The sequence below is a fragment of the Lithobates pipiens genome, unplaced genomic scaffold, assembly GCF_037356315.1.
Source record: "Lithobates pipiens isolate NorthernLeopardFrog02 unplaced genomic scaffold, aLitPip1_a1.2 Scaffold_8, whole genome shotgun sequence".
Taxonomy (NCBI): domain Eukaryota; kingdom Metazoa; phylum Chordata; class Amphibia; order Anura; family Ranidae; genus Lithobates; species Lithobates pipiens.
In genome coordinates, this window is record NW_027507903.1 from 660,937,466 (window position 1) to 661,009,554 (window position 72,089).

The window sequence follows — 72,089 nt, forward strand, 5'->3', positions numbered from 1 at the left end:
AATACAGCGTATTTTTTAAGTTAAATCCTGACAAGGAAGTCTCTAGAAAACCTTTTAGAGTAGATAAAGATCTTTGCTATGAATGCAAAAAAAAACATCTCTGAGCTGGACAAACCCATCATAAACATTTTCGGGATGTAGTTTCAATGGGTTGTGTGATGAGCACTCTTGTAGTCCACGGACATGTCCTCCAGCTTTTCAGAGTCTGGACAGAGGTACGAGAGGAAAGCCGGAGGACAGGTCTGCAGGAGCTCCACATTTTATCCATGATGTACATAATGGGCATCTCAGTCATATTTCAGGTTGTCATTTAAAAATGTGCTGTGATGATAAATGTCCCCAAGATTTGTCATTAAAAAAACTTGCAGAGGGTTGACAACTCTGCTTGCATCATTGCAAAAGGGGCGGGGTCATGGTACAGCCTAAAGAGAGCGCAGTATGTAGAGAATGTAGTTTCTTTTTGGTTATTATCAGAAACATTCTTTCATAGTTCCTCCAGGAGAAGGTTCATTTCCCACGAGTGCTCCGGGGAGAACAGCGACTGCTGCAGTACCAGAGATCTGTGACATCGATCGACCCGGACCGTGACACCCACCAACCCGGACTCCATTACCCCAGACATTACCATCCAGGTAAGTCTTCTGATAGGTGATTATGATATCAGAGTGTGTATGAAATATGGAATATGGAATGTGTATGGAATTATCTGAGGAGGTTTCCCGCTCCGGACTATGACTTGTGGTTGTAGTAGTGATGTGTTGGTGATGTGGATCAGATTGACTTCCTATTACTCCGCTCTGTTGTGTGTGTGATTGTAAAATCAGCTCTGTTTGGGGTGTCCAGTGGATTCCAGTGAAGGATGACTAAACCTTAAAGTGGTTGTAAACCCTCTGGGGCCACTTTGACCTACAGGTAAGCCTAGATTAAGGCTTACCTGTAGGTCCAAGAAATATCTCCTAAACCTACACGGTTAAAGGGGAAGTAAACCCTGATGAGTTTACTTCCTCTTTCATTCCCTGCAAAGGCAAAGCATAATGGGCTACTATGCATCGCATAGTAGCCCATTATGTGTCACTTACCTGACACAGGAGCCAGCGAAGACACCGCTGTCCCCTGTAGTCCGGCGCCTCCATCTTCTTGGTGGGGTCTTGAAGCTCCGCCGCTGTCATTCGGCGATGTCGCGATTACGTCACTCCCGCACATGCGCACGGGAGCCGACACGCAAGGCAGCTCCGTCGTTGAGAATGCCGCGCTCAGTGGGCCTGCGCACCGCTGTCTACAGCGCATGCGCCGTAGACAGTGGTGCCTGTCTTCGGGCAAATATCTCTTAAACCGTGTAGGTTTAGGAGATATTTCTTGGACCTACAGGTAAGCCTTAATCTAGGCTTACTTGTAGGTCAAAGTGGTTTGTAAGGGTTTACAACCACTTTAAGGAGATATTTTACAAAGAAAGGGCACACGCATGTGCGCCGTAGACAAACATACCGTCACCTATGGCTCCCGCGCGCATGCACCGGAGTGACGTCACGCGCTGTGACTGGCTGGAGCTGCGATACACGGAAAGAAGATGGACGCTCCGTGGAAGAGGGGACAGCGGTGACATCGCTGCCTCCTGTGTCAGGTAAGTGACCCATAATGGGCTACTATGCGATGCATAGTAGCCCATTATACTTTACCTTTGCAGGGAAACAAAGAGGAAGTAAACCCATCAGGGTTTACTTCCTCTTAAAAGTGGTAGTAAACTGCCGGATTTTTTTTTTGTACCCTACATCACATAGTCAGAGATGTCAGAGCTGCAGGCGCTTCCATCGTCACCCATTTGCAGACCCCTACTGTGTGACTGGCCGAAGCTGCGATGACGTCACAGTTCACAGGCACAGGGCTCTGAAGGAGTGGCCTGGGTGGCCATTCCTTCAGAGCCCATGCGCCGGTAATGTCCCCGGCTGCATGTACAGTAAAACATCTTCTGAACGGCGCACGTTTAGGAGATATTTACACTTCCTATAATAGGAAGTAACCAAACATTTGGTTGTTATTTATGAGCATTGCTCTTGTTCGCTTTAACAATATTTTTATTCAAAATATGTGAGGTGTTCTAATTAACCGCTTGCCGACCGGCTCACACCGATATACGTCGGCAGAAGGGCACGTACATGCAGATTAACGTACCTGTACGTTGCCCTTTAAGAAAAGTGCCCACCACAACCTCTGCGAGTGTGATCACGGGTCCCGCGGACTCGATGTCCGTGGGGATACCCGCTATCGTCTCACGGAAAGGAAGAACTGATGTAAACAAGCATCTCCCCGTTCTGCCTAGTGACAAGGACACTGATCTCTGCTGCCTGTAAACGGGAGCAGTGATCAGTGACATGTCACACACAGCCACGCCCCCCACAGTTAGAATCACTTCCTAGGACACACTTAACCCCTTCACTGCCCCCTAGTGGTTAACCCCTTCCCTGCCAGTCATATTTACACAGTAATCAATGCAATTTTAATCGCACTGATGCAAATGGTCACAAAATCACGCCAAATTTGTCCGATATGTCCGCCATAATGTCGCAGTCCCAATAAAAATCGCTGATTGCCATTACTAGTAAAAAAAAAGAAAGATGAATAAAAATGCCATAAAACTATCCCCTATTTTGTAGACGCTATAATTTATGCGCAAACCAATCACTAAACGCTTAAAATATGTAGAAGAATACGTATCGGCCTAAACTGAGGGAAAAAAAATAATTTTATATATTTTTTGGCGGTATTTATTATAGCAAATAGTAAAAAATAATGAGTTTTTTTTTCTTCAAAATTGTCGCTATTTTTTTGTTTATCGCGCAAAAATTTAATACCGCAAAGGAGATCAATTACCACCAAAAGAAAACTCTATTTGTGGGGAAAAAAGGGAGTCAATTTTGTTTGGAAGCCACGTTGCATGACCGCGCAGTTGTCAGTTAAAGCGACGCAGTGCCGAATCGCAAAAAGTGCTCCGGTCTTTGGCCAGCCAAATGGTCCGGGGCTGAAGTGGTTAATAAAAGTAACGGGGCGGACTGACAACATCATAAGGTCCCCGGGCAATAGGAGATTATGGGCCCCCCCCCAGGCAATCAGAGATTACGGGGCCACACAGTAGACACAAACACACACACACACAGTATACAATCACACAGTATACACAGACATGTTTCTATTGGCTGAGAAGGTACTGGAGAGGTGGGGCAGCTATAATCTCAGGATTTTTAGACCAAAAGGATGTCGGTAAGGGACAATTCAGAGCCCAGACAAAAAAAACCTGCGTCGTGTACAACACCCCCTCCCCCCCCCCCCCCCCCCGTTTCCGGCCTTGGACTCTGGGCTGAAGCCCCTGGTCCTTCAGCCACCTAGCAACGCCCCTGCCCTCAGCAGAAGGAACAGATTGTCTCCAGCAAACTTGGAACTTTCATCTCAGCTACATTTTTCCCCCGACCCCCCTCATAGCGAGAATCCTCCTGAAACTCAAGAGGTCAACAGCACTGGTAGTGGCTGTGATTCCTTTTTGGCCCAGGAGGCCATGGTTCACCACTCTACTACAGCTGAACACGGCAGACCCACTTCCTCTACCATTGTTGGCCGACGTGCTCTCCCAGGGTCAGCTACTCCATCCGAATCTGGAGAAACTACATTTGATGGCCTGGAGACTGAGAGGTCTAGGTATTTAGATCAAGGCTGCTCCCAGAAGGTAGTAGATACATTGCTCCAAGTCAGAAAACCTCTTCATCATTCCACACGGCTTTAGGAAAGGTCAAGCAGCGTCAGCCCGCACCATTGCATCATGGCTAGTGAAAACCATTAAAAAAGCCTATTTGTCAAGTGCTTTGCAAATCCCTGAGGACCTGCCATTCAACCAGGGCAGTGGCCACCTCTTGGGCAGCCTATTGTAGGGTCTCGGCGGAAATAATCTGCAGGGCAGCCACGTGGTCCTCTAGGAACACCTTCATATCTCACTACAAGGTGGACTCAGCACTCAGCACTTTTACCCTTTAAAAATCCGAAAAGGCGACATTTAAAAAATTCTACAGGTTGCATGTTTTGAGTTACGCCCCATACACACGGTTGGAAATTCTGACGGAAAAAGTCAGATCGAATTATGTTGCCCCACTGAAAATCCAATCGTGTGTGGGCTCTGTCGGACTTTTGGTGTCCATCTGCGTTTCCGAAGGAAAAAGTTTGAGAGCGGGATCTAAAATTTTCCGACAGTAAAATCCGATCTGACTTTTTTCGATCGTGTATAGAGAGTTTCCCGACACATAAAAGTGCCGCGCATGCTCAGAAAAAAATTTGGAGACGAAAGCTTTTGGCCTCTACGTAGTCCCGTCGTAGGTTTTGTATGCCACCTCGCTCCAAGCGATCGGATTTTCCAACAACTTTGTGCGACCGTGCGTATGCGAGACAAGCTTCGGCAAAAATCCGCCGGGGAAAAAAAAAATCAGACTGATTTTTTTTGGTGGCGGAATGTCCGACCGTGTGTGTGGGGCATAACAGAGGAGTTCTAGTGCTAGAATTATCGCTCTCGCTCTACCGATCGCAGCGATACCTCGCATGTGTGGTTTGAACACCGTTTTCATATGCGGAGCGCTGCTCGCGTACGCGTTTGTTAGGGAAAAGTCCTGCAAGCAGCATCTTTGGGGCGGATTTGAGAGCGCTGCTGTATACAGAGCTCCCGAAACACCCCGCCCATTGAAAAAAATGGGCGGGGCCTGAAAAGCGATTCGGGAGTGCCGCAACACAGGTGTTTTTAACCCCTTCTTCGGGCTGCTAGCGGGGGGATTCCAAGCGGCCCCCGCCAGTGGCCGAAAACTGCTGCTTAAACAGCGCTAAAGTGCCGCTAAAACTAGGAGAACAATTGTTTTTTTTCTCCTAATAAATGAAATTATCAGCTAAAAAACTGCGTTTTGTATTTAATCAGCTTATCTTTGCGTAATATTAACATTTGTTTGATGATCATTTAAGTGTGAGAAATATGCAAAAAAAATAAAAATGAAATCAGGAAGGGGCAAATCTAATTGAATTTCATAAAGGTGCAGCATTATGGTAATATTTAACCGCTTCCTGCCCGGTCAATATTAGATTGACATCCGGGCGCTGGTTCCGTTATCCTGACTGGGCGTCATATGACGTCCTTCAGGATAGCATGCCACCGCACGCCCGCGGGGGGGGGGCGTGCATTGCAGCGATCGGTGGAGCGGTGTGTCGGTCTGACACACCACTCCACCGATCTCGGTGGAGGCTCTTAGGCTCTTTACCACGTAATCAGCTGTGTCCAATCGCGGCTGATCACGATGTAAACAGAAAAAGCCGTTGATTAGTTGATTAGCTTTTCCTCACTCGCGTCTGTTTATCAGCGCAGCCCCCCTCGGATGCCCACACTAGACCATCAGGGAAGCCCCCAGGACCACCAGGGAAGTGGGCAACATGTGGATGGCCAGGTATGCACCCCATGGCCATCCACATGTGCCCAATCTGTGCCAATTAGTGCCCACAAATGGACACTGACTGGCACCATCATGAAACAAATTAAATCAGCAATGCCACCCATCAGTGTTATCAGTGCCACCCATCAGTGCCACCCATCAGTGCCGCCTATCAGTGCCCATCAGTGCCACCTATATGTGTGTGTGTGTGTGTGTATATATATATATAATATGTATGTGTGTGATAAAACATATATAAATAAATGATGGTGGTGCTTCACAACTATGAACCTCAAAACAGTGACACCAATCATCTTAAATACTCTTAAGCCGCGTACACACAGTGGGGATTTACCGCTGGAAAATGTTGGATGGGAGCTTGTTGATGGGAATTCCAACCGTGTGTAGGCGCCAGCGGACATTTTCCATCAGAATTTCCGACACACAAAATTTCAGATCTGAATCTCAACTTTTCTGACAACAAAATTCTTTATCGGAAATTCCGATCGTGTGCGACGCGTGCTCGGAGCAGAAGAGCCTCACTGGGCTATTGAACTTCATTTTTCTCAGCTCGTCGTACGTCTTGTACGTCGCCGCGTTCTTGATGTTCGGGATTACTGACAAGATTTGTGTGACCGTGTGTATGCAAGACAAGTTTGAGCCAACGTCCATCGAAAAAAAAAAAAACATGGATTTTGTTGTCGTAATGTCCGATCGTGTGTACGTGGCACTAGTGTTCGTATTATGCGAAATAAAATGTTGTCTTAACCACTTGCTGACCGCCGCATGTACATTTACATCGGCAGAATGGCACAGCTGGGCAAATGAGCGTACAGGTACGTCCCTTTGAATTTGCTGCTGTGTGGTCACACGCACGCCACCGGCAGCACGTGCGTGACCCTGCCGCGAGCTCCGTGAGTAGGATCGCGGGTCCTGCGGACTCGATGTCCGCGGGGATACCCAAGATCGTCTCACGGGGAGGAAGAATGGGGGGAAAAAAAAGCATCTCCCCGTTCTGCCTAGTGACAGCGTCACTGATCACCGGTTCCTGAGATCGGGAGCGGAGATCAGTGACGTGCCACACACAGCCCCTCCCCCTAACAGAATCACTCCCTAGGACACACTTAACCCCTTCCTAACCAGCTAATGGTTAACCCTTTCACTGCCAGTGTAATTTTTACAGGAATCAGTGCAATTTTATAGCACTGATCGCTGTATAAATGACAATGGTCCCAAAAATGTGTCAAAATTGTCCGCCATAATGTCGCGGTCATAATAAAAATCGCTGATGGCCGCCATTACTAGTAAAAAAAAAAAACGATTAATGAAAATGCCATAAAACTATCCCATATTTTGTAAACGCTATAACTTTTGCGCAAACCAATCAATAAACGCTTATTGCGATTTTTTGTTTTTTTTTTTTACAAAAATATGTAGAATATGTATCGGCCTAAACTGAGGAAAAAAAAAATTATATATATATTTTTGGGGGATATTTATTACAGCAAAAAGTAAAAAATATTGTGTTTTTTTTTCAAAATTGTTGCTCTATTTTTCTTTTATAGCGGAGGTGATCAAATGCCACCACAAGAAATCTCTATTTGTGCGGAAAAAAAAAGAACGTCAATTTTGTTTGGGAGCCACGTCGCACGACCGCGCAATAGTCAGTTAAAGCGACGCAGTGCCGAATCGCAAACAATTTGCTCTGGTCTTTGACCAGCCAAATGGTCCGGGGCTTAGCAAGTATAAAAGTCTATAAAGCAGCGATTTCATCTTTATAAAACGCTCTCAACAGTGTCCTTTTTTGAGGTAAACGAAATGCTGTTGTGCACCACCAAACAGCACAGGTAGGTGGTCTCCAGTGCCTTCCCTTTTAAGAGTTTTTTTATGCCGCGTACACACACAACCGGACTTTTCGACAGCAAAGGTCCAACGGAATGAAGCAGTCAGACAATTCGATCATGCGTGGGCTCCATCGGACCTTTGCTGTCCAAAAATCTGATGGAGTTTAGAAATAGAACAAGTTTCAAATTTTTCATCCGGAACTCCGCCAGACCCGGTTCCTGTGGAGAAATCTGTTCGTCTGTGTGCTGGTCCGACGGACAAAAAACCGACGCTAGGGCAACTATTGGCTATTGGCTATGAACTTCCTTATTCTAGGATGCCTGTGGCCAATTATAGCTCAGGGGGTTTAGTACACGCCCCACACTATATAAGGCCACCAGTGCGGCGGCCTTGTGTAGTGTGTTCCGGCGTGCAGGGAAAGAGCTAGATAGGCAGGGACAGTGTGTTATTTTCTCAGGCATCTGCAGGAGTTAGTGGGTGTTGTGTTCCTCCAGCACAGCACAGTATACACCTGTATCTACCATTTATTGCTAATGTTCTCTAATACAGGCATCTGCAGCCTTTACAGTGGGTGATGTGTGCCTCCAGCACAATATACACTACCCAATTGCTGGTGTTCTTATCTCCCTGCAGGCCATTACTATGTCTGGAAGGCCAACAAGGAGAGGCAGACAGTCACAAGGCAATAAAAGAGGGCAAGCAGGCTCTTTGTCTAGCGAAAACAGTTCTGGTCGTGGATGCAGTGCATCGTCATCAGCACGTGGCCCCTGGGACACGCTTGTCCTTATTTTCAGCAGCTGGACGCGTTGAGCCGCATCATGCAGAAGACTTGGTAGAGTGGATGACCAAGCCCTCTTCATCCTCCTCCTCCTCTCTCACCCAGGCTCAGGGTACTAGCAAAGTAGCTGCCAATGCATTCTCTTCCCTCGTCTCAATGTCATCATCAGTCACTCCTTCCCTAGCCCCACCATGTCCTCCTGAGGAGTCCCCCGAACTGTTTGAGCACAGTGTTGGGTACATGCTCCAGGAGGATGCCCAGCATTTTGAAGGCTCTGATGATGATACTCAGCTAGAGGAAGGCAGTAGCGTGAGCGCAGAGAGATGGGATGCTCACGAAGGACAGCAATCTGGCAGTCATGTTCCAGTGCAGCTAATAAGTATTGGTATTTTTGTTTTGGTCTGGGTATCTCACATAATTTAGTTGCAGCAGTTAGTATTGTTTGTTCACTTTTATCAGGTCAGCGCAGTATTACACTATTTTATTTTTACAGCTGCAGCATACTGCCAGGTTTGCCCCAGTGAAAAAGAGGGAGGGGATGATGAGGTCACTGACTCCACGTGGGTGCCTGATAGGAGAGAGGAGGAGGAGGCACATCTCCATCGAGGCAGGATGCCCTCCGGGGGTCAGCTTAGGGGCAGCACACCGACTGAATCACACCGTAGAGCTCCGTCTGTGCAGGGCGCTGCCTCTGTGCGTTATTCCAAAAGTTCTTTGTTGTGGGCCTTTTTTGAGACGAGTGCATCAGATCGCACCGCTGCATCAGATCGCACAAGGATAGTAAGGGGATACGGTAGAGGTCAGGGCAACTAGCAGACAGGAACAACAGAGTACACACCAAAGGTTCAGGGTCACAGGCAGACAGAGATGGCCAGGGACATGCAAAAGGACAAGGTCACAAGCAGACAGGAATCATTGAGAACACGCCAAGGTCGGTAACAGAGTCAAACATAGAGCACACGGCAAGCAGGAACCAGGAAGCCAAACACACAATGAATACACAATGGTTGATCAGCACTGTTGGCTTGCAGTGCACAGGTTAATATAGGGTTCCCTGATAGGGCCTGGGGTGGAGCCATGCATAGAGGAGAGGTTATAAAAACCACCAGGTGGAAGTGGCTGGCCTCTTAGTCAGAACACATGAGGGGAGGTAAGCAACTAGAGGAAGATCACTGCATAACCATGACAGTACCCTCCCTCTTATGAGGCCTCCCCCTCCCCCGCCTGGGTCCAGGCTTAAAGGGAAACTCCAGATGGAACCTCCTCAACAGAAGAGGAGCAAAGACCTCAGATGCAGCGATCCAAGACCTCTCCTCAGGGCCAAACCCTTTCCAATGTACGAGGTACTGAAGAATGCCTTTACAGAGCCGGGAATCCAAAACTTGACTAACCTCATATTTTAGATTATCCTCAGAGACCGGAACCGAGGTAGGGAGAGGACGAGAGGACTTGAGGACTAAAGGCTTTTTATTAATGGGTAAGGGCATGAGAAGATCAGGAGTCTGAGCAGGGTCCCCCAGACCCTTAAAGATGAGCTGGACATCCAGCACAGGACCACCAGACTGGGCAGGGGTCAGTGGATCCCTGAGGTCAGGTTGGTTAGAAGGTGACATGTCACAAGAGTCAAGCTGGATAGCTGAAACACAAACAGAATGCAGAGAGCCCTGAGAAAAAGATTGAAAACCCCACCTGGCCGAATGAGGCAGTCTATCCAAAGGATGGATTGAGCCTCTTAAACGGGTTTGAACGGACATAGTAGCAGTAGGGTGAGGCCAGGTTACAGAAGGTCCTGAACAAGAAGCAGGAAGCTCATTGGGCATGGGCTGGACTGGCATAACTGGTGCAGAGGCCGACTGAATAGTATTGTCAGGTGTAGCGACCATCTCAATCGTATCACAGGGCATAGTGACTCTGGAACTTGCAGACAAGTTAGCCTGGCTGTGCGTCCAAGGAAGATTAGGGACAGGCAAAGGTAAATGGCCATGCAAACTGGAGTGAAAGATCGACTCAGGTTCACAGGTGGGCCCCTCATCCAGAGTACCACATAACCCAGAGAGTGCACCAGTCCGACTATTGCAGGACACATCCCAGAGATCGCTATATACAGCGGGAAGAGCAGAAGATACTGGGATGGTGGAAACAGGAAGTTTCTCTTTTGGGGTACCCTTGAGTAGGCTGGAAGAGGAACAGGAGGAACCCCAAGCCAGGATCTGTCCAGCAGACCAGTCAAAGTGTGGAGAATGGAGCCGTAACCAAGGAAGACCTAATATGATTGGAGATGAAGCCTTAGGTAAGAAAGGGAAGGATATCCACTCCTGGTGGAGTGTCCCTACTGACATCTTAACAGGAAGGGTCTGGAAGCGGATAGGGGCCCCTGGGAGAACAGTGCCATCAATCGCCAAGACCACCAATGGCGTTGTAAGGGGCAAAAGGGTAAGTCTCATGGAGGATGCAGTTTCCCAATCCATGAAATTGGCAGCGGTTCCGGAATCCAGATGTGCAGAGACCGAACGAGAGGAAGCACCAACATGAAGCAGCACAGTGGTGTAGTGGTTAGCACTCTCACCTAGCAGTAAGAAGGGTCGCTGGTTCGAATCCCAACCACGACACTACCTGCCTGGAGTTTGCATGTTCTCCCTGTGCCTGCGTGGGTTTCCTCCGGGTACTCCGGTTTCCTCCCACAATCCAAAGACATGCAGGTAGGTTAATTGGCTTCTGTCCAAAATTGGCCCTAGTATATGAATGGGGACCTTGGATTGTGGGCTCATTGAGTGTAGGGAGCGATGTGAGTGAGCAATGCACAGGGATAGGGACAATTGTAGACACTCACTCAGGTTGAACTGGATGGACTGGTGTCTTTATTCAACCTTACTAACTATGTAACTATGTAACACAGAAAGGAGAAGACGAGAAGGTGAAGGTGATATTTCAGAGTCTAATACTCCACCTTCCAGATGTATTAGCCCTGAGCGTTTTTCCGGACGAAGAGAACAAGTGTCACAGAAATGACCTTTGGCCCCACAATAGAGGCATAGGCCCAGAGTTCTGCACCTAGCACGTTCTTCGGGAGATAACTTTGTCCAGCCCAACTGCATATGTTCTTCAGCAGGCAGGGGGTGCTCCTCGGATCGCAGAGAAGGGACTGGGGGCTCAGGCTGCCTAAAGAACGGGGAGTGCTGGTGTCTTTTTTCCAGGGCCCTCTCCTGAAAGTGAATATCGATCTGGTTACACAAGGAGATGACACTGTCCAGATCAGCAGGAAGGGATCTTCCTGCTAATTCATCCTTCACTCTATCAGAGAGGCCATGTAAAAAGGTTGCAACTAGGGCCTCATTATTCCAGCTCAATTCAGCTGTGAGGATACGGAACTGAAGAGCATACTGTCCCACAGACGTGGACTCTTGACGGAGACGTAAAAGAGCGCTAGCCGCTGAGGAGACACGACCCGGTTCCTCGAAGATATTCCGAAAAAGTTTCAAGAAATCAGACAGGCTAGAAACCACTGGATCATTCAGTTTCCACAGAGGGGCAGCCCAAGCTAGCGCCTTGCCGGACAGGAGGGATATAATATATGCTACTTTCGCCCGATTGGACAGGAAGTTTTGGGGCTGAAGTTCAAAATGAATTGTGAACTGGAAACCCCTGCAAGCCTTGGAGTCGCCAGAGAAATGGACCGGAGCTGGTAGTTGTAATGAATGTGTGGCTGCGACTGATGCGATAGGTGCAGCGGCAGTAGCGGTTGATGTTGTTGAACCAGGGATCCTAATGAGGCCTGAACCTGTTCAACACGGGATGCCAAATCACCGAAGTCCGATTTTACCAGGCAAATTTCCCTGCCCCAGCTGCTGGACCATCAAAAGAAGTTCACTCCAAGCCATCCATATACCCAGTGGTTGAATGCTAGCTTGGCTAAATTTCTATCACTTCAACTGCTGCCTTTTCAGTTGGTAGACTTGGCCCCCTTCCATGAGTTTGTGCAATGTGCGGTTCCTCAGTGGCAGGTTCCCAAATGCCACTTTTTCTCACGGAAGGCGAATTCAGGCTCTCTACCGGCATATGGAAGGCAATGTCCTTGCCTCGCTGGACAGGGCGGTCAGCGGTAAGGTGAATATTACCGCTGACTCATGGTCCAGCAGGCATGGACAGGGACGTTGCCTATCTTTTACGGCCCATTGGGTCACTCTTCTGGCAGCTGGGAAGGATGCAGGACAAGGTGCAGTAGTGTTGGAGGTTGTTCCGCCACCACGCCTCCAAAATGCTACTACTGGTTGTGACACACCTCTCTCCTCCACCCCTCCTCTTCTTCTTCCTCCATGGCCTCTTCCAGTGCTTTATCCTTGGAACCAGCACTGCTCTGTAGGTGTTCAAGGTGCTACGCAAGTACGCAGGCAGAATAATGCTATGCCATGCTTGCGCTGGTTTGTTTGGGGGACAGGAGTCACACTGGGGCAGATATTTTGTCAGCTGTGCAGGGGCAGGCTGAGAGGTGGTTGACGCCATGCCAGCTTAAGCCAGGAATGGTGGTTTGCGACAATGGCACCAACCTCCTCTCCGCCCTCCGACAGGGACAACTGACCCATGTGCCCTGTGTGGCTCACATCCTTAACCTGGTGGTGCAGCGGTTCTTGGGCAGGTACCCGGGCTTACAGGATGTCCTGTAGGCAGGCCAGGAAAGTCTGTGTGCATTTCCGCCAATCATATAATGCCATTGCTCGGCTGGCTGAGCTCCAAAAGGAGTTGAACCTGCCCAAGGACCGCCTTATATGTGAAATGCCTACCAGGTGGAACTCAACATTGGCCATGCTGCAGTGGCTGCACACGCAGCAGAGGGCCATCAATGAGTACCTGTGCAACTACGGCACCAGGACAGGGTCAGGGGACTTGTTTTTTTTTCACCACACCAGTGGAGCATGATCAGGGATGCATGCACTATCCTGTCACCATTTGAGGAGGCCATGAGGATGGTGAGCTGTCAGTCATCTGACTGCATCAGTGACACTGTACCTCTTGTCCACCTGTTGGAGCATACACTGCATGGAATAATGGACAGGGCACTTGAGGCAGAACAGAGGCAGAAAGAGGAGGACTTCCTTGCCTCTCAAGGCCCCCTTTATCCAGACAGTATTCCTGCTGGCCCGCTGATCACACAGGAAGAGGACAAGGAGGAAGAAGAGGAGGAGGAGGAAGATTGTGTTAGTATGGAGGTGGAGCCTGGCACTCTGCATCAGCAGCAGTCTTTTAGGGATCATTTACAGTCCCAAGAAACCCGTGGACTTGTACATGGCTGGGAGGAGGTGGCTGCGGATCATGTTGTCCTTAGTGACGCTGAGGACTCCGGACCAAATGCCTCAGCTATCCTACGCTGCATGGCCTCCCTGATCCTGCAAAGCCTGCGGAAGGATCCTCATATTCATCAGATCAAGGAGAGGGATCATTTACTGTCTGGCAACTCTCCTTGATCCACATTACAAGGGTAAGGTTGTGGACCTTATCTTGCCATCGCAGAGGGAGCAGAGGATGAGACATCTCCAGGAGGCCTTGCAGAAAGGTCTGTGCAATGCGTTCCCAGAGACTGGGAGGTTTCCATCTCCTGGTCCTGGACAACGTGTTGCTGAGGCTTCGGTCAGTCACGGAAGGAGCGGTGGAGAAGGTGGCCGTCTGACTGATGCGTTCAGACAATTTTTTAGTCCACAGCCCCAAGGTATGATCAGTTTCAGCAACCATCACCAGCGTCTGCTTTACATGGTGCAGGAATATCTAGGGGCAAGGTCAGACTTGGACACCTTTCCCACCGTAAATCCTCTGGATTACTGGGTCTTGAGGATGGATCACTGGCCAGAGCTTGCACAGTATGAAATTGAGCTACTGACCTGTCCTGCATCCAGCGTTCTTTTCGGAATGCACCTTCAGTGCTGCTGGAGGCTTTGTAACCGATCACAGGGTGCGTCTGTCCACCGAATCAGTCTTGGATCACCACCAGCTACCAAGCACCTGAAGCTGACGTAATAATTTTTTTTGAAATGTCACATCCCTTCAAGACTGCCTATGCTGATGCTGAGTGACTGTCCTGTTATGTTGACTGACTATCCTCTTCCTCCTTAATGATCCTGCTGATAGCTTGGAAGAACATTTTTGGTTCTGGATGACGCCCCCAGTGGCTAAGGCCCAATTTTTCAGCCCCTGTTTAACAGGGCATGTAATTACAATTTTTTTTTTTTGTAAATAGTTTTTATTGAAAGATTTTCACAAAAATTTTTACAGTACAATGAAGAAACAAGCATTAGTGTCTTCCCCACCACGTCCCAACATTACATAGTGTATCACAAAGCGGACCGTAGGGAGAAGCATATAGCAGTTCGATGAACATACTGCATACCAAAAATAAACATTACAAAACAAACAAAACAACAAAGAGAAAAAAAAAATTGGTAATGACTGGTCTGTCATAAGTCCGAGAGGGGAAGCCTATAAGAATAGGAATGTGGGTTGGAGCAGGTATGTGTTACATTATAGCAGGAGTGGCTAGACTCTAGGGTGAGGGATTACAACAAGTGAGTACCCTTATACCATGTGCCCCAAATTTGCCAATTATTATCAAACTGAATTTTTTTTCCCCATCCTGAGGGCTAGGATTGATTCATAGGAGAAATGTAAATGGGTGATCGACCAAACCTCTGAGGCATTGGGAGCTTGATTATTCTTACAAAATCTAGCTATCAATGACCTAGCCACCAGGAGGATGTGGGAAACAACAATTCTAAAGTTAGGCGGGTATTTTTCAATACCTAAGTTGAAAATTGCCAGACCTGGTTCAGGGGCGGAAAAGAAACCTGTAATACCAGAAATAGCACGAAATATGGCATTCCAGAAACTTCTAAGATGTTTGCATGACCAGAACATATGAAGTAGGTTACCAACCTCCCCGCAGTTCCTCCAGCACAGGGGGGAGGACTCAGCAAGGCCAAATTTAGAAATCCTAAATGGAGTAAGGTACCAGCGTAGGGCAATCTTCTGGGCTAGTTCCCAGTGCCCGACACACCTCGAGGCCCTGTAGTTAGTTTTGAATGCCTGGCACCATTGTACCTCAGAGAAGGTGCAACCTAACTCCTCCTCCCAGCGCAGGAAGGGACGAGATTTACTAAATGCAAGCTTTTGCTGGGGGAAGTTGTAGAATAAAGAAATTCCTTTAGGTAGGGGGGAATTAGCATTGATAAAGTGCCAAAGAGGTTCAGCTACTGAAACACTGGTAACTTTACTACCCCTTAGCAAATGGGCTATTTGATAATGTTTATATGCGTCAGTGGGTTTTAACTGGAAGCGTGTCCTTAGAGAATGGTATGGGATCATGGAGGGTCCCTGAAAGAGATCCTGCAACCACCACACCCCCCCTCGACCCACGCCTTGGTGGAAAGATCAGGAATTAAGAATTCTAAGGACTGCAGTGGGATGGGAAGAGGGACCAATTTAGAGGTCGGAGGTGTGGACCTAAGTAGATCTCGCCAGGCCTGCAGAGAAGCCCTAACGGAGACAGCAAGTGGCTGGAGAGGCCAGGGTTTGATTGAGTCAGTGAGAAGGAGAAGTTTTAGGTTTTGGGTGGGGGTGAGGGCTCGTTCGATGCAGCACCATTTTGGTTCTGGGGCCGAGTTAAACCAGTGGATAATTTGTACCAGCCGGGATGCGAGGTAATAGTCTCTTAGATCCACCATGCCCATACCACCAGCCAACCTATGCTTCAGTAAAAGTGTTTTAGAACATCTAGGCCTTTTGGAACTCCAGATGAATTTATTCATCAAGAGAGTAAGACCGGAGAAATGCTTCCCGGAGGGGGTGACAGGTAATGCTCTAAATATGTACAAAATTTGGGGGAGCAACAACATCTTAAAGGATGCGAGACGCCCTGACCATGAGAGTTCACACTTGGCTAACCTGTTTGCTTCTACCGTGAGTTTGTCAATAAGAGGGGGAAAGTTTGCCTCTGCTAAATGGCGAGCTGACTTGGTTAACTGGGTGCCCAGGTATGGGATGGTGGAGTTACTCCATTTATTTGGAAATGTGGACATCAAACGCGCGCGGAGAGGAGGTTTAAGGCCTGTGTCTAGAATTACCGACTTGGAGAAATTCACCTTATAATAGGAGATCAGGCTAAACTCTTGAAGTACCCGATGGGCCTGCGGCAGGGAGGAGGCTGGGGAAGTCAAGAAAAGGATGATATCATCTGCGAACAGGTTAATTTTATGAGGGCCATCCTGCATGGGGATTCCTGCAATCAAGGGGTGGGAGCGAATTCTTTCTGCCAGTGGTTCAATTAGGAGGTTGAAAATTGTAGGGGATAGTGGGCACCCTTGCCTGGTGCCATTAGAAATGGAGAAGGGAGATGACAGCATATTAGAGGTGAAGACCTGGGCTGAGGGGGCTGAGCCGAACTTCCGAAGGACCCTATCCATATATCCCCAGTTAATCCGGTCGAACGCCTTCTCCGCATCCAAAGAGAGGAGCAGAGAAGGCGTTCGACGGGCCTCTGCAAACTAGAGGACTCCAATAACACGTCTGGTGGCGTCCGAGGCCTGCCGACCAGGTGTGAACCCCGACTGATGTGGGTGGATCAACTGGGGGACTAGGGGGAGGATTCTTTGAGCAAGAATCTTAGCGTATACTTTAACGTCTGTGTTTAAAAGGGATATTGGCCTAAAATTCGAGGGAGTGTTAGGTTCCTTACCCGGTTTAGGAATCGTAACCACATAGGCTCTAAGCATTTCCGGGGGAAAGGACGCAGAGGAGAATGCTTCAGCATAAATCTCCGAGAGCACAGGGGACAGAAGGTCTGCAAACGTACGATAATAATCGTTAGTCAGGCCATCTGGCCCTGGAGATTTGCCCAGGGGGAGAGATCTAATGCACTTCCCAATTTCTGCAGGCGAGATTGGTAAATTTAGAGAAGCCAATTGTTCTTCTGTTAGAGAGGGTAGATTAATACTGGATAGAAAAGATTGTATACATTCATTTGTGGGATGGGGAGTTTCAGCATCAAGTTTCAAATTGTATAGGGAAGAGTAATAAGCAGCAAAGGCGTCCGCAATTTCTTGCGGATTGATCCTAGCTGCCCGCACTCTGTTGGCCTGGTATTTTCCAGCACGATTGCTGGAGGAGTAGTGTGACAACTTTAGTGAATACACATATTTGTCATACCTAGCCAACAATAGGTGGCGAAGTTCAACACGGAGCTGAGTAAGTTTATGAGCCATGTTGAAATCCGGCGTCGACTTGTTGGAGGATTCCAAAGACTGAATATCCGCCAGAATATCGTTCAGTTTTTGGGTTCTGGCCTTTTTGTCCCTAGAGGAGATTTGGAGCATTATGCCCCTCATAAAGGCCTTATGGGAGCGGGCATTCAGTTCAAAAAATTCTGCCAGGTTCTTAGAGATAGTAGCAACATGCGAGGAATTTTGGAAGAGTTGGAAGTTCGCCCTCCAAACATAGGCAGTGAGTGTGTTCCTCCAACACCTCTATAGAAACAGGCGCATGGTCTGACCAAGAAATGTCATGGATGGTGGAGGAAGACACTGCCTGTAGCAGCAACCTGTCTACTAGAATCAAATCGATCCTAGAATAGGTGTTATGTCTCGCAGAATGAAATGTAAAATCCTTTTCACTCGCATGTTGACACCTCCAGGCATCAAATACATCCTCGGCAGCAAGTAGTGGTTGGAGCTTCGGCAAGGGGCGACTCGCCCTGGACGTAGTATCCAGTGCGTAGTCGACCGTTACATTAAAGTCTCCACAGACCACCAGAGAACCCCTACGACACTTATTGATTTTGCGGAAGAGCCTGTTCAGGAACCGCAGCTGATGTACATTGGGGGCATAAAGGTTAACAATGGTGTAAGGCCTATTGTTCAATACAGCAAGTAATATCAAATACCTCCCGTCAGGGTCCGTAAATACTTCAGTAAGGGAGAAAGCTACTGAGTCTCTTATGGCAATAGCTACCCCTCTTTTCTTTTCGGATGCAGAGGCCAGGAATATATGTGGGTAGTTCCTGTGTTGGAAATAGGGAGCAGCCGCATTGAGAAAGTGAGTCTCCTGGACACAGAGTACATCCGCCCCCAGTTTCAGTGCCTCCTTCCACAAGGAGTTCCGCTTAACAGGATGGTTGAGGTCGTGAACATTAAAGGAAACTAATTTAAGCGGCATTAAAGGCAGCAATCAGATGCAGATGTGGCAAAAGGCAATCACATGACTGGTGTAGATAAGATGCACCTCTTCGTTTTACCCACTGCGGCCCACCGTTACACCCCCCAACCTGTCTCCCGTTTCTTATCTATAAAAATGAGACCACACCTTTTATGGCGTATAACAGGCCACAGCAGCCTTTTATTTATAAATATATAAATATATATAAAATATATATATCAAAATATCAACATATAACAATTAACCATTTCAACCATTTTAACCTCGATAAACCTCCATATAACTCTGAAACCTCCTCAGTTTTCTGAACCCGGTGGCTTGTATGGCACTTTCCCAACACCATCTCACTTTGTTACACTGCGGGCAAGCTAACCGTACTAGGCCTCCGGCCGTGATAGCATCAGCCCGGAGACAACTCCCTACCCGCAGTGTCCACTATCCCATAATCAGCTAACCCGCGTTAGCTGTAACCTGGGGAGCCCATGTCCCTAATGGGCCCCCCCACACTTCCATTTCCTGGGTCAGTTACCACCATACAAGCCACCACCACCGCCTGCAAAACACAGCTGCCATGACGAAAAACTCCACCTGTAACTCAAAGTAATTAGTTCTCCCATCAACCCCTAAATCAAAAAGGGGAGGGTGGGCGGGAAACTCTCCTCTCCTCGTGCTCCTAAAGTTGTTACCCCTCCTCTTCCTGTTTGTCTCCTTTAAAGGCTACCCACCCCTTCTTCTAACCACCCCCCCTCCTCACCATTTACTGTCTTTAACCCTTTCCTGTGCCCTTCTCACCCTGTCATGCTGTCCCTACACTACCACTCGTTTCTCTCCTTCTCGTTCCCGGGACTTTCTTGACTGGTGTAGATAAGATGCACCTCTTCGTTTTACCCACTGCGGCCCACCGTTACACCCCCCAACCTGTCTCCCTTTTCTTATCTATAAAAATGAGACCACACCTTTTATGAGGTATAACCGGCCACAGCAGCCTATTTATAAATATATAAATATATATAAAATATATATATATCAAAATATCAACATATAGCAATTAACCATTTCAACCATTTTAACCTCGATAAACCTCCATATAACTCTGAAACCTCCTCAGTTTTCTGAACCCGGTGGCTTGTATGGCACTTTCCCAACACCATCTCACTTTGTTACACTGCGGGCAAGCTAACCGTACTAGGCCTCTGGCCGTGATAGCATCAGCCCGGAGACAACTCCCTACCCGCTGTGTCCACTATCCCATAATCAGCTAACCCGCGTTAGCTGTAACCCGGGGAGCCCATGTCCCTAATGGGCCCCCCCACACTTCCATTTCCTGGATCAGTTACCACCATACAAGCCACCACCACCGCCACCAGCTATCAAGGGAGACCCCCTCACCCTTGGGAGCCCCGCCACACTCTCAGAGCCCGCTGTATCCCCTCCTGCACGCCCAGGGCCCAAAGATCCATCCCAACATCCGAGAGATGTACACCATCTCGCAACAGATACAGCCCAACATCCCTTTCCAATTCCCGATGACGAACCACCAAACCCCCATTCCTGATATCAAACTGGCCCACTCTCTTGTTCACCTTAATTCTAGTCTTATTCAGGCTCGCTACGGACCGGGCCAGCCGCCAACATGTCCTGGCCACAATGTCGGACCATACGATTAGCATTCCTGGGAAAAGGGTGCTCAAACGCAAAAATCCAACTTGACATCACGAATGAGCTCCCTGGCCGGCCGGCCCCCCAGATCGTTGCCCACCACGTGGAGCACCAGCACATCAGGCGGCCTATCCAGGCGCGCCACGTGCAGCACCTCCGGTAACACCCTACCCCACAGCATGCCCGGCCTCCCAATCCACCGCACACAAGCCTCCTCCCGAGGGAACCCCCAACTGCCTGCCATTCTGCCGCATGTCTGCCCGCCTGGCCCCCACATAAGAGTGCCCCAATATCCACACGAGGCCTATCTGGAATCCATCTGAAACAACATAGAAAACCATAGATAACAGCAGGCTTGAAGAAAAACACACAGACACAAACACTACACACACCCCACAGAAACCCCCCCCACACAGCCGGCCACGGGCCCTATTCCACCGCCAGCTCCGGCCGAACGTAAGACCGAAAACGCAGTGAATCCCATCGCCGTATCCTCCGGACAGCTGCCTCGTCCAACCCGCAACGAGCGGCTTCCGTAGCCGCCCCGATACGGAAGGAGTGCGAGGCAAACTGCGAGCTATCCAAGCCGGCCGCCGTCAAGCATTTGCGAAAAACCGCCACAAATTGGAATCTTGACAGCAAAGACCCATCAGCGTGAACCAGCAGCGTCCCGTCCCCACCGGGCCGCACACCCAAAAACTCCCCTACCGCTTGTACTGGGCACAGCGGCGACCCCTCCAGCCAATACAAGCACACGCGCACCCCTCTACCTCCCTGATCCATTTTGGACCGCCGTAAAAAAATCTCCACCCTATTACCCAACAGGCGCACATCCTGCGCCAATATCCCTCCAGGGACCGTCCTCGAAGGACTCACCAGTTCGCTAACCCTGAACGCGCCAAAAAAAGCCAGCGCAAAAGCCGCCCGAAACAAAGACGCCTCAAACACAGAGGAGCAGATCGACCCCAACCTACCCACCAACTCCAGCAAGTTGCCGAATGTCACCGGCCTCCTGGTATCCCTCCGTTTTCGCGCACGACGATAGCCTTTCATCGCCTGCCGAATGCAAAAGCCTTTTGTATAGTCCGCGTACCCTTGCAACTTAAACCAGAAGGCCAGCCCCGCCAGCTTCCGGTCCATGGCGGAGACCGACACACCGCGTTCCAGACCCCGGGCCACAAAATAGAGAATCAACATCTGCATCTCATCAGCAGCCGGACCCCCCCGACCTGGCCAACAAACTCCCGCCACTCACACCATACCTTACCGTAGGCCAACCAAGTGGCGGCGCTTACCGACCGCTCGATCCACCCAGCGAGGACTCCCAGACCATCGACCACATCCAGCTGGGGCAGGGGACACCCTCCCTTTCGGCCGCCGGCGCCAACTCCCGAAACCTGACCCACTGGAAACGAGACAAGGCGTCAGCCAACGTATTCTCAACCCCTGGCAAATGCACTGCATATAAGAAAATGTTCAGCTCCAAGCAGCGCAGCACCAAGTGCAGCAGCAACCGGACGACATGAAGGGAAGACGCCGAGATGCGGTTAATGACCTGAACCACGCCCAAGTTGTCGCAATTCAGCCTAACCTTCATATCTCGGAACGCTCCCCCCCAAACCTCCACCGCCAAAACCACCGGAAACAATTCCAGCAGCACCAGATTCTTGCACAGCCCCTCCTCCACCCACTCCACCGGTCAGGGAGCCTCTCTCCACTGGCCGCCAAAGTACGCGCCGTACCCCGTAGATCCCGCTGCATCAGTGAACAATTCCAAATCCCAATTGCTCACCGGCCCACCCGGCCAGAGGGATTGGCCATTGTACTGAGCCAAAAAGGTGTGCCACACCCTCAGGTCTTCCTTGTGTTCACGCGTCAGCCTGATGAAATGAGTGGGCGACCGAACCCCCGCCGTGGCCGCCGACAAACGTCGACAAAAAACTCTACCCATAGGAATGATCCGGCTAACAAAGTTCAGCTTCCCCAGCAACGACTGAAGCTTCCGCAGCTGCACCTTGCACAACCCGGGCACCGCCTGAAGTTCGGCCCTCAAGTCCTCCAGCTTCCCCTCCGGGAGCCGGCATTCCATGGCCTCAGAATCGATCACGATCCCCGAAAAACTAAGGCGCACCGTCGGGCCTTCCGTCTTGTCCGCAGCCAACGGGATACCGAACCACTGGGCCGCCTGGTGTAACGTAGCCAGCAACACTGCGCAAGTGTTCGTTCCGGCAGAGCCAACGCACAGGAAATTGCCCAGGTAATGAATTATCGAATTCAAACCCAAAACGTCCCAGACGAACAAGGCGCACGAGATCGAGCACCCCATGGGAAGGCAACGATCCACATAAAATTCGCCTTGCCAACAGCAGCCCAACAAGTGAAAGCTTTCAGGGTGGACCGGCAGCAAGCGGAACGCGGACTCCACGTCCGCCTTCGCCAGCAAGGCCCCCCGCCCACACCGGCGCACCCACGACACCGCTGCGTCAAAAGACGTATAAGACACCACACAAGCCGCCGGGTCAATCGCGTCGTTGACGGAGCCCCCTTTCGGAAATGAGAGATGGTGGATCAGCCGAAACTTATTCGGCTCCTTCTTGGGCACCACCCCAAGAGGGGACACCACCAAATCCGCCAGCAGCGGCTTCCGAAAGGGGCCCGCCATACGACCCAGCGCCACCTCCTTCCCCAATTTCGCCACAACCACCCCCGGGTGCAATAACGCGGAACGTAAGTTCCGCGCCACCGCCGGAATCGCCTCCAAAGCACTAGGGATCCGAAAACCCTCCGCAAACCCCTCCCTCAAAAGCCGGGCAGCCGCCCGGTCCGGGTATCTACTTAGGAAAGGCGCCATCCTTTCCCCCTTCACCGGCGTCAACCCTTTTGTTAGCCAAATCTCCCATTCGCCCCTTCCCCTTTTTAAAACACCGGGAACCCGGGGGGGAGTCGCCGCAGCCGGAGCACTCGTGTTTGAAGCGGCAAAAGAACTTCCAAACTTGCAAGTGCCGTCGTTAAACTGCCAGCAGAGTCCCCGTTTGCTGGAGGCCGGCTGTCCCGAGGAAGAGGAACCTCCGGCCCCCCCCCGGAAAAAACTGGGAAGCGGCCCTCGCCGAGGACATCAACCTCATCCAGAGGCTTATGTCCTTATGGTCCCACCGCAAAGAAGGCCGCACGGCCCTCCTCTGACGGAACTGCTCGTCGTAGCGGAGCCATGCAGTGCCTCTGTACACCCGGTATGCCTCCCCCACGGCGTCCATATAGCAGAACAACGCCGAACAGTGTTCGGGGTTCTGCTCCCCAATGACGCTGGCCATAATGGCGAAAACCTGCAGCCAATTCGCGAACGTGCGCGGAATCAACCGATATCGCCGCTTCTCCTCATCCTCCTTTTTACTATCGTCAGGTTTCACCCTGTCCAAATTAAACTTCTCAAGGGGGAGCAGCGAGAAAATCTCCACGTACTCCCCCTTCACTATCTTCTCCCGCACCTCCGGCTTCAAGTGCGAGCCCAACGGACCCTCAAAGCAGACATATACTTCGCATTTCGCCGCGTCAGCTATGCGCACTATGTCCGCTCTACCACCGCCGTCCGGGGACGCCACCTTCTCCCCAGCCCCCGTCGCCACAGCCGAAGTGACCTCAGCAGCCGCCGGGGGCACCACCACTGCAGGAAGTTCGGCCGCGGCCGGCGCCGCAGCCCGCACTTCCCCGACTTTCTCGCCCCCCGCAGCAGACGGCCCCCACGCAGCCGCCGGCGTATCCCTCCCACCGGTGTCCTGCGCAAAGCGCTGCACCAAATCCCGCAGACCCCCCAACAGGGCCTGCAGCTGCGACTCGGACCCCACCGCGGCCGACCCGACAACGCCCGGTCCCACCAGCACCCCGGCGGACCCCCCAGACACCGACCCACACACCCCGGTCCCTGAACCACCCCCAACAACCCCAGACATTACAGGAACCGTAGAAGGGAATAACAGAGACATGGACTTACCGGGCCGACCAGGGAAGGACCCCGCCGCCGCTCCGCTCGCTTCCACCGCTGACGGACGCTCCTGTTGACCCTCATGGTCGGATCCACTCAGCTCCCCCTCGGACAGGACCACGGGCATGCGCAGGGGCTCCGCGCTCTCCACCCGAGCCAAGTGTGTAGCAGGACCACCAGGCCCCCTCCGACCGCGACGTCCGTCCGCATCACCGGTCTGTCTGGCACCTCCAGGGATAACGTCCGCTGCCGCCACTGTGCTCCGCAGCCGCCGCCGGCCGCCATCTTGACCACGCCGCCTCACATCTGAACCGCCGGCCGGGGATGGGGAAGGCCCGGCGGTCGTGTTACATACTGCCCCGCGCCGAGGCCTCCCCCTCCCCCCACGTGGAGGGGAGAGGGAGCCCGGATCCTCCGGAGATCTCCGCCGAGCAGGCGGGGGGAGGGGCTAGCCCGCTCCGAAGCCCCGCCCACCGAGCGCTGCTGAAGACGAGGATTCCGTCCAGGCCCTGGACCAGCGGAAGCAGGCGTGCGCTTCGCTGGCGGGCCTGACGGCTCCATGCCGGGGGGGCTCCTATCTGTGCGGGCAGCTCGAGGGGATACCTCTGGCGAAAAACGCTCCGGAGGCCGAAACCTCCGGGCGCGTGCCGTGGCCGATCCCCCAGCCTCAGCCTGGTCCCTGAGAAGCGGCGCCACCTGCCGCTCCAGCCACTCCGGTCCATGGCAGGCGGCAGCCGCACGCAGCTGGGCAAAGATGGCCTCAAACGCAGCCATCCCTCAAAGGCTAACTGACCTAACACTCGCAGACAACTCTCCTGAAACTCTCCTCTCCTCGTGCTCCTAAAGTTGTTCCCCTCCTCTTCCTGTTTGTCTCCTTTAAAGGCTACCCACCCCTTCTTCTAACCACCCCCCCTCCTCACCATTTACTGTCTTTAACCCTTTCCTGTGCCCTTCTCACCCTGTCATGCTGTCCCTACACTACCACTCGTTTCTCTCCTTCTCATTCCCGGGACTTTCTTTCAAAGTGGAACCCTGGGGTTCCTGGTAATGTAGGCTTCCTAGGGTAAACGGTGTAAGGTATCTGTAGGTCGGATCCAGGTGGTACCAGAACTTTCGGGCGTTGACAGACCAGGATAAAACTGCAACAGTGCAGTAAGAAAAAATAGAAAAACATGAAACAAAAGATCAAAACAGAAGTTAATAAAAAAGGAGATCTCTGATGAGATCCGAAGGCACTATAAATGCCCATTTACGTGGGGGGTACAAAAGGTGAGCGCTGGAGATCCTCTAGCGACCGGGAATTGGCAATCAAACAGCGAGTTGCAGCAGATTTCTCAAGGAATCCTTGGTTTGTTTTTTTTCCATCGTCTCCGCTGGACCATCTGCCAGTCTCCCTGAGTCTCCAGCCGGACAGGTGGGGATGAGGCCGAGGGAGCAGCAGGTTCCTCAGGGATGATGTCAAGGGTGCGTAGCAAGTCTAGCCCTTCTTGTAATGTGGAGACCACCGAGGATTTACCTTCATGGGTAATTAGGAGCTTCAGGGGGTATCCCCAGCGGTACGGAACTCCATGGTAACAGGGAGAAGAGCTTTGCGCCTCTGCAAGGTAAATTGGGAGAGGTCAGCGAACAACTGCAGGTGGGAGAATTTTTCTGGGAGCTGGGTCTCTTTCCTGAACGCTGAAAGAAGTTGCTCCTTAGTGTGAAAGAACATCCCGCGGAATATTGTCAGGCAGGTGTGAAGGCTTAGGAAGTCTGTGAATACGGTCAATAATCACATCTTGATCCGACAGAGCGGGCAACAGGGTTTTCATGAGGTCCTGAATGTAATGGGCAAGCTGTGTGGGGAGGACGGTCTCAGGAATCCCTCTGACTTTGACATTATTGCGCCTGGACCTGTCTTCCAGGTCGGCCATCTTAGATTTAAGCCACTCAATGTCCTCAGACTGATCATTGTGTGCATTAACTAAGGTGTTGTGAGCAACCGCAAAGTCCCCCATTTTCTGTTCCACATGATCCATCCTGCCGCTCAGTACTCCAACTTCAGCTTTAAAGTTACTAACACATTGCATAAAATCTGTGTGAAGTGAGGCACGCAGGGAGACAAGCATGTCTTTCAGGGTGGATTCAGAGACAGGCTGGTTAGTGGCAGGGAACTCAGATATGCAGTCATGAAGTTCTCTAGTGTCAGTAGATGAATTCTGTTTAGCGCTCACCTGCAGTGTTTCTCCTGACAGTCTTGGCCTGGATTTCGCTGGGCTGCTGCTGATCGGCGTGGACGTCCCTGGCGACCTCCTCCCCTGTCTGTCGGAGGGTGCTGGGCTCCCCGAGGAGGCTGAGGAGGGACCAGGGGAGGAGTGCATGCTGCCGCCGGCGCCATCTTGGCTGGATTCGCGGGCCGCCGGTGGGAAGAAATCCGGCAGTTTTTTAGGCTGCCCAGAGCCTCTCCTCTTTGGCGACATCTCCGGAGTGCGAGCGGGCTCTCTGGAGTGATTCAGTGCGGTTTCGCAGGCGCAGGGGGTCCACAATGCGGATATTGTCCCGCCGCTGGAGCGGAGCTCTTCTCCTATGCACCCATCCACCAGCGCGCGGTAGCCACGCCCCCCGTAATTAAAATTTTTGATGCAATGCAGTTTTAAATGACTTTTTTCCGTTAAATGTCATTTTGTGCAGGCACTGTTCTAAACATGGGAAACACATTATTCCACTTCACAGGCATACTACAGACACCCCCCAGGCACGATATTTAAAGAAATATTTCACATTTTTTTCACTTTAATGGTCATTAAAATCAGTGCTCCCAAAAAAAACGTCTGTTTAAAAAAAAAAATGGCATTGATCCATGTCCCCTGGGGCAGGAGCCAGGTCCCCAAACCCTTTTTAGGACAATATCTTGCATATTAGCGATTAAAATTAGCACTTATTATTTCGAACGTTCGAGTCCCATAGACTTTAATGGGGTTCTAAAGTTCGTACAAATTTTCGGTCCGTTCGAAAGTTCTGGTGCGAACAGAACCGGAGGGGTGTTCGGCTCATCCCTACTATAGAAGTCTCGGAGTCTGACAATTATCTTTGCATCTACCTAAGGTGTCCTGGCCCCAACCCTCTCTCCCAAAGTTCTGTTTAAGAGACAATAAATCTCTTTGCATTCAAATAGTGTCTGGTGCCCACCATTTAATCTTGCATTATACCCACCATGCCTTGTAGCCCACTCTACACTGAAGGATGTCAGCTATCCCTATCTCTGGAGGTCACCATTGGGCCACATACCTACATATACATAGTACAGGATGTGCATCGAGTTGCATCAACACTCCTGATAAAAAGGTTACCAAGGTTACCAGCTAAAGTAATGGGGATGATCTAGGAAAAATGTACTTTTATTGTTTTCTGCTGAGCACTACAGTGGAACCTCAAATTACGAGCATAATCCGTTCCAGGAGAATGCTCAAAATCCAAAGTACTCGCATATGAAAGCGAGTTTCCCCATTGAAGTCAATGGAAATGAAAATAATTTGTTCCGCATTGACTTCAATAGCAAACAATACCGCATGCGGCCAGAGCCGGGGAGCACCCAAATGCCTTAGAAACTGCCGAAAAGGCCCGAGGACACCTCGGCTGACCTCGGCAAACCTCGGAAAGACTTTGTTCCCGAGATTTGCAGAGGTCAGCAGAGCTGTCCTCTGGCCTTTCCGTACATTTCCGAACGGCGCCCCCCGTGCCCCCTCGTCATTTCCGTGCATTTGGATTGGTGCCCCCCCAACTCAGACTAAACACGGTACTGGACACCGCTTTGGCCTGAATCGTGCTCGTTTTGCGAGACAACACTCGCAAACTGAGTTCCGATATTTTTAAAAATATAGTGCTCGTATTGCGAAACTCTCGTTAACCGGCTATAGTGCCATTTGTACTACTAAAAATATGAAAAACACCAGAGCAAAATGTAATAATGCATTAAAGTGTTTGTACACCTATGCCAGAAGTCTGCCAAGCAAAATAGGTGAGTTGGAAGCTCTGGTGCATGAGGAGAGCTATGATGTAATCGGTATTCCTGAAAATTGGCTTCAATCCTCACATGACTGGGCTATTAATATTCCTGGCTATGCACTCTTTCGGAGAGGCAGGGTAAAAAGGAAAGGTGGAGGGGTCTGTCTCTATGTGAGAAGTGATCTCAAAGCAAGTGTGAAAGAGGATTGTGTTAATGTTAATGAGGAGGTGGAGACTCAGCTCCTTGCACAGATAGAAAGGGCTGCAAGGGCTGGGACAGTGATAATAATGGGGGATTTTAACTACCCAGAAATTGACTGGAGTAATGGCACTGCTGGGACAGTTAAAGGGCAAAAAGTTATAAACCTACTACAGGACAATTTTATGGTACAGTTTATTGAGGCCCCAACTAGGAATGAAGCTCTGTTGGACCTGGTAATCTCAAGCCATGCAGAGCTTATTACCAATGTCCAGATAAAGGAACACCTGGGTAGCAGTGATCATAACATGATTTCATTTGATGTTAGCGCTAAGCAAGAAATACATACGGGGAAGATAAAAACACTTAACTTCAAGAGAGCAAATTTTCCAAGGATGAGGGCTGCTCTCCAGGACTTAGACTGGGAGAGAATATTGACATCAATGGGCACAGAACAGAAATGGGAATTCTTCAAAAAGACTGTTTTTGAACTCACTGCAAAGTATATTCCCATGGGCAATAAGTTTAAAAGGCTAAAAACAAAACCTATGTGGCTCACAGCTAAAGTTAAAAAAGCTATAAACTATAAGAGCAGATCTTTTAAAAAATATAAAAATGAAGCAACACTAAAGTCAGTTAAATGTTACAAAGAATTTAACAGAATATGTAAAAAGGAAATCAAGGATGCAAAAATTCAAAACGAATGACAGATTGCAAGGACAAACCCCCAAAAATTCTTCAAATATATTAATAGTAAAAAAGTCAAGTCTGAGCATGTAGGCCCTTTACAAAATAATCTAGAGTTGGTGACTGAGGACAAAGAGAAGGCTAATTTCTTAAATACTTTCTTCAGCTCTGTGTATACAAAAGAGCATGGGGGAGCTCATGTCCATAATGGGGGTGGTAGTGACACAGCCCCAAATGATCCACAATAGCTCAAAAGTGATATGGTCCAAAAATATTTAGACAGAATAAAGGTGGATAAAGCACCTGGACCTGATGGCATCCACCCACGGATCCTAAAAGAATTGAGCTCTGTAATTTCAGAGCCATTGTATCTAATTTTTAGGGACTCATTAATGACAGGAATAGTACCACTGGATTGACGCAGGGTGAACGTGGTGCCTATATTTAAAAAGGGATCAAAGTCTTTACCAAGTAATTATAGACCTGTTAGTTTAACTTCTATAGTTGGGAAGATACTGGAGGGATTAATAAAAGATCACATAGACGAGTTCTTGCTGGAAAAAAACACTTTAAGCAACAGACAGCATGGATTCATGAAAGACAGACATTGCCAGACAAACCTGATTTCTTTTTATGAAGAGGTAAGTAAAACCTTGGACAGAGGGGTGACGGTGGACGTGGCATAATTGGACAGAGGGGTGGCGGTGGACGTGGTATACTTGGACAGAGGGGTGGCTGTGGACGTGGTATACTCGGACAGAGGGGTGGCGGTGGATGTGGTATTGTGGTATACTTGGACAGAGGGGTGGCGGTGGACATGGTATACTTGGACAGAGGGGTGGCGGTGGACGTGGTATACTTGGACAGAGGGGTGGCGGTGGACATGGTATACTTGGACAGAGGGGTGGACGTGGTATACTTGGACAGAGGGGTGGCGGTGGTGGTGGACATGGTATACTTGGACAGAGGGGTGGCGGTGGACGTGGTATACTTGGATTTTGCAAAAGCATTCAACACAGTTCCCCACACACGGCTCATGTGTAAGGTCTACAGGTTTGGAAATATCAGTTTGTAAATGGATAGAAAATTGGCTTAATGACAGAATTCAGAGAGTAGTGGTTAATGATTCTTACTCTGAATGGTCTAAGGTTATGAGTGGTGTACCCCAAGGTTCAGTGCTGGGACCCTTACTTTTTAATATCTTTATAAATTATATTGGGTCTGGGATCAAAAGTAACATTTCCGTCTTTGCAGATGACACCAAGCTATGCAGTGCAATAACGTCCTTACAGGATGTCTCCAATTTACAAGCCGACCTCAATGCTCTGTCTAATTGGGCGATTATGTGGCAGATGAGGTTTAATGTTGAGAAATGTAAAGTTATGCACTTGGGGGCTAAGAATATGCATCATACACGCTAGGGGGAGTACAACTGGGGGGATCCATAGTGGAGAAGGATCTGGGGGTTTTGGTAGATCATAAGCTCAATAATAACATGCAATGCCAAGCTGCGGTTTCCAAAGCGAGCAAAGTCCTTTCCTGTATAAGAGAGGTATGGACTCCAGAGAGAGAGATATCATTTTGCTCCTGTTCAAGTCATTAGTAAGACCTCATCTGGAATATGAAGCTCAGTTTTGGGCTGTAGTTCTCAAAAAGGATATTGGGGAACTGGAGAAAGTGCAGAGAAGGGCAACCAAACTGATAAGAGGCATGGAGGAGCTCTGCTATGAGGAAAGATTAGAGGAACTGAATTTATTCTCTCTTGAGAAGAGGAGATTAAGGGGGGATATGATCAACATGTACAAATATATAAGAGGTCCATATAGTGAACTTGGTGTTGAGTTATTCTCTGTACGGTCAACCCAGAGGACAAGGGGGCACTCTTTACGTCTAGAGGAAAAGAGATTTCACCTTCAAATACAGAAAGGTTTCTTCACAGTAAGAGCTGTGAAAAAGTGGAATAGACTCCCTGCAGAGGTGGTTCTGGCCAGATCAGTAGATTGCTTTAAGAAAGGCCTGGATTATTTCCTAAATGTACATAATATAACTGGGTACTGACATTTATAGGTAAAGTTGATCCGGGGAAAATCCGATTGCCTCTCGGGGGATCAGGAAGGAATTTTTTTTCCCCTGCTGTAGCAAATTGGATCATGCTCTGCTGGGGTTTTTTGCCTTCCTCTGGATGAATTGTGGGCATAAAATTGGGTATATTGGATTGTACGATTATTATTTTATTTTATTGTTTTTAAGGTTGAACTGGATGGACTTGTGTCTTTTTTTCAACCTGACTAACTATGTAACTATGTAACCGCCTTACTCGCAATCCAAGGTTCCACTGTATTTGTGTCCCTAGCTGTTTGGCATCTCCTGCTCTATGATCACAAGGTCCCCAGTGTTTTTTCTCCTGCTCCCGCTCACTAATCACACAGCCCTTGGCATCCTCTCCTACTGCTTCCATGCACTGATCACACAGCCCACATCATGCACCTTATCAATCAGCAAAGGTCTGACTTTTGTTTTTATAACAGAGATCAACTCAATTTACATATGCATGTTTAAAGCAGAGTCTCACCCAAAAATGGAACTTTTGCTTTAAGTACTTGTGACCCCCTGACATGCCACATTTAGCATGTCATTTTTTTTTGGGGTGGGGGAAGTGGGTACCTAGTTTTCACGGGTACTCAGCTCCCATTTCCTCTCCGGGCACCGCGGCTCAGATAGGAATTTCACCCCCCCTCCCTCCCTACAATCTTCTGGGACATGTCACAGGTCCCAGAAGATTGTCCGGCCATTCACAGTGCACAGCACGACTCGTGCAAGTGCAGTGTATGCCCGGCGAAGTGTGAAGCCACAGCCAACCGCCCACACTTGCAATGCAGGCGCTACACAGAGAGGAGGGGGAGAGGAGCGAGGCTCTGTGCGCCCGCATCAATGGTGCAGCCTCATCAGCACCCATCGGTGAAGCCTATCAGCGCCCATCAGGGCAGCCTTATCAGTGCCCATCAGTGCAGAGTCATCGGTGCCCATCAGTGCAGCCTCATCAGCGCCCATCAGTGCAGCTTCATCAGTGCCCATCAGTGCAGCTTCATCAGTGCAGCTTCATTAGTGCAGCTTCATCAGTGCAGCCTATCAGTGCCCATCAGTGCAGCCTCATCAGCGCCCATCAGTGAAGGAGAAAAGTTACTTATTTACAAAATCAGCCTGGGCAGGAAGGGGTAAAAGTGCCCGGTATTGAAGTGGTTAAAAAAACATTTCAGTTACATGTGTTCCTACTTTATGAAAGTCACAACAGTGGGACATGTATACCGTATAAGCATGAATTGATTTAAGGACGAACTTACCTGGGAGTCAATCACTTCCCTTCCTACAATATGACAGCAGTTTTGGTGATAGGTCCCCTGGGAAGGGCAGTTAGTTTACCTGTCGATTTGTCTTAAATGATGCAGAGCTGATGACATCATTTTAAAATGATGAAGTAGCTGCCTGCCTAGTACAGTGATGACTGAGTCGGTACAACATGGGGACAAAAGTGTGATTAACTGACATCTTACTATAGAAGAATGTCATGATTAATATATTTTTTTGTCCTGTAAGAACAGCCAATCATGAATTCCTATTTTTCTAATTTCAGCAATGTCCAAAGGTCCATGAAACCACTTTGAGGTAATCTCAGAGAATTATCAGAGACTTTCATTTCATTTCTCTTCTGCTGTCAGCGATGGCGTCTACTGATCTGAGAGCTGAGTTGGAATGTTCCGTCTGTCGGAAAATTTATAAAAATCCTGTAATGCTGAGATGTGGACACAACTTCTGCCGGAACTGTATTGATCGTGTGCTGGATAAACAGGAGGGGTCTGGAAGATATTCCTGTCCTGAATGCAAAAAAAAGTCGAAGAGTCGTCCTGCACTGCAGAGGAACAACAAACTGCGCGACATAGTGGACACATTCCTGTCTTCTCAGCGAGCTCAGAAAAAGTATGGAGTGAAAAAACTGAATGAGGCTTCTGGGAAGAAGAAGAAGAAGAAGAAACCGGGGGATGATCTGCAGAAGCTTCGGGCAAAGATAAAAGAGACGGAGGAAAGAGTCCAGAGTCTGCAGGAACACAAGAGGAACGTAGAAAAAAAAGCCACTGGTGACACCAAGAGAGTAAAGGATGTGTTTAAAGATATCAGAAGATGGCTAGAAGACCTAGAGAAGAGAGTTCGGTGGGAAATTTCCTGGCAAGCAGAGCAGGTCTCTCTCTCTGTGTTGAAAAGGATCCGGGATCTGGAAATAAAGAAGGAGGAGCTGTCCAGGAAGTTGCGTCACATTGAGGAGCTGTGTAACGTGACGGATCCACTGACTGTCTTACAGGAATCAGACACAGGTGACTTGTGTGATACTGAGGATGGAGATAATGAGGACAGAGAGAGACATGAGGAGCTCCTCCGTGATGGAGGGGGTCTGGATATGGCCAAGATCTTAACAGAGGTAAATATAACTTTCTATATCAAGGAAGCTGCAGACATATTACTGGATGGAAACACAGCTCATAATGATCTACAGATATCAGATGACAGGAAAACTGTATCCTGGTCAAAGATAAACCTGAATCACCCAGAAACACCAGAGAGATTTACAAATTATCTTCTGGTGTTGAGCAGTCATAGTTTCCAATCAGGTCAACATTACTGGGATGTGGATGTCAAGGAATCAAATTGGTGGAGAGTCGGGATGTGTTACCCGAGTATAGGCAGGAAAGTTTGGCAGGCAGGATTAGAAAATGCAGGATTGGGAAAGAATAAGAAGTCCTGGGGTTTGCTCAGGTCTATAAATAAGTATTATGTGAGACATGACAGTAATCGGACCCTCTTACCCCCCAATCCCTCCAGTAACAGAGTCAGGATATATCTGGATTATGAGGCCGGGCGGATCTCCTTTTATGATCTGTGTTACCCGATTCGCCACCTCCACACCTTCACCACCACCTTCACTGAGCCCCTCCATGCTGGGATAGGTGTAGGAGATGGTTGTATAAAGATATGTGGGGGGAATCCTATGATGTGAGAACTCCGCCCAGAAACTGGTGACATCACAGGAAGGGAGGATGGGATTGGTAAAGCGAGGAGCCAATGTTTGAAGATAGTGGTAACTTTAATTATCACATATTTAATTCATTAATTAACATGATTATAACTGCAGATTAAGTCTGATTTCCAAGAACAGCCACCAGATTTAGAAATGTGTCTCAGGAAGTGTTGCTGGTGTTAAAATAAAAACAGATTTACAATTAAGTCTGTTTCTTTTTAATAATATATTTGCAAAATTATCTATATTATCTATATACAGCATATCTATAGAAAGTACGATTTAGGTTCAATAAAAGGGTGATGGTTATTTTATTCTTAATTTTTTTTCTGTATTCTCTATATTTTTTGGTATATGTATGTAATCAATGCTCAAACAGTACAAGCATGCAGTGTAAAGAGAACTTTTACCACATCGTCTTCCATTGAATGCCAGCGAGATCTCATGTTCTAGCTACCATATTTTCATATGGCCATATGCACAAGCCCTAAGCTGATGGGAGCCCCTGCTCCCATCAGCTGTAGAGTCACACCTCCCCAGCTGGATTGGTCCTTTGTGCAAGAAGTGCCTTATTTAAACCAGGTTCCTGGATCTGTTTTTTCCTCGCCTGACCCTGATCTTCTATTTCCTTGGCATTCCATGGTTGGTGACCTTTGCCTTGTACCTGAGCTACTCTCCTGGGCTACTTTTTGGAATTTCCACATGGACTTAACCTTGGATTGTTTACTAGACGACAGGTGAAGCCTTGACTTTATGTTTGTCTGCTACCTACCTTGACTTCAGAACTTGCCTTCTACCTGCCCTAACCTTGGGCTGTCTGAGGATTCAGCCACTGTTTACTGCCTTGCCCAGGCTCAAGACTACAGTTACACTTCCTTGTTTCAGTCACTCTGTCCTGGTGCCATCTAACCAGAAACTAAAGCATTGTGTTTCCTTTTGGCTTCCCTTTCCTTGGTTTCCTTTTCCTCCCTCTGTCCTTGATTGACATGATAGGAAAGAAATGCTGCAAACTATGATTGCCTGCAGTGGAAGCTGGAAAGATAAGCCCTGCCGCAGATAATTTTGGGTCTCAAGAGTGATGTAGCCCCACCGAAAAGTGATGTAGCCCCACCGAAGAGTGATGTAGCCCCATCGAAGAGTGATGTAGCCCCACCGAAGAGTGATGTAGCCCCATCGAAGAGTGATGTAGCCCCATCGAAGAGTGATGTAGCCCCATCGAAGAGTTATGTAGCCCCACCGAAGAGTGATGTAGCCCCACCGAAGAGTGATGTAGGCCCATCGAAGAGTGATGTAGGCCCATCGAAGAGTGATGTAGGCCCATCGAAGAGTGATGTAGCCCCATCGAAGAGTGATGTAGCCCCATTGAAGAGTGATTTAGCCCCATCGAAGAGTGATGTAGGCCCATCGAAGAGTGATGTAGCCCCATTGAAGAGTGATTTAGCCCCATCGAAGAGTGATGTAGGCCCATCGAAGAGTGATGTAGCTTCATCGAAAAACTGCTATCTCTTAAGCCTTCTAGCAGAGCATTTGACAGGCCATAAGGTATCCTCACTATAATTTGGGGTCATAAACCTCTAGAGCAAGAGACTTTAATGAAGCCCTGTCATAAAATAGCCATTAATCACCCCTTGGTCTGGTGTTTTTGTAAATGGTTAATAGTCATTGTAAACCCCCATGGGAAGAGACTCCTTATGCAGGTCATAATTACCCTAACAAAGCAATTGTGATCAATGTACATTTGTGTCTGGCTCCACGTGACCTAAAAATGCCCTTCCATTCAGCCTTCTACTCTAGTCATATGTCATAATAGGTCAAATATGCTGTCATTAGAAAAAGTTAAATTAAGGGAATGTCCACTGAAAAACAATCACACATTTTAGCCCACCTGCCCCACACCCCTCAACACTTTTTTTTGAAGGTGGTCAGTTCAGTAACACCACCCTCATCCAGGAGAGGCAGTGCAGACCTGGGCAGCGCAGTCAGGGAGCCCTGGAGGAAACAAGGCAACCAGGGAGAGGAAAAGGGAAACGATTCTGGGAGGATCTATGGCCAGGGAAAGCGAGACAGCCAAAGCCCACAGGTACTGTTTGGGGGGGGGGGGGGGCAATGAACCCCAGGGTAATGAGCCAGTAGTCTGGCGAAAGGGCAGACATTACCCATGCGGGTACCCACTTGCATCAAGCCCCAGGGTTTATATCATAAGGGAAAGAGAGGCCTGAGGGGAAAGAGAGGATAGAGTTGCTCAACCCTGTTTAGAGTCCTGCATCAGGACTGCTGCTGTGCAAAGAGAGGTAGAAATTTCAGGGGAAGACCTGCCATAGATGGAGCAGCCTACCTCTCATCTGTCTGTAGTACTGGCATTCAGAGTACTGCAGGGAGACTGAAACCAAGAAGGACATGTGCCGGAGGTTGGATAGTTGAGCTTTACCTCTTCGGGCTTACTGCTGCCTATTGCAGAATTTTGTCAAAAGGGCACCCCTGAACACTTTCACCGTTAATTGTTTGAAATGTTCTCAAAATAAATATTTTCACCTGTGGCTTACAGGTACCTTCTTGAAGGTTAGGTGCTATACTGTAGAGTTTAAAGCACCCCATAGCCAGCATACTTTGATAGATTTATCCCCTGGACAGTGGTTGCTAGGGTCTAAAATTGCAGTTAGGCCCATATAGTCAGCTCTTCATTGATTGTTGGCTAATATTGCTTGCGGTGTCATTATCCACCCACTCGATGCATTTCAGGCCTTTCATTGGTGAGAAAGAAAACAAAAACAGACTCTATGTACCATGCTGTGATATTGACTTCTATCGCTGTTATTAATGCACTGTATTTACTATTGTCAATCCTGGTAACCAGTTTCTTTCTTCAGGACTTATTACTGTTTTTAATAAAGCCAATATTTTCTCATTGATTGGTGTGTCAGTGTGTTTGAGTCAGCTTAAGGGGCGAGTCATCACTGGAAATGGCCGGGGATCCAAAAATTTCCAGCAGCTCCTTCGGGGATGAGTGCTGCACAGCAATCACATGTGAAACAAACACCAGTGTATGGTGCCTCAATAAATATAAGTGAAAATCAACAAATTCAACAAAAAAAATGCAACAAGAAATGTATCTACGTCTTTAAAATGGAATACACCACCTACAGATTAGAAAAAAATAATAATGAAAGAGTAATTGTATATACAAACCCTAGAAAAAAAAAAGTATGGAATCACCACTCTTGGAAAATGTTAATTCAATTGTTTAATGGTGTAGAAAAATAAAAATAAAAAAATCACAGGCATGCCTCAAAACTATTTTCATTTAACACTCCAACCTTGTGGCTTTAAAGGCCCGTACACACGATCGGACTTTTTGACAACAAACATGCAAATTAGCTCTTTTGGAGCAACATCCGACCGTGTGTACGCTCCATCGGACAAACTTTTTCTGTTTTCATCGGACTTTTGTTGGCTGTGCGAACGGACAAACTTTCTGGCAACAAAAGTCTGATGGAGCAAAGTCCGATCGTGTGTACGCAAAACCATCGGACTTTTGTACAAGGTACAAACACGCATGCTCAGAACCAATGCAAAAGATCAGACTACAATACAGAAGCTGACCAAAGGTGGCACTGGAGTAATTGAACGTCCTCTTTTGAAGTGTCATCAGTACGTTGTGACGTCACTACGTTCGTGTTTGTTGTCAAAAAGTCCGATCTATGAACTACGCCCTTTGTACAAAGTCCACGGGAAAGTTTGTACAAAGTCCGATCGTGTGTATGAGGCTTTAGAAACACTTAAAAAAACAACAAAAAAAAAAGAAAGAAAACTGTAGTCAATTGCAACTGTTTTTGCAGATCAAGCAGAGAAAAAAAAAATGGAATCACTCAATTCTGAGCAAAATATTATGGAATCACCATGTGCTTTGCAGTTCTAAAACAAACATCTGCATCAGATTACATCTGCTAATTAGTTTGCAGTTAAAAAAAGAGTGCTTGCACACCTTGGGGAGCTGTTGCACCAGCCTGATTTACACGAATCATGGCTCCAACACAATGAGATGTCAGTTGAAACAAAGGAGAGGCTTATGCCACACATGATCGCAATTTCAATCAGAAAAAAAATTTTGGATGTTTTTTCCGACGGAATTCCGCTCAAGCTTGGCTTGCATACTCACGGTTGAAAGTTCAGAGAACTTTTGCGTGACTATCAAGAACGCGGTAACGTACAACACTATGACGAGCCGGGAAAATTAAGTTCAATGCTTCCCAGCATGCGTTGATTTTTTGCGCATCCGAATTGCATACAGATGATCACATTTTCAGATAGAAACTTTTCCCGACCAAAAATAGAGAACCTGCTCTCAATCTTTTGCTGGCTGGAATTCCACCAGCAAAAGACCAATGGAGCATATACACAGTCGCATTTTCTGACAAAAAGCTCTCATCTGAGTTTTGTTGGTGACATTTCCGATCATGTGTACGCGACATTATAAAACTTCTTCAAGAAGGTAAATCGTCACGGAATGTTGGTTGTTCCCAGTCAGCTGTGTATAAAATCTGGACCAAATCAAATGGGAAGGGAAGCATACTGGTAGACCAAGGAGGGCATCAAAGCATCAAGATACAGTACCTGTCTGTGAGAATGTGTTTCCAGCCCGATCCCATCGTGCTGGTTCTCGGCGACAGGGTACTGTACATCTCGTGCTGGCTACAATAGGAAAAACATTTTCCTATCGCAGCGAGAGGGAATTCCCTTCCAAGAGCATACCAGGCCCTTAGGTCTGGTATGGATTTTAAGAGGAACCCCCTACTCCGAAAAAACGGCGTGGGGGTCCCCCACAAAATCTATACCAGACCCTTATCCGAGCACGCAGCCTGGCCGGTCAGGAAGGGTGGTGGGGACAGCGAGCTCACCCCCCCGAACCGTACCAGGCTGCATGCCCTCAACATGAGCGGGGTGGGTGCTTTGGGGAAGGGGGGCACCCTTTAGGCCCCCCCACCCAAAAGCACCTTGTCCCCATGTTGATGAGGACAAGGGCCTCTTCCCAACAACCCTGGCCGTTGGTTGTCGGGGTCTGCGGGCTTATTGAAATCCAGGAGCCCCCTGTAATGAGGGGACCCCCGGATCTTGGCCCCCCACCCTATGTGAATGAGTATGGGGTACATTGTACCCCTGCCCATTCACCTGCGGGAAAAAAGTGTCAATAAAAAAAACACACTACACAGGTTTTTAAAGTAATTTATTAGGCAGCTCCGGGGGTCTTCTTCTGACTTCGGGGGTCTCTTCCGACCTCTTCGATCTCTCTGGCCTCTTCTCCCGGTGTCCGGTTCTTCTCCTGCTTTCCAGCCTCTTCTCCAGGTCTCCGGCTCTTCTCCCGCTCTCCGGTTCTTCTGCCGGGCTCCTCCACTATCTTCTGCTCTTTTGCCACTTTTTTGCTAGTGGTGGCCCAGTCTTCTCCGTCCTCTTGATTCCTTTTCTTCCGATGTTGACATGATACTCTCTCCTGCTGTAATGCCATGTACAAGGTGTACAACGACTTATATAGGCATGGGGCATAACGTCACAGTCCCGGGGCATGATGGGACTGTGACATCTTTTCATGATTCCATAATACTTTCCTCAGAATTGAGTGATTCCATATTTTTTTCCTCTACTTGATCTTCAAAAACAGTTGCAATTGACTACAGTTTTTTTTTAAGTTTTTCTTAAAGCCAGAAGGTAGGAATGTTAAAGCATCATTACAGCAATCACATGGCCTTTGACATTGTGTCCAGTTGTTCCCCAGCTAAAGAATTTATGTTTTTGATATCCTTGCGCTAAATAAGTATTTGTGCTTGCTCAGAGTCCTGAAATTCTTGCAAAGGCATCTTGTATGCATCTCTGCGTATTGCCAAAGTGAAGAAAATATCATCAGCACACCAAGGATTTCTCGAAAAAGGGTCCAAAGAAGCTTTGGACCCTTTCGATGAATCTTTGGTGTTCTGATGACATTTTCTTCACTTTGACTATCCACGGTTTCCAGCCCGTGGTCATTACAGCACCAAGCATCACTGAACAGTTTCCTGAATGTGCGTGCATGGGGAACATTGCGTTCAGATCTGTATGTTGCCAAGAACATTGCGTTTGCCTAAATTTACCTACGCTCACCCAAAAAAAAACTATCTCTAGCACCTACCTAGGTAGAGGGTGCTACAGTGCTGTAAAAGAAGCAAATATCCTATAAAATAGCTGGGGTGCCAAGTTGACTAAGTGTAAATCACCCTGTTACACCAAAGGAAACTTTACATTTTTGTACAAATGCATTGAAGAGGAATGATATCTACTAAGCGGAATACACTGAAACTGGAGCAGACCGAATCTGAAGCAGCAGTGAATGGCAACCAATCAGATTCTAGCTTACATTTTTGAAGCTTAACCGCTTAAGGACGGCCCCACGTACATATAATGCGGCAGGGCGGCCATTAAACGCAAAATCACGTACCTGTACGTGATTTCTTCATCCTGGCCTGGCCCGGACATCCGCCGGGAACCTGAAGAATGTTCAAAGAGAAGCAGCGTAAACAAGGCAGATCTCCATTCTGCTAGTAAAGAAGTACAGAGATCTTGTATTTCTGCTTATCAGGAACACGGATCTCTGTCTTCCTACAGTGCAATCATCCCCCACACCGTTGTATTGACAGGGCATTTTTTTGGGCACTGATCACTGTATTGGTGTCAATGGTCCCCAAAAAGTGCCTTGTTTATATTGCAGTCCCATTAAAAAATGGTAAATAAATACATAAATAAATAAAAAAAAAATAATTACATAAATGTATCCCATACAGTGCCTTGCAAAAGTATTTACCCCCTTGGCTTTTTACCCATGTTGTTAGATTGCAGCCTTTAGTTCAATTTTTTTTTTTAACTGAATTATATGTGATGGATCAGAACACAAGTTGGTGAAGTAAAATTAGAAAAATATATACATAAAACTTTTTTTAAGAAATAAAAAACTGATTATTGCCATGTGCGTATGTATTCACCCTCCTTTGTTATGAAGCCCATAAAAAGCTCCGGTGCAACCAATTACCTTCAGAAGTCACATAATTAGTGAAATGATGTCCACCTGTGTCCAATCTAAGTGTCACAAGATCTGTCATTACATAGACACACCTTTCTGAAAGGCCCCAGAGGCGGCAACACCTAAGCAAGAGGCACCACTAACCAAACACTGCCATGAAGACCAAGGAACTCTCCAAACAAATAAGGGACAATGTTGTTGAGAAGCACAAGTCAGGGTTAGGTTATAAAAAAATATCCCAATCTTTGGAGCACCATCAAATCTATCATAACCAAATGGAATTGGAATTATAGGTATTGAAATTTCCTTTCAGATTTGGCTGTTTGTGAACGTAACAAATTCAAATTTATGTGAAAGCGGAGGTCCACCCTAAAGTGGACCTTCCGCTCATTGGAATCCTCCCCCCCCCTCCAGCGCCACGATCGGCACCTTTCAGGGGGGAGGGGGTGCAGTTACCTGGATAATCCAGGTAACTGCACCCATTTCCGGGATAGCTCTCTGCGGAAAGGGGCGTAGATCTACGCCCCTTTCCGAAAGTCCGCCGCTGCATGCTGGGAAACACACAGATCCCAGAGGCAGCGGGTCCATCCTTATTGCACAGCGCGATTTGCGCATGCGCAGTAGGGAACCGGGAAATGAAGCCGAAAGGCTCCACTTCCTGATTCCCATACCTAAGATGGCGGCGGCAGCACCCGAGTGACGATCGAGAGATCGGCTTCGGGTGCCGACATCTCGGGGGCGCGCTGGGCGGGTAAGTGTCCTTATTTTAAAAGTCAGCAGCTGCTGTATTTGTAGCTGCTGGCTTTAAAAAAAAAAAAAAAAACGGCGGACTCCCGTTTGAAGTTACAAATTATCTGAAATTTTCCAATTTCTGAAATGTTGAGTTTCCGAATTTCGGAAATTCCGAATTTCCGAAATTTAGAATTTCAGAAATTTAGAATCTTCTAATTTCTAAAATTTAGAATTTCCAAATTCCTGAAATTCTAATATTTCTAAATTCGGAAATTCGAAATTTCGGAAATTGAACAGTTCAGAAATTTTGGAATTAACGAATTTTGATAAATTTGTTAAAAAACGAATTTGGAACTAAACGAATTGCACATGTCTAATGCAAACGCTCCTCCCACTAATTAACTAAACCACCGCTTCGACCCCCTACCTCACCCAATTGTTCAAGAATAAACAGACAACAATATTTGGAGTGAAAATTGGCTGTAGCTGCCATTTATTAACATATAACCAAAAAAAAAAAAAACACACATTCCGTAAAACAGGAACATAATAATCACAACGATAGACAATAATTCAGGTTGCCAATCTTCGAAGGCACTGATGAACCAAAATTCGTTTTTGTATCTGTTTAACCACATAGATTTCCCCAGCCGCAACACACCGACTTGGGGACAATACCAACTCTCTACATTCTACGCAGATACCTCCATATCCCAAATGCCCAGTTAAACCTCCATTAACTGGGATTTTACAGAGGACCACGTACCATAAATCAAGGGTGCCAAACTCAATTTCATTGCTGGCCGCATCAGAATTATTGTTGCCCTCAAAGGCAGTGGCGGCTGGTGAAGTTTTGGGATGGGGGCGCCAAACCTCACCTTTCCCTTTTGGTGAAAACTGGCATGGTTTCAATGAAATAGTGGGTGTGGCTCTAAGGTGGTGTGGTTAGTGTCTGAGATGAGCAAGGGATGGAGGGATAGCAGGCCCAGATCCTACACAACAATAGAAATATGTGTATTCTAGAAAGTTTAACAATCAGCAGATAAAGATATTCCATACACCTGGTGTTAGCACTTCAGTCATCCCGGCCCCATGGTTGTTATGGTGTCAGGATGATTGAAGTACATTATTTCTATTATTACATTGCAATATACAATGAAATCATTCAACTCACCATAATGCAGAATCAGTGGGAGCCCTGAGAGTGTCACTAGCCATGTCGCCTGCCACCATATGCCATCTATGGACACAGTAATGCTGCGTACACGTGATCGGAATTTTGGACAGAAAAAGACAGATGAGAGCTTTTTATTGGAAAATGTGAGCATGTGTAGGCTCCATTGGAATTTAGCTGTTCGAATTTCCCGCCAGCCAAAAATTGATAGCAGCTTCTCAATTTTCCAGACGTAAAAAACATTCAATCGGAAATTCCGTTCGTGTGTAGGCAATTCCGACGCGCCAAAAATCACGCATGCTCAGATTCAACTACGAGACGGAAGCTATTGGCTACTGGCTATTGACCAGCCTTTTTCTAGTCCCGTCGTATGTGATGTACGTCACCGCCTTCTAAACGATCGGAATTTGGTGTGGCCGTGTGTAGGCAAGACAGCTTGGGCGGAATTCCGTCGGGAAAACCATCAGAGCTTTTTCCCGACGAGAATTCCGATCGTGTGTACGCAGCATAAGGCTCGGTAGAGCAGAAGTTTATTGTTGTTTGATTGCTGGGAGAGCTGGTGATTTGAGGGACCAGTACCTGTAGCAGCAGTGCTGTTGAAGAGTTAGGTGGGCTTGTAGATTCAGTTGTGTCTGAATGACGCATACCCCTGGGTGGGATTCCTGAGTGGACTTTTGTTTCGTTTTTATCATTTAATAAACGTAGGGCTACCAGGCCCTTAACTATAAACGCCTGTCTGGTGTGGGCTCACTACATGAAAACGCATCTACCACTGAGCTGAACAATCCCCCCATGCCACACTCTTCAGATCCTTTTTATTACTAGACCCCTCAGGGTGAGACTTGTTCAGCTTGTATACAAGACTAGGAACGTGGACACACCCAGCAATGTGTTGTGTTAGAGATGAATGACGTCTGAACAGTCTATACAGGTGGAGGTGTGTTATGTTACTAGAAATCCCTTGTCAACCTCCTCCTTCTCCCTCGCCTCACCCTCCTCCTAGAATCTGTAAGGACGTTATATGAGACCAGGCAGAGTAACCTCTTCCCTCACGTCTGGTCTTCATAGAATAAGAAGTTGGATTCTGCCAGTGCCGTGTTTCCAGGTTCTCCTCCAGAATCTTCTGTGATCGGACTCTTCACATTTTCTATAAATATTTTCAGCTCTCTTCATTGTCGGGAAGTACAAACGATCTGATTGGAGGATGTATGGCCAGACCTAACATGGTGAGACCCCCACCAATCATTCTTCTGACTGATTTTTTTATTTTTTTATTTATTTTTTGTTGCATTTCAAAGGGAAAGTACATGACGAGAGTAGCCAGATACCTTACTACCCAATACCTTACCTTACTACCCAATACCTTACTACCCAATACCTTACCTTACTGCCCAATACCTTACTACCCAATACCTTACCTTACTGCCCAATACCTTACTACCCAATGCCCAAACATGCTTTTACACTTACCTTACTAATACGATATATAAAAAAGACACTGACACCTGCTGGAAGAAAATGGTCTGTCCGGCCTCTATTAACAAAAAACAAATTTTACTTTATTCAAGATTTTAACCTTTATCACACATAACCATTATTATGACTATGTATCTAAACCAACCAACTATCCAGCTTATTAGTTGCAGATCCCTGACGACCACTATTATTTGAGCCAGAAGTCCCATTTTGTTGGCATTCGTCCCCAGCTGCCAACTCGCCTCGGGGACTTGCCAACCGACCCCGGACCCCCAACTTATTAACCCGTCAGTCTGGCCAACCGCCAGCCTAACCGTGATGGGTCCTAACTTTCTCAATACCTCAACTTAACTGGGTAACTGTTGTATCCGCCGTCAAGGAACATCCGCCAACCCTTCAGTAACCAAGACACTACCGAGCCACCCTACCCACCCCTATATAGGGCGGGCGGAGGAACTTCTCTCCTATCCTGCTGACTCCGGACTGCTGACCTAAAGACCTCCCCTTACCACTAGAAGACCTATACTCCACCCATCATAGCATTACTCCAATAAGGTAAGTTCCTATGTTACTAACCACACCTCTAACAATTTCATAGTTAGCCCTTGTACACACGGTCCGACATTCTGACAACCAAATCCGTTGGATTTTGTCCGACGGATTTTGTCCGAAACTGTTGCATACACACGGTCGGACAAAGTTGTTGGGAAATCCGATCGTTCAGAGTGTGATGATGTTCGTTCGTTACGACGGGATTACGTTCAGGCTAGTAGCCAATAGCTTTGGTGTAGGAATTTGATCCGAGCATGCGTGGCACTTTGTCCGATCGGAATTCTCTACACATGATCGGAGTATGTACGATCGGAGCATTTTGTCGGAAAATTTTACGGACAAGTTGGAAAACTTGGTCCGTCAGATACTCAGACGGAAACAGTCTGATGGAGACCACACACAGTCGGATTATCCGACAAAACGGTCCGATAGGACACATTCCGTCGAAATCTCCGACTGTGTGTACAGGGGCTAAGACTTGCACCCTGTCATTTCTGCACTCTACCTACACTATGTTGCAGCTACGTGCATGTCTGAGCAAATGTCAGATAATAGAAGGATCCAACAAAATAGTGAATCGCAGCAACATGGCAACAAACAAGTGACACCGAGATCTCCATTTAGCCAATGCAAGGATTAGGCTGTGACATACTTATGCCGCGCACACACGATTGGAAATTCTGCCAGCAAAAGTCCGATGAGAGCTTTTGGTTGGAAAAATGCGACCGTGTATATGCTCCATCTGACTTTTGCTGGTGGGATTCCAGCCTGGTAAAATAAGAGCAGGTTCTCAATTTAAGTTTCGATCGTCTGTACCAATTTCGAGGTGCAAAAACTCCTACGCATGCTCGGAAACATTTTGACGCATGCTCAGTGGCATTGAACTTCTTTCTCTCGGCTCGTCATAGTATTCTATGTCACCGCATTCTTGGCGGTCGAAAGTTCCGAGAACTTTTGTGTGACTGGGTGTATGCAAGCCAAGCTTGAGCGGGATTCCGTCTGAAAAACTGACTGCCTTCTTATAGCTCTTTTACAGGCGGTGGCCCGGTCTTCTGTCGCCGCCGCCGCCTTCCGTTCTTCTTCTTCTTCTTCTTCTCCTTCTTCTCCTGGAGATGTTGACTCGACGCTCTCTCCGGCCACAATGCCAGGGACGCACTGCGCGGCCATTTATATAGGGACAAGGGGCGGTGTCACATGGCTTTATGTCACATGGGTTGGTCACATGGGTTGATGTCACATGGGGACTATGACATCGTAAGGGGGCGGGGTCACCATGTGACACCAACCCATGTGACATAAAGCCATGTGACACCGCCCCTTGTCCCTATATAACTGGCCGCGCAGTGCGTCCCTGGCATTGTGGCCAGAGAGAGCGTTGAGTCAACATCTCCTGGAGAAGAAGGAGAAGAAGAAGAAGAACGGAAGGCGGCGGCAGCGACAGAAGACCGGGCCACCGCCTGTAAAAGAGCTATAAGAAGGCGCGGTGGCCCAGCAGAAGAACCGAAGAGGGGGACAAGACCCCCGAAGTCGGGAGAAGAGGCCGGCGGCGAGGAAGAAAGCCGGACTCCTCCGCTAGCAAAAGAGCTACAAGAAGATAGCGGAGGAGTCCGGCGAGAAGACCCCCGAAGACGGAAGACCCCCGGAGCTTTGCAATAAAGTATTTTATCTTGTGTGTTGTGTTTTTTACTTTTATTTTACAGGTGAATGGGTAGGGGTACATTGTACCCCATACTCATTCACATAGGGTGGGGGGCCGGTATCCTTATTAAAGGGGGCTCCCGGATTCCGATAAGCCCCCCGCCCGCAGACCCCGACAACCAACGGCCAGGGTTGTCGGGAAGAGGCCCTTGTCCTCATCAACATGGGGACAAGGTGCTTTGGGGTGGTACGGCTCAGGAGGGGGGGCGCTCGCTCGCCCCCCTTTCCTGGCCGGCCGGGTAGCGTGCTCGGACAAGGGTCTGCTGTGGACTTGGGGGGAACCCCCACTCCGATTTTTTTCGGCGTTGGGGTTCCCCTTTAAGTCCATACCAGGCGACGGGGCCAGCGACGTCTCCTTCGCGGGCCCCGCCTACCTGGAGACGTGCTCGAAATGAGCCGACTTTCCTCCGCGTGTGTGGGCGAGTCCGTTCATTTCAAAAGTAGGGAGGATAGTACGGCGGACTTAGTACGCCGTATTAGTCCGCTGAAAAAGTGGTGTGTGTGGGCAAGTAGCCCGTTCGGAAAGTCCGACGGACAGTCTGGCGGAAAGTACGCCAGACTAAGTACGTCATACAGTTTGACCGTGTGTACGCGGCATTCCAGTGTAAATTTTCTGTCCCCTCAAAATAAATTAACACACAGCCATTAATGTCTAAACCGCTGGCAACAAAAGTCAGTACACCCCTAAGTGAAAATGTCCAAATTGGGCCCAAAGTGTTTAATATTTTGTGTGGCCACCATTATTTTCCAGCACTGCCTTAACCCTCTTGGGCATGGAGGTCACCAGGTTGTCACTGGAGTCCTCTTCTCCTCCTCCATGAGGACATCACGGAGCTGGTGGATGTTGGAGACCTTGCGCTCCTCCACCTTCCATTTGAGGATGTCCCACAGATGATCAATAGGGTTTAGGTCTGGAGACATGCTTGGCCAGTCCATCACCTTCTTTAGCAAGGCAGTGGTCATCTTGGAGGTGTGTTTGGGATGGTTATCATGTTGGAATACTGCCCTGCGGCCCAGTCTTCGAAGGGAGAGGATCATGCTCTGCTTCAGCCATTTTCCCTCCCCGGTGTCATGTGACTCATTAGTATTACAAGATCGCAGGTGTGAATGGGGAGCAGGTGTGGTAAATTTGGTGTTATCGCTCTCACTCTCTCTTACTGGTCACTTTTGTGAGATACTGTATATAGGATATTTAAATCTGAGATAGAATTGAAACAGGAAGCATGGATGAGGCACTGTCATTCAGACCCCTAATGCAGGTGGCCAGACACTATAGCTGGCTTCTGTGTTCTTCACCTATAGCAGCCCCCTTTCCCAAATGGCTAGCAGACCTACCGGTACTCGGTTGCCCCCAGGATTTATACACAATGCTATAGTGCCTGGCTACCACGCCAGGGCAGGCATGAACTGAGCAAAGCAAACAGGTACTTGTGTTTGGCACACAGGCAAGATTCTGAATATTAGTTCCTCCAGCTGGTCGATGGTAACAGTTCTACAAAGTAGGTGAAACATAAGCCCGACAGGGTGATCCAGCTCTCTAGTATTCTACAGGGTGTCAGGAATATGTCTGGACAAAAACAAAAAGAAAGAGTCATGTCCGCCCTAGTGTGATTCAGCTTGATGACACAATAAAATCACTTCAATGGTTACACTCACATCTTGACAGAAGACAATTCCTTTAAATATAGCGCCTGGGGGGTTCCCTTAATGTACCTGTCAAGTGGAGCAACTGTAGCATGTATAGAACATGATGCAGCAAAACTGAAGTATCTGATGAAAAAAAAGTCAAATCCTATTTAAAATGACTTTCGGTTACATTTGCCGACAACCGGCTAACAAAAAAAATAAACAGAAAAACTGCATGGGGTCCAACCCAGTCCATAAAAGGAAACTGAAACCTTCTTAAAACAAGGGGGGCCCCTAGATCCTGGCCTCCCTATATGAATGGGTATCGGGTACATCGTACCCCTACCCATTCACCAAAAAAGTGTCAAAATTTTAAAACCACAAGAAATTGTTTTTGACAAGTTCTTTATTAAAAAAAAAAAATAAAGAAAGAAATATTGTCTCTCGATATAAATCTATCATTAATCGTGCCCCCTGTCGGACCCGGAAAATAGAAAATAAAAAAAAAGCTCCATCTCGTGGGAGGCTTGCTGTTGTATGCACACTCTTCACTTTCTCAGTTCTTATATAGGCAAGGGGCCGGGCCTTCTTCTGATGTCACGTGATATCACATGACGCTCCTTAACAACCAGCAAGGTGTTTATCGGGGCCAAAACCCGGTGAAGAACCTGCAAATTTGAGTGTTTGGTGAACAGACAAATGTTTGGCCCAAACTCGGGCCGAACCGTTCGCCTATCCCTACTGGAGAGTATTTCATGTGCTGAACTGATCTTCTTTCAAAATGTGAGTGTAATAGTTGAAGTAGTTTTATTGTGTCATCATTAACCACTTGGGATCCGCGCTATTGCCAAATGACGGCATTAGCGCGGACCTACTTTTCCGGGACTACGTCTATTGACGTCGTCCCGTGCACGAGCGGCCTGCGCGCCCCCTGAGGGGTGCGCGCGGCGCGCTCTGTGATCGGCGAGTCCATGAGACTCGCCTGATCACGATCCGTGCAAGGGGTCGATCCCGACCCCTTATCACGTGATCAGCTGTCAGCCAATGACAGCTGATCAGGTGATATAACGGAGCCGGTAATCGGCTAGTTTTCCTCCTCGCGCTGACACCGCGAGGAGAAAAAAAAAAAGCCGATCACCGGCGGCCGTGATCGGGACATCAGTCCCGATCACGGCCAGCAATGCAAGCGCCCACCTGCCCCCTGTCAGTGCCCACCTGCCCCCTGCAGTGCCACCCTAATAAAAAGTAAGTGCCCCCCGTCAGTGCCACCCAGCAGTGCCCACAGTGCCACCCAGCAGTGCCCACAGTGCCACCCAGCAGTGCCACCCACAGTACCACCCAGCAGTGCCACCCACAGTGCCACCCACAGTGCCCACAATCTGCCTCAAAGGTGCTGCACCCCAGTGCCGCCCATCAGTGCCCAGCAGTGCCGCCCATCAGTGCCCAGCAGTGCCCAGCAGTGCCACCTATCAGAGCCACCTATCAGTGCCCATCAGTCCCATCTATCAGTGGTACCTATCAGTGCCCATCCGTGCCACCCATCCGTGCCACCCATCCGTGCCACCCATCCGTGCCATCTTATCTGTGCCCATCTTTGCCCATCAGTGCCGCCTTATCTGTGCCCATCGGTGCCGCCTTATCTGTGCCTATTAGTGCCGCCTTAACTGTGCCTATCAGTGCCCACCAGTGCAGCCTATCAGTGCCCACCAATGCAGCCTATCAGTGCCCACCAATGCAGCCCATCAGTGCCCACCAATGCAGCCTATCAGTGCCGCCTCATCAGCGCACTTCAATGAAGGAGAAAAATGACCCGTTTGCTAAATTTTAGAACAAACTATTAAAACATGATTTATTTATTTATTGTTTTGCATCTTTTTTTGTTTGTTTAGCAAAAAATAAAACTCCGAGCTGTAACTAAATACCACCAAAAGAAAGCTCTATTTGTGGGAAAAAAATGATAAAAATTTCATTTGGGTACAGTGTTGTATGCCCACGCAATTGTCATTCAAAGTGCATCAGCGCTGAAAGCTGAAAATTGGTCTGGGACTGAGTGGGGTTTAAGTGCCCAGTAAGCAAGTGGTTAAAGCTGAATCACACTAGGGCAGATGTGTGCTCTCTTTCCTTTTATTTTTGTCAAGGGTGTCAGGGTGTCCAAAGTCAAAAGGCAGGCAGAGTTCAGAGAATAGTAAATATCCGATCCAAGGTTGTCAACCAGGTAATCCAATCTAGCAGGTTAGGCAAACAGGTAGATTGATCAGCTATTACACACGCTATCACAAGCATGAGACTGCAGTCTTGGCTGGCTTAAATAAAGTTTGGTTTTTCACCCAGAGACTGGCCACAATCTATCATCTTTCAAGAGGACAGACAGACAGACAGACAAGGAGAATGCCATAGCCCCCAGAACGTATAAACAATGCTACAAAAAACAGAAAGTTTCCCGCAGGGGTTTTTTTTAGAAGCAGAGAATTTATATAGAAATGGTTGATGTAAAGCAGGGGTCTCCAAACTGTGGCCTGAGGGCCAGATGTGGCCCTTTGCTAGCCTTTATCTGGCCCTTGGGCCCTATTCCTCCCACTGACACCAATGATGGGATATTATTCCTCCTATAACAGGGACACTACTCCTACTCCTATTGACCACCAACCCTGGGGCCATATTTGTTCTCACTCATGCCAAGCCCGTGACATTTTCTGCCCCTGCTGGCCACATTCCGGGCCCTCCTAAAAGTCTGGAGGACAATAAACTGGCCCTTTGTTTGAAAAGCTTGGAGACCCCTGATGTAAAGAATCATTTATTTTACAGACAATAATAATTACAAATGAACAATTAATGAATCACCCATATAGGTGGTGCGACACAAAAAACAAACATGGAACATCACTCATAGCATAAGAACACCCTATGTACAAGCATGGTTTGCCAGTTGTATTTATAACATATGTATCCACGTGAAAAACCCCGATGCATTTCGACCCTTGCAATTTCCGGTCTCTTCAGGGGGATTTATATTCTAGGAAAATATCAAAATATCCAATTAAAGACATTGGGCAGTATAAAAAAATTAAGGTATAGCATTTCAAATTGAGCAAAATTCTATCTCCATACACATAGAGGTATAGTTACCAATGGGTGGATGAAGACATAAGGATGTATCGCACAAACCAGCATTGCAGGATTGTAGTTGTCCAGAGATCCCATCGCTGCCGCACGTCCCCCTTGTCCTCCGGGTGGGCGCATAGTCCACCGAGCTTGCTGGGAGCCACGTTCTTGGACCCGGAGAGGAGGATGGGGGATGAAGCACCTGCAGATGGACATGCAGAGACTTTTTGTGAGTGGTCATTAGTTAATGTTAGGGGAATGTCTAGAAGTGCTTGGCAGCTGTAAGCTGGTTGTTACCTGGTCAATGATGGATTCATATTACAGGAAAATTAAGTTATACATTTCACTTTTACACCTTTTACTGCCCCATCATCAGTCACCCCACATCATGCACTTTCACTTCACTAATCGCATCACTACACCCCATCCCCCACCCACCTTCTTTTCACTGCTAGCCAACACCTCTTATAACCAATCCAATTAACGAATAAACTATGCCATGTTTTGTATAACTTAATTTTACTATAATATGAATCCAATCAGAGGAGCCCTTCATGGTTTCTTGCACCAGGGCCTTTAGGTTTCTAGTTACTCCTCTGGTCTGGATGATGACTACATCATTTGGATGCTTCCACAATCCTCCTGTATTTCATGGGATATCTTCTTTTAGGGTTCCATGCATGGGGCTTATGGTTAGAATACAAAATTTCTCTGTCTTATAAATATTATTTCATGTGTTCATGAGGAATAATATATTCTCCTTTCTCTCATAAAGACGTTAGAAAGACGTTAGAAAAGAAATACAGAGGATATATGAAAGAGATGTTCCAGAGGATTCCAGAATATAATTCCCAAATGAATGAGGATGTTCATCTACAGAAAAGATTCACTAAGTTATTGATGATAAAGGGACCTCAGAATAAAGAGGGAAAAAAAGAAGAAACTAGTTCAAGCAGAAAACATCTACAGATCATGAACAAAATATCTCCAACCACAATCCAGGCCCTCTTTGACCCTGATGAAGATGGTTTGATCCCTAAGATTGTGGTGTTAGAAGGCCCGGCCGGGATTGGAAAAACAATGACCTCCAAGAAGATCATGCTGGACTGGGCCTCTGGGGATCTCTACCGAGACAAGTTTGACTTTGTGTTTTATCTGAGCTGTAGAGAAATCAACACCATCCCTGGAGACATAAGCCTTGTGGAACTTTTATCCAGAACTTGCAGACTGCAGTGTTCAGATGACCTGGTGTCTATTCTGAAGGATCCTGGAAGTCAGAGAAAACTTCTCACCATAGTTGATGGGTTTGATGAACTGAGGTGGACTCTGGAGGAGAAATCTGAGGGTTGTCTTGACATTTCTATGGAAACCCACAAAGAAATAATTCTCCAAAGCTTGCTCAGGAGACATGTTCTCCCAGAATCTTCTCTGATCATCACCACAAGATCACTGGCCATGGAGAAACTTAACACATTCATCGATGATTCTCGCAATGTGGAAATCCAGGGATTTACAAGGGACGATCGAGAGGAATATGTCCATAAATTCTATGGAAATAAAGAAGATGCAGACAAGGTTCTGAGTATAATAAAAGACAATGACGTTGTGTACACCATGTGTGCCGTCCCCATTACATGCTGGATTGTCTGCACTGTAATGACACAAGAAATAAAAAAAGATTTGGGTTTAATTTGGTGTCGTACAACGACTTTAATTTACCTTCTCTACCTGGAGGTCTTACTATCCCATCACAGCAAGAAGGAGCAGTCTGTACACCGGAAACAAACCTGTCTGAAGAAGCTGTGTGCTCTGGCCAATCAGGGAGTTCTGAACCAACAAATCTTATTTGAGAAGAAAGATCTAGAAAGACATGGACTTTCTCTGGATGAGGTGGAGTCTGTATTTCTGAATGAGAACATCTTTCATTGGGACGTCCGTCACCAGACCTGCTACAGCTTCATCCACCTGAGTGTACAGGAGTTCCTTGCTGCTCTCTATTATGGGATGGATGATGGGTCTGGGTCTATGGAAGGTACTTCCCTCCCGGAGATCTGTACAGGGAAATCACTCCGGGACTTCAGTTTAGATTACTCACATTTAGCATTATCTGTACAATTCCTGTTTGGTCTCTTAAATGAAAATCAGGTGAAAACATTCTCAGAGGTCACAGGAATCCCCATCTCACTCCGAGCCAAACCTGCAATCATAGAATGGGTCATGAAGGACATTGATCAGACTTTCCCTACTCAGATCATCTTCTGTCTGTACGAGACTCAGGATGAGGACTTCATTAGGAGAGTCATGTCTCATTGTTCAGATTTGATCCTGTATGGATCACGTACTGGTCACTTGTGGATGGACAGTAATTATTCCAAGCAGCTGAGCTATTGCTTGAAGGCTTTGAAGAGAGAAAGTTTTCAGTCTTTATATTTTCTTTATCTCACTGTGGGTCCAGAGTTCCAGACAATTCTATCTCCATTCCTACACAAGTGTCGGTGGGTAAGGTAAGTGAGTGTGAGGATATCCTAACTGAATTAAGAGAACCTGCATACAGTATAATGGTGATTATCCATCATGTTCTCTATCTACCACACTTGTTAGAAGATATAGGAGCTCATGCTTTCCTCAGCCCTACGCCCTGGTTCACATTAGTGCAATTTTCCAGTGACCTGCAACATTCTGGCAACATGTAAAGTCACAGGTTAAGTGAAAACAAATATATTTTAATCAATGTTGTCATAGGCCTTCGCAAGGTGCCTGGACACACCCTAATCGCCCCCATGCCAGTCGTGTAGGTTGGCTGCATATGCCATGGCTGAGTGACTCTAATATCCTGTCAGAACCTAGCTGGCATGGCCCCTCCCCACTTAACCCTTCTGTTCAAACAGAATGCCTTGGTTTGCTCCTCCTCCTGCCCCTCTCCTGCTGTGTCCACCCACATTCCAAGCATTCCGGGCTAGCGAGCACTCCAGGGTAAAAGATTCAAATAGTCCAATAGCGCAACTGGTTTTTATTGCAAAAATATATGGTTTACTAGATATAAAATATTACTCAAATTAGCCTATGCCAGCACCTAGTAATTACAGCAGTGTGTCAATATTGTGTCAGCAGTGCCAGCCGCCTTCTCCCAACATGGAGGTTCAGCCACGCGTTCCACCAGCCAGAAACTCCATCACCAGTGACATCAGGAGCTACATAACCCCATCTCAACACATTTTGCCATCATAGCATCATCAGGGTCCACAGGGTGGGAGATTCAAAGCAACGTACAGGTACGTTGCTTTGCCCAGCCAAGCCATGCTGACGTATATATGCGTGAAGTGGTGAGCAAGTGGTTAATATTGAACTACACATAATGATGCACTGCTGAAACCCGTCCAAGCCAATAAAAAAAAAAATACAATTCATTTATATACAAATATAAAATATTTCTCAGGCGTTTAAAATCAAGTGTTATAAACATTGCACCAAAGATTTTGGATATCAATTATTTGCCCTCTCCAACCTTTTAAAAATGTTCAATAATATTGTGATATTATGTCCCTTCAATAGATTCTATGACCTTCCCAGTGTGTTTGCAGTTGCACCTCATATAGTATGTCCAGTGTTCAGCAGTGGTGCTTTCTGACATATTGCCCTCCTCCTGCCAGGTTGGGTGTGATCTGCTAGTCCTTCATTGGTGGAAAGAAATGGGTGTGTCCAGCCAATGAAGGGAAAGCTTTGTATTCAGTGATCCGGGTGATGGAAATAATGCCACAAGTGTGACATCATCATCCCAACATTAGATCGGCCAATTGCCTACAGAAGTAGGTGGAGATGGGGATGTCTGGACTGCATTTTATGTTTGGAACTAACGTGTTGTTCCCGAATTTTCCAGAAACTGTAGATGAATGGAAACCCCTGTGTAGGTATGTGGGAGATTCTGCATATACTGCCTCCTTTGTCTGGAGTGTGACTTCCAAGACCACTCATAGCCACCAATGAAAAGTCCTCATCGGGTCCAGTATGAGACTGCAGAGCCAGAAGAAAGGCAGCCAAGTGGAAGGGAAATGTTGGTTGTTACATTGTTATTCTTGTTGTCAGAGGTCGTATATTCTTGGTGGTAATTATTATCTCATTATTCTGGTTTAGATTTGAGGATTGTACTATCTCCAGTAAAGAGTGTCTGGGAGAGAGCAAAGCAGAAGACGAAGAAGAGTCCTCCTCTTCAGGAGATAAAATGGATTCTGCTAATCTTTCCTTTCTGATGAACCCGGAGAGTAAAATCCAGATATTATAGTAAGAGAAATCTGTGATCCTGCAGTGATGGGGAAATGTGATGTCTTCAGGGGTGGATTGACAACTCTTGGGGCCCCCGGGCAACAGGAGATTATGGGGCCCCCGGGCAATAGGAAGTTATGGGGCCCCACAGTATACACAAACACAATCACACAGTATACACAGACATGTTTCTATTGGCTGAGAAAGTACTGGAGAGGTAGGGGCAGCTATAATCTCAGGATTTTTAGACCAAAAGGATGTCGGTAAGGGACATTTCAGAGACAGATGAAATGTCCCTGGTTTTACTGAGGCTGGCAACCCTGATGGGGCCCCCTAGTGGCTCGGGGCCCTCGGGCAGTGCCCGAGTTGCCGAATGGTCAGTCCGCCCCTGAATGTCCTGTGATTGTTTCCTTTCTCTCAGTGTTTCCTTCTATCTCTGGGTGTCCTCCATCCTCACCAATGTAGAATCTTCTATCACCTTTCCTCTTCTCATGCCTTCTCCTCTCTGAGGGAATCTTTCTCTTTGTAATCTCATCCATGGAATTTTGGGTTCCTCTTTGATTCCCTGCAAAGGTAAAGCATAATGGACTACTATGCATCGCATAGTAGTCCATTATGTGTCACTTACCTGACACAGGAGCCAGCGAAGTCACCGCTGTCCCCTGTAGACCGACGCATGTGCACGGGAGCCACCACTCGTGGCATATTGCCGTTGACAGCGGCGCGCTCAGTGCGCCTGCGCACCGCTGTCTACAGCGCATGCGCCGTAGACAGCGGTGCCTGTCTTTCGGCAAATATCTCCTAAACCTACACGGTAAAGATGTCACTTTAACAGTCAGTTGCAAGGTGATAACCTGGAACAGTTTATGACAGGAGCCATAATAGCCCCAATAGAGGCCTGAGGCAAATCACTTGTTACAGCCGTGTGCCCAAAAATGTTAGAACAGACAGGCATGTATGACACAGAACTTGCAAACTGTCCTGCCTCAGGAAACAGTCCCCACACATCAAGGCTCACCTGGAATACCGAGTAAATATGTGTCACTTTCCTCACCATCCAGAGCCGTAGACAGGGAGCCCGTAGAGAACATTAGCAATCAGGTAATAAAGGAGATAGGCCCACTCATTTCAGGGGCGGTAGCGACTCCAGCCCTGAGGCAGCCTCCCGGGGGCTGGTGAAGAACCGAACCGCCTCGCCGTCGATCACTCCCAGTTTCGCAGGGAAACTTTACTTTATGCCTCTGGATTTCATGACTGTCTTGACCGCGTCAAATGACCTGCACCACTTCTGGGTCTCCACTCTGTAGTCCGGGAACAGGAGCAGTTTGGTGTTCTGATAGGAGATCGCTCTCACCACCCACACTGCCCTTAGGAGCTCGTCCCGATCCCTGAAGTTTAATAGGCGTAGGAACATTGTGCAAGGAGGGGAACCCACTGGTCCTGCTGAGGTGGCACTTTGTGCACCCGTTCCACCGTGAAGTATGGAGATAGTTGGGCCGCTGGAAGCATGGTGCGCAGGAGTTCCTCCTCAAAAGTAGTCGGATTCGGTCCTTCGGCCCCCTCCGCCAGACCCACAATGCGCAAATTGTTCTGCCTGCTGCAGTTTTCAGCGTCCTCTGCACAAAATTCAAGGACTTTCACCTTGGTTTGTAGGGTCCGGATCGCCACCGCATGCTCCTCCACTGTGTCTTCCACCTGGCCGACCCTCTGTTCCGTGTCGCCAAGCCAAGCTCGGATTTTGTCGAGATCCTGTCTAATCAGGCCGACATCCATCTGGACAGCCTCCAGCTTACCCGTAAGAGCTGCCTGGCAGCCCGGTGTCGACGCCATAACCTCCGGTATGCGTGGGAGTGTGGGGGAAGCCTCCCCACAGTTGCCGTCTGGGTGGCCATATTGGATCATCCTCCCAGGCTTCCCGCTCCACGCAGTGTAGGTCCGTTAGTATCATGCACACACGGGGGAAACCGGAGTCTTTTTCCGCTCTTCGGTCCGTTGGAGGATTTGAAAGGCATAGGAGGTTAGTTTACCTCGCTCAGGGTGTTACAATCCAGGCAGGAGAGTCGTTTTGGATTCTTTGCTAGCAGAGCTCCGTGAAGCATGTCTGCTTACGCCGCCATCTTGGACACGCCCAGAGCTCACCCTTTTTTAAAGCCCATTAGATCCTCCAGTTCTAATCTTGTTCTTTAAAAAAAAAAAAAAAACTCATATTGGAATCCATGCGTAAGGCGCTCTGCATGTAGATTAGGGGGCCGGATGCATGGATGGGGGGGCGGCTCCCATACGTCCCTAGTGGAAGGGCCACCACTGCTCCAGATTAACCATTAGCTGGACTAAATCCACAATATTGCTACTAGATGGTGGAGAAAATCCTCAGTTATCCTCCTTTTGTCCAATTCCTGTTGTTACATCTTTAAAACATTTACTGTAGGTGTAGTTATCTAAATATTCCCAGTTGAATATATCTCCATTGTTCACTAGATTTTGGGACAACATTTTTTTTTTTTTTTTTAGTTTTCAGCAGAATAATTTCTCATAGTCACCATTAAATATATCATGTGTCTGTATTTGTTTCTGCAGTTTGTTTGGATGTGGTTTGACTTCCTCCTGCTGTGATGATCTCAATTCCATTCTTATCAATAACCGATCCCTCACCAGACTGGATTTATCAGATAATAATCTGCAAGACTCTGGGATAAAAATTCTATGTGAGGGGCTCAGACATCCTGGCTGTACTCTGCAAGAGCTGAGGTGAGTCCTTGTCTGCCATAAAAAGTCCCAAGGCTTCCTCTGTCCTGGCTCTGGGCAGTGAGTGCCTATCTCACCCTCTCTGCTCATGGTGGGGGTTATGTTCAGGTATGAAGGTCCTATCTTATAGACCTAAACCCCCTCCGAGTCCCCCCACAACCAATATTATACTATGTAGAGCTGGGCAGTCAGGAAAGGAAATAAGGAAAATTATAAATGGTTTTCAACATTTTTTTTTACAAATAAATATGTGAAGCCCTCAGAGGATTGTTAGAGAACCTTAGTGAACAAACAGCATCATTGAGGCCAAGGAACACACCAGACAGGTCAGGATAAAGTTGTGGAGAAGTATAAAGCAGGGTTAGGTTATTAAAAAATGTCCCAAGCTTTGAACATCTCATGGAGCTCTGTTCAATCCATCATCCAAAAATGGAAAGAGTATGGCACAACTGCAAACCTACCAAGACACGGCCGTCTACCTAAACTGAGAGGCCAGGCAAGGAGAGCATTCATCCAAGCCAAGAGGTCCATGGTAACTCTGGAGGAGCTGCAGAGATCCACAGCTCTGGTGGGAGAATCTGTCCACAGGACAGTATAAATACAGCTGTCTTTTTAACAGAGAGTTGTGATTGGCTAGTGTAGCCTGCTCTGTGTGCTCTAGTGCTGCTTGTGCTGTCTTGAGTTTCCCTGTATCCAAGCAACCAAGGAAAGTTCTGGATAATAGGCAGAAACCATGCAGATGGAGCATGAATATTCATACAGCTATGGCCAATTACAAGGTGAGGTGCCCCTATGCATTCTGGGTACCTGTATTTACTGTATATTCTAGGAACACAGGAGTTCTGAGTCTTTCGAGGAGTGGATTGTACCAGCCGAGGGAGGGGCTGTTGCCTCCCTGGGCACTTGCTGCCATGAGGTCTCAGGTGGGCAACCTGAGGGCCTAAAGTTAGAGAGAGAGCGTGCTGCTGTGTGGCCTCAGGTGAGAGACCCGAGGGCCTGACATTAGTGAGAGTGACCCTGGTTCTACAGAGAGCTGGCTGAGGGGAGGTGTCTTACTAAAGAGTCATCTGTGGACTCCGGTAAGTTGCTTGGAGGAAGATTGGAAGGAGGCCCCATTCTGTCCTTAGCCCTTGTGAGTACAGACTAGGGATGAGCTCAGTGTTCGACTCGAACATCGGCCATTCGTCTGTTCAGCGAATTCAGAACTTTGTGGACCGTTCGCACCAAATTCGTGTGGCACAAACGGCCCACGATGCACTACGCCATCGCAGTGCATTGCTGGCTCATGATTGGCCAAGCATACACTGTGACCCCTCATGCTTGGCCAATCACAGTGCCGGCAGCGAGGAGAGCCATAATTGCCTGTGGCCAATTATAGCTCAGGGGGTTTAGTACACGCCCCACACTATATAAGGCCATCAGCGCGGCGGCCTTATGTAGTGTGTCTGGGATGCAGGGAAAGAGCAAGGCAGGGACAGTGTGTTCTTTTCTCAGGCATCTGCAGGAGTTAGTGGGTGTTGTGTGCCTCCAGCACAGTATACACCTGTATCTACCCTTTTATGCTGGTGTTCTCTAATACAGCCATCTGCAGGAGTTAGTGGGTGTTGTGTGCCTCCAGCGCAGTATACACCTGTATGTACCCTTTTATGCTGGTGTTTTGTAATACAGGCATCTGCAGGAGTTAATGGGTGTCGTGTGCCTCCAGCACAGCACAGTATACACCTGCATCTATCCTTTTTTGCTGGTGTTCTCTAATACAGGCATCTGCAGGAGTTAGTGGGTGTTGTGTGCCTCCAGCACAGTATACACCTGTATCTACCCTTTTATGCTGGTGTTCTCTAATACAGGCATCTGCAGGAGTTAGTGGGTGTTGTGTGCCTCCAGCACAGTATACACCTGTATGTACTGTGAGGGGTTAGCTCGGCAGAGGGTGTGTGTGACCCCCTGGATGGGTTCACAACACAAAGTCAGGCACAGCAGACAGCGGTGTAGGTTCAAAAAACAAAAGATCCGGTTTATTTATGCTCCATGCAGTGATACATATAACAGCCAAACAAAATAAAACAAGAAAATAAATCCTGGTCAGCTTGACCTCTAACTACACACATAGACTCCCTGTCTAACAACTGGGTGCAGCCTTGTGCTGTACCAGTCCCTGCCTTTGTTGTAAAGGTTTTGCCACACAGGCGTTAACTCACCGCACAGTACAGGTGACACACTCCCCAGTCTATACAACACAAAACTGGTTCCAGGATGGAGCATCTCCCTATGCATGCTGGGGTTTTTTGTAGAGGCCTTAATGAGCCCACTTGCTTCAGCTGGGCTCATTAACTCTTCCCCTCTAATTGTAAAAGTCTGCATAAAGCCTGAATCTAGGACACACATATTTACCATCCTGGATACAACCAGGTGACTTCACCTGCCTGCTGCCACATACCCCCCCCCCCCTCTTGTTTCAACCTTGGGGTTGTAACACCAGCAGTCAGACACGCATGTATCCGAGACAAAGCATCCACATTCCCCATTTTAACACCAGGGCGATGCTTAACTGTAAAGTTAAATTCCTGTAGGGCTAGGAACCACCTATTTACTCTTCTATTGGTCTCCTTGTTCTGAGCCATCCACTTTAAAGGAGCGTGATCAGTCACCAGGTCAAAGTGCCTACCTAGCAGATAGTACCGAAGGGAATCTAGAGCCCACTTCACTGCTAAACATTCCTTCTCAATCGTGGAGTAATTTACCTCATGGGACTTTAACTTCCTGCTGAGGTAAATGACTGGGTGCTCTTCCCCGTTCCAGACCTGGGATAACACTGCTCCTAACCCAACGTCTGATGCATCAGTTTGTACAACAAAGTCCTTAGAGAAGTCTGGTGAGTACAACACTGGCTGGCTACATAAGGCTGTTTTTAAGGACTGAAATGCTTCCTCAGCCTCTGGGGACCATTTAACCATAACCGACTCTTTCCCTTTTGTCAGGTTGGTGAGGGGCACAGCCTGAGAAGCAAAATGGGGAATGAATCGTCGATAATAACCAGCGATTCCCAGAAAGGCTCGTACCTGTTTCTTGCTGTTGGGACGTGGCCAACTCTGTATGGCCTCGACTTTATTGACTTGGGGTTTTATCACCCCCCTCCCAATAGTGTACCCAAGATATTTGGCCTCCTCCTGTCCAATGGTACACTTCTTTGGATTGGCCGTAAACCCAGCTTCTCGGATAGAGTCTAGGACTGCTTGTACTTTTGGCAAATGTGAGACCCAGTCTGTGCTATGGATAATCACATCATCCAGGTAAGCTGCAGCATATTTCTGATGGGGCCTCAGAATCTTATCCATTTTCCGCTGGAATGTTGTCGGTGCATTCTGTAACCCAAACGGCATTCTCTTATATTGGAATGCCCCATCTGGGGTTACAAACGCAGTTTTCTCCTTGGCCGACTCGGCCAGGGGAATTTGCCAATACCCTTTGGTGAGATCAAGAGTTGTCATATATCGGGCTGTTCCCAGCCGGTCAATCAACTCATCTATACGTGGCATGGGGTAGGTGTCAAATTTTGTAACTTTATTTAATTGTCTAAAATCGTTACAAAACCGCCAGCTCCCATCAGGTTTGGGCACTAGTACGATAGGACTGGACCAGTCACTCTGGGACTCCTCTATCACACCCAATTCCAGCATCCTTTGAACCTCCCCACGTATTGCCTCCCGTCGGGCCTCTGGTATTCTATAAGGTTTTAGTTTTACCCTTTCTCCTGGCGGAGTGATAATGTCATGCTCTACGCCAGATGTTTGTCCCGGAAGCACAGAGAAAATCTCTTTGTTACGAAGTACAAACTCTTTAACCTCCTGTTGTTGGGGTTTCGATAAAGTGTCTGCTATTCCAACCTCAGGAACTAAGCAATCAGGCTGTACTTGTGACAAAGTCTCTGCGACTAGGGATTCCCTATCCCTCCAGGCTTTCAGCAGATTGACGTGATAGATCTGCTCCGGCTTTCGCCTTCCTGGCTGTCTAACCCTGTAGTTCACCTCACTCATTTTTTCAATTACTTCATATGGACCTTGCCATTTGGCCAGAAATTTGCTTTCAACCGTAGGGACTAGCACCAAGACCCTATCCCCCGGGGAAAAAGTACGGGTCTTGGCCCCACGGTTGTACACTCTCTGCTGTGCTAACTGCGCTTGGGTTAAATGTTCCTTTACAATTGGCATTACCTGTGCAATTCTATCTTGCATCAGGGCGACATGCTCAATCACACTCCTGTGAGGAGAACTCTCATTTTCCCAAGTTTCCTTGGCGATATCCAGCAGCCCTCTTGGGTGTCTCCCATAGAGCAACTCGAAGGGTGAGAAACCCGTAGAGGATTGGGGTACCTCCCTAATGGCAAACATCAGATAGGGTATTAGACAGTCCCAATTCTTTCCATCTCTATCCACCACCTTCTTTAACATTTGTTTTAGGGTTTTGTTGAATCTTTCAACCAACCCATCTGTTTGGGGGTGATACACAGATGTACGCAATTGCTTCACTTTGTACAACTTGCATAATTCTTTCATAACCTGGGACATAAAGGGTGTACCTTGGTCCGTAAGCAGTTCCTTACAAATACCCACGCGGCTAAAAACAAGAGATAGCTCTTTGGCTATGGTTTTGGCCGAGGTATTTCGGAGAGGAATTGCTTCCGGATAACGGGTGGCATAGTCCAAAATAACCAAAATGTACTGATGCCCCCTAGCAGACTTCATTATCGGACCTACCAAATCCATTGCGATCCTCTCAAAGGGGACCTCAATGATAGGAAGAGGTACCAGCGGGTTACGGAAATGTGGCATAGGTGCCGACTTCTGACACACAGGGCAGGAGGAACAATACTTTTCTATTTCCTTCATGACCCCAGGCCAATAGAATCTCTGCAGTACCCCCTCTCTGGTTTTCTCTGTCCCCAGATGACCTCCCAGAATGTGTCCATGAGCCAATTCTAACACCAACTTCCTGTAAGGTTTGGGCACTACAAGTTGCTCAATGGTTTCTTCTGCCCTTTGAGCCACTCGATATAGCAGGTCCCTTTCCATAGTGAAGTAAGGATAAGGGCAAGTCTTATCTGGGTTCACTAACCCGCCATCTATTTTCACCACATTTTCCCGTGCCTTTATTAGGGTGGGGTCTTTTAACTGTTCTGTGGCAAAATTTTCCCTGTGAACCTCAAGATCCGAAAACTCCACAGACGGCATGTTTTCATCTGAGGATGTTGGCTCCTCCCCAGTTTCTCGAGTTTCCCCCGCCAATACCGACAAGGGAAATTCAGGAGAGTCCTCACCACTCCCAGAGGAATTCTGGTCATCTTCCTGGTCTATAGGGGCACCAATGGGGGCCTCAGGACAATCCCAGAGTTCCCAGAATTTTGGAAAATCCCTTCCCACAATAGCATCATGTGGTAAGTGAGACACTAACCCCACCTGATGAGAGAGGTTACCTTTGGGGGTCTCAAAAAACACTGAAGTTACAGGATATCTCGGGTGTCCCCATGCACACAAATAACAGCCACCCTGTTCTTCCCAGAGACCTCTGTAGTAACTAATTCAGCTTTTATCAATGTTACCAGGCTACCTGAATCTAGCAACACATCAACATGTCTACCATTAATACACATTTTACATAAATGTTTCTCAGGTCCCCGAATGGCAGTGCATGCAACTGTCGCAAACAGCGACTGACGTCTCTCCCTTATAAAGTCACATTGCATAGGCTCATCCACAACTGGGCAATTGGCTGCAATATGTCCCTCTTTCCGGCAGCGGTAGCAAATAATCTTTTTCGCTGCCTCTTGCAGCATGGGCTTCCTGGGCTGCTCCCGCCAGACCTTAGGTAGAACTCCCACCCTCTCACTCTCTCCACCCTCACCCCTTGGAGTCATCTTACCCGCCACTGGGGATGATCTGGTCTTAGGGGGGAAAGTCCGTGAGTCCCTGGAAGAGGTGGTCAAGTTCTCTGTAGCCAAGTACCTCTCAACCAGATCCACAAGTTTATCTGCATTTTCTGGGTCTCCATGGCTTACCCATTTTTGGATGGCAGTAGGAAGAGCTCTCAGGAAACGATCCATAACCACACGTTCCACAATGTTTGGTGCAGTCAAAGTCTCTGGCTGCAGCCACTTCCTGCTCAAGTGAATGAGATCATACATTTGAGACCTGGGAGGTTTTCCAACCTGAAAAGTCCAGTTATGCACACGCTGAGCCCGGACGGCCAGGGTGACACCCAGCCGTGCCAATATTTCTGCTTTTAGCACCACATAGTCTTTTGCTTGGTCAGGCTCTAGGTCATAATAAGCTTTCTGCGATTCCCCAGTTAACAGAGGGGCCACCAGTCCAGCCCATTGCTCCTTAGGCCACTTTTCCCTTTCAGCAGTCCTTTCAAATGTGGTCAAAAACACCTCCGGATCATCCTCTCCAGTCATTTTTGTCAGTAAACGGCTCACACCAAAGGATGCGGTATTATTGTAACCACTTGCTTCATTGGTCTGCGGACGTTGCTGTATTAATGTCTCTATTTTCTGTTGAAAATTCTGCTCTTGCTTCTGCAACAGGTCTATGAAGCGGGCTTCAGATCGCTGCTGGGCTTGTTGCTGAGCTTCCAAACTCTGCTGGTGAGCCTTCTGCTGATTTTCCAAACTCTGCTGCAAAGTTGCATTTATCTGCTGCTGGGCTGCAAGGCTCTGTTGTTGAGCTGCAAGGCTCTTTTGTAAACCTGCATTTGTTTGCTGCTGATTTGCATTTGTTTGCTGCTGATTTGCATTGGCTAGAGCCAGCTGTCTCAGTATCTCCTCCATGCTGGCCTTAACAAAAAAAAAAGTGCCAAAATTCTCCACCAACTGTGAGGGGTTAGCTCGGCAGCAGGTGTGTGTGACCCCCTGGATGGGTTCACAACACAAAGTCAGGCACAGCAGACAGCGGTGTAGGTTCAAAAAACAAAAGATCCGGTTTATTTATGCTCCATGCAGTGATACATATAACAGCCAAACAAAATAAAACTAGAAAATAAATCCTGGTCAGCTTGACCTCTAACTACACACATAGACTCCCTGTCTAACAACTGGGTACAGCCTTGTGCTGTACCAGTCCCTGCCTTTGTTGTAAAGGTTTTGCCACACAGGCGTTAACTCACCGCACAGTACAGGTGACACACTCCCCAGTCTATACAACACAAAACTGGTTCCAGGATGGAGCATCTCCCTATGCATGCTGGGGTTTTTTGTAGAGGCCTTAATGAGCCCACTTGCTTCAGCTGGGCTCATTAACTCTTCCCCTCTAATTGTAAAAGTCTGCATAAAGCCTGAATCTAGGACACACATATTTACCATCCTGGATACAACCAGGTGACTTCACCTGCCTGCTGCCACAGTACCCTTTTATGCTGGTGTTTTGTAATACAGGCATCTGCAGGAGTTAGTGGGTGTCGTGTGCCTCCAGCACAGCACAGTATACACCTGCATCTACCCTTTTTTGCTGGTGTTCCTAATACAGGCATCTACAGGAGTTAAAGTGGGTGTTGTGTGCCTCCAGCACAGTATACACCTGTATCTACCCTTTTATGCTGGTGTTCTCTAATACAGGCATCTGCAGGAGTTAGTGGGTGTTGTGTGCCTCCAGCACAGCACAGTATACACCTGTATCTACCCTTTATTGCTGGTGTTCTCTAATACAGGCACCTGCAGGAGTTAAAGTGGGTGTTGTGTGCCTCCAGCACAGTATACACCTGAAGATACCCCTTATTGCTGGTGTTGTCTGTTGCATACCTTGCATATTAGCCTTTAAAATTAGCACTTTTGATTTCGAACGTTCGAGTCCCATTGACTTTAATAGGGTTCTAAAGTTCGTACAAATTTTTGGTCCATTCGAAGGTTCTGGTGCGAACCGAACCGGGTGGTTGTTCGGCTCATCCCTAGTACAGACTGGGATCTTGGGGATCTTGTTTCTCTAGCTACCCCTCTGGTGCATTTAGTCAGCTAAGGCTCTGAACAAACGGGACAATGGCTAGTGTTCTGAAGAGCTCATCCCACTGCTGCTACTGAAAAAGACTTAGCTTAGTTTCTGTCGCTTTTGGACTGCCGCGGTCTGCCGTAACTGGTCTATACATGAGGAGCTTTGCCCTGTGACTACTAATAAAACTACTACTAAGGGACTTTGCTCACGTTTGAAACTACTTGATGTCAACATTTTAGAGAAGTCTGCCATCTGTTCTCAGCAAGGACTTCACCAGTGCTGAATTAGAAATCGGTTAGATGCCCTCATTAGTGATTAGTTCTATTTCTGGAGTGTCCTATTAAATCTCCTTCCCTATCCAAGTTCTCCAAAAATAGAAACTACAAAACAAAACCCATAGACTGGTCATTGAAGACAATGAGCGGAAGTGTGTGTGCACCTGGCAGTGTGAATCTACCTTGTGCCTGAGAAGACCTGGGCAAAATACCAGAGTCTCCTACGAAGGTTAGGCCACAGAGTGAATGGACTGCTGGAGATATTTACACCCGTTTCCATGGATCATCTGTTTTGTGATGACCATTCCCTAAGAGTTTTTGGTTATTTCTCTAATATAGTATCCTGTGTCTGTTTTTGTCTCTGCAGTTTTGTTTGGTGTGGTCTGACTTCCTCCTGCTGTGATGATCTCCATTCCATTCTTATCACTAACCGAACCCTCATCATCCTGGATTTATCATATAACGATCTGCAAGACACTGGTATAAGACGTCTGTGTGAGGGACTCAGACATCCTGGCTGTACTCTGCAGGAGATAAGGTGAGAATTATACTGTAAATGATATAATATTCTGCAGGACGGTATACATTTTCTATGTGAGGGTCTCGGAGATCCAGGATATACCTTGCAGTAGCAGAGGTGGAAATTTTACTATAAATTAAATAATATTCTGCCAAACTTTGAAATCAACCTTCTGTGTGAGGGATCCAGACATATTACCTAGATGAAAGTAATAGAAAGACTTTTTCTTGTCAGGTTACATTGGGAGTTATCATCATAGTCCTTCAGGTCACTCGCTGTTATTGGCTTTCATCCCCTCCACTAACTATTGGAGTTCAGACTTTGTCTATGTTGAGAAGGATTGTTGTTTGGATTATTTAAAACATAATGAAGATTATTTGGCCCATAGAGACTGAGTGATAACATTTCTTACCCAATAAAACAAGGTCCAGAGCTCTCCATCTACCAGACAAATGTTTCTTGTATATACTCTATAACGTAGAACATCAGATGTGCACTGACTACTAGGGATGAGTGAATCTGCCTGGGTTCAGGTCCCTGCAGGGTCAGGATATCCTGTCTGAAATCAGTGTAATGCTGTGCATTGTTACTGTAATGCCGATTTATATTTTGACCACAAGATGGCAGTGTTTAACGCCTTTGCTCAACATGGTTTTAGTACTGGAGTGCAGAGACTGCTGAAATTTGTATGCTGGAAGCAGACTTTTTCTTCACAGTGGAGATGAATCTAAACTACAGTACAAGACCCTGAGGCAATTTCCAGGGGGCTGGAGAATATATAAGTAAAAGCTCAGCAACATAAAGGGGTGTTGGACTTGGCTGATGAGAGGAGGTGTATATGTGTGAACACTGTGAGGAGCCGTGTGGGCCTGGACCCGACAGGGTTAGGCCTAGAAGTCAAAAGAGACACAGTGTCAAGGCCTTGACTTGAACCTGGGACCTCTGCTGTGTCTGGCGCTGATTCTTCTTGCTGATCTACCTGAAATGCTGGGCAGCACTCTCTCTGATCCATTGTACAATCCTGCCTTGTGCCTTGACTCCTGCAGAACCTTGAACTCTTTGCTCCTTCCATGAACTTCCCGATTTTAAGCCATGTGTCTGCACGTCCTGTTTGTAAGATTATTGTGCTCTCTCCAGCCAATATTTGTACTTGTCTCTCCCGCTGCTGCTTGTCTCTCCCGCTGCTGCATATCTTTGCTACCATTCGTTACCAACCTTTGGCTTGTTTTCTGACTACACTTCTGCTTATCCTTACCTGCTTAATCTGCTACTGGACCCCGGCTTGCTCGACTTCTGGTGGATCAAACCCGAGGACCGTAACCTGGTACTAACATGCAGCAAAACCCATCTCCACCATCAGGAGCTCTGGTGAATACCAATTAGTACTTAAAACCCACACCTTGGAAGAGCTGGTATCATCTGCCAGGGTGACCTGCTTGTACACCTGTCCTGCTGGTTGGCGGGTGCCATTGCTATAGCTACTGGTCTTCCGAGCCTGGCTGAAGACCATGACACACAATGAAGCCGGGTGTCCTATGAAAGGCAGACTGGTGGAGACCTGTTCACTGCAGGATCGAAGAAGTCATCATCATAATCTTTTCAACGGCATTCTTCAAAGGGACAAGAGCCTCCCCCCAGCTGGATGCCCATCACTTCACCCTGCTTAAAGCGGAGATTCACCCGAAAGTGGAACTTCCACTTTGAGCACTCCTCACCCCCCTACATGCCACATTGGAGTGGGTGCCTGGTATTGACGGATACTTCCTTTCCCACTTCCTGCTTCCGTCCTCTTGCCGCCTAGGTGACTCCTCCTCTCCCCACAGGTCCCAGAAGATTGCCTGGCCACTAGGAGAACCACCCACACTTGCAATGACGGTGCCGTGGTGAGGAGGGGGAAAGGAGCGAGGCTTCGGGCGGCCACATCTCTGGACCGTGGGACAGGTGAGTGTGTGTTTATTAAAAGTCAGCAACTATACTTTTTGTAGCTGTTGGCTTTTAATAAACATACAAACAACTGGAACTCTGCTTTAAGAAAGGACTGGGTGAGAGGGTTCCTTACCCGTTTAATGTTACTCATGTTGCAGGCATTTTGTTTTCACACAAATTTAGCATAGGCCTTTGCAAGTAGAATATTTGCCGGCGATCTTTGAGTGCCGCAGCCCTGCTGTTTTTCTATTGCTTCTCAAATACCACCTACAGGTGCTTTCTTCAGCCATTTTGAACCTGAACTCCTCACACCTGGTGAAACCACAGAAACAGTCCCAGTTGCAGAACAAGAACTCCACCAGCACCAAGCCAAGGGGGGTTCAGTAACAGAGTCCAACAGCGATGATTCTCCTCCAGAGTTGGAACAGGACTCCACGCAAACTTTTACACAGTAGGCGCAGCTTGCCACAGCAGCATAATTAGATGATGAACCTGTCGGCAAACCAAAACAAAGCAGGAGTGAAAAAAAAGCAAGGAAGGCTCTGTCCAAACTGGGGCTTCGCCAGGTTACTGGGGTCACAACAGAGACTATCCGAAAATCAAAAAAATCCTATTTGTCATTACAAAACCAGATGTATTCAAGAGCCCAGCATCTGACACTTACATTGTCTTCGGAGAGGCTAAGATTTAAAACCTCTCACAACAAGCCCAGCTTTCTGCTGCCAAAAAAATTAAGGGTACAGGGAGAAGCAGTATCAAACATAGAGGAAAACACACACATTCCCACAGTACAAGAGGAGAGCAAAGAGAAATGTCCCGTACACACGACTTTCCACCAAAAGAAAACCGTGGATTTTTTTCCAAAGGATGTTGGATCAAACTTGTCTTGCATACACACGGTCACACAAATGTTGGCCAAAAATTTCAAACGTGAGAACGCGGTGACGTACAAGACGTACCATGAGCCGAGAAAAAGGAAGTTCAATAGCTCCTTCTGCTTGATTCAGAGCATGCGTGAACTTTTGTGCGACGGACTTGTGTACACACGATCTAAGTTTCCGACAACAAGTTTAGTTGGCTGAAAATTTGAGAACCTGCTCTCAAACATTTGTTGGTAGAAATTCTGACAGCAAATGTTCGATGGAGCATATACACGGTCGGAATTTCCGACAACACGCTCACATCCAACATTTCCCGTTGGAAAGTCGGACCGTGTGTATGCGGCATAAGTTCGTGAGACTGGAGTAGAAGTGAAGGACATTGAGCTTGTAATGTCACAGGCAAACATGTCTAGGGCAAAGGCTGTGCACGCTCTGAAGAAGAACAGCAATGGCATAGTAAATGCTAGCATGGAGTTGACGATGTGAGGATCCCTCAGACTGATCTCCTTTCCTCTTGCTCTTGGGTCGGTGCAGCTAGTATTGAGATTTATATTATTTCTACTGATTTAATAAACGTGTGGCTTATTGGTGAAAATAAGAAAATATCGCTTGGAGGTTACCTGACTGAGTTAACCCCTGCGTCACAGATTCAAAGGCCAATAGCTATAGTGTGGTGCAGCACCCACCTACAAGTGAGGCAGATATAAAAGCAGGTCACCCTAGTAGATCATGTCGGTTTATCAGGGGTGCAAAAGTGTAATGCCGCGTACACACCATCAGAATTTCGGCCAGCAAAAGACCGATGAGAGCTTTTCATCGGAAAATGTGACCGCGTGTATGCTCCTTCAGAATTTAGCTGGCCGAATTCCCGTCAGCAAAAATTGTATAGCATGTTCTCAATTTTCCCCGATGGGAAAACTTTTGTATCGGAAATTCCGATCGTGTGTATGCAATTCCAACGCGCAAAAACTCACGCATGCCCAGATTCAACTACGAGATGGAAGCTATTGGCTACTAAGTATTGAACTTCCTTTTTCTAGTCCCGTCGTATGCGTTGTACATCGCTGCGTTCTTGGCAGGCAGAATTTGGTGTAACCGTGTGTAGTCAAGACAGTTTGAGCGGAATTCCGTCAGAATTCCGACGGGAAAACCATCAGAGCTTTTTCCAACGAGAATTCCGAGAGTGTGTACGCGGCATAAGTACTAACCAGTATTCGACTGCCCGATTTAATTGCTTGATATGCGGACATATTATCATTGCTTGTCGGTGCATTTAGCAATCCTCATGGATTTTTCTGCACGGAGACACATGTCAAGTAGAAATCCCATTATTTCCTAAGTGACTGGTTCTCATCGATGTGCCGCAGTTTAGTGTTAAAGGGAATCTATATGGAGCCATTCACACCTCCAATGTGTGCGTTACCACGTACGCTGCAATGTACCCGCAACAGTGTAACTCCACACTAATGCCACGTACACACGGTCCGAATCTCCGACAACAAATGTTCGATGTGAGCTTGTTGTCGGAAATCCCGACCGTGTGTAGGCTCCTTCGGACATTTGCCGTCGGAAGTTCTGACAACAAACGTTTGAGAGCTGGTTCTCAAATTTGTTTGTTGTCGGAAAAAAAAAGAGCGTGTATACACAATTCCGAAGCACAAAGTTCCACGCATGCTCGGAATCAAGCAGAAGAGCCGCACTGGCTATTGAACTACATTTTTCTTGGCATGTCATACGTTTGGAAGGCACCGCGTTCTTGACATTCGGAATTTCCGACAACATTTGTGCGACCGTGTGTATGCAAGACAAGTTTGAGCCAACATCCGTCGGAAAAAAATCCACAGTTTTGTTGTCGGAATGTCCGATAGTGTGTGTACGCGGCATAAGACTTTTCAGGTGGGTGACAACTCGCCTCCATTTGACAGGGGAGGTCCAACCAATATTCCATAAAATCATCCATCCAAATGTCCAAACATTTCATTTTCTAAGACCCCGCCCACTGATTATTCATTGCAATGTGTCTTCTTCTGCCAGTCACTGGATAAACATTTCACCTCTCTTCCCTTCTTCTCCCAACAGTTTTGTTGGCTGTAATGGGACATTATCGTGCTCTGATGATCTTTGTTCCATTATCAACACAAACCAAACTCTGACCAGACTGGACATAAAATTGAATGATGATGGGAAGATGTTTGATTTAGAAGTGGGACGTTGTTTTGAGGTCCTCCAGAATGCCGGCTTCACTGTGGATAGATGGTAAGAACTGT

General features: G+C 47.6%; 2 protein-coding genes and 1 pseudogene across 2 annotated transcripts; all 3 read left to right on the forward strand.

Annotated features, from left to right (window-relative positions):
• Positions 1-468: 468 nt before the first annotated feature.
• LOC143961818 (E3 ubiquitin-protein ligase TRIM39-like) lies at positions 469-36,746 on the forward strand. Its single transcript, XM_077471150.1, has 2 exons — positions 469-632; positions 32,401-36,746. Exon 2 carries the CDS (start codon positions 32,488-32,490, stop codon positions 33,814-33,816), a length of 1,329 nt encoding a protein of 442 aa, XP_077327276.1. The 5' UTR covers positions 469-632; positions 32,401-32,487; the 3' UTR covers positions 33,817-36,746.
• A 7,055-nt stretch (positions 36,747-43,801) lies between these two features.
• Positions 43,802-72,082, forward strand: LOC143962489 (NACHT, LRR and PYD domains-containing protein 12-like). The gene is made up of 6 exons (XM_077471769.1): positions 43,802-44,011; positions 52,015-53,743; positions 55,371-55,517; positions 58,077-58,247; positions 66,863-67,033; positions 71,902-72,082. The coding sequence occupies exons 2-6, from the start codon at positions 52,053-52,055 to the stop codon at positions 72,080-72,082; spliced, it is 2,361 nt and encodes a 786-aa protein (XP_077327895.1). The 5' UTR covers positions 43,802-44,011; positions 52,015-52,052.
• Positions 68,086-70,580, forward strand: LOC143964378 (nascent polypeptide-associated complex subunit alpha-like; annotated as a pseudogene).
• Positions 72,083-72,089: the final 7 nt, after the last annotated feature.

What these genes read in the sequence shown, in the direction of transcription:
- LOC143962489 (XM_077471769.1), top strand. Translation starts at nt 52,053, where the DNA reads ATGAAAGAGATGTTCCAGAGGATTCCAGAATATAATTCCCAAATGAAT. An exon ending in CACAAGTGTCGGTGGGTAAG is followed by an intron (nt 53,744 to 55,370) that starts GTAAGTGAGTGT and finishes ATTCTGGTTTAG; the next exon opens with ATTTGAGGATTGTACTATCT. An exon ending in TGTACTCTGCAAGAGCTGAG is followed by an intron (nt 58,248 to 66,862) that starts GTGAGTCCTTGT and finishes TTGTCTCTGCAG; the next exon opens with TTTTGTTTGGTGTGGTCTGA.
- LOC143961818 (XM_077471150.1), top strand. Translation starts at nt 32,488, where the DNA reads ATGGCGTCTACTGATCTGAGAGCTGAGTTGGAATGTTCCGTCTGTCGG.